At 41.9% G+C, this 72,089-nt stretch overlaps 2 protein-coding genes across 3 annotated transcripts; one reads left to right on the top strand and one right to left on the bottom strand.

Moving 5' to 3' along the window:
• Positions 1 to 18,153: 18,153 nt before the first annotated feature.
• Positions 18,154 to 53,700, top strand: KIAA0319 (the record flags this gene model as incomplete). 2 transcript variants are annotated; one of them, XM_079533294.1, is made up of 20 exons in its annotated part: positions 18,154 to 18,202; positions 26,360 to 27,096; positions 29,290 to 29,473; positions 31,611 to 31,709; positions 32,401 to 32,498; positions 32,890 to 32,977; positions 33,447 to 33,539; positions 34,797 to 34,929; positions 36,713 to 36,941; positions 38,269 to 38,392; positions 40,614 to 40,746; positions 41,657 to 41,805; positions 42,667 to 42,818; positions 43,489 to 43,627; positions 45,381 to 45,540; positions 46,953 to 47,095; positions 48,273 to 48,395; positions 51,179 to 51,269; positions 52,694 to 52,785; positions 53,522 to 53,700. In XM_079533294.1, 20 exons carry the CDS (start codon positions 18,154 to 18,156, stop codon positions 53,698 to 53,700), a joined length of 3,195 nt encoding a protein of 1,064 aa, XP_079389420.1. The 2 variants fall into 2 exon arrangements, with proteins under 2 accessions (XP_079389420.1, XP_079389419.1); XM_079533293.1 differs by having other exon boundaries at positions 31,605 to 31,709.
• Positions 53,701 to 63,259: 9,559 nt separating this feature from the next.
• Positions 63,260 to 71,307, bottom strand: ALDH5A1 (aldehyde dehydrogenase 5 family member A1; the record flags this gene model as incomplete). The annotated part of the gene is made up of 10 exons (XM_079533689.1): positions 63,260 to 63,465; positions 63,613 to 63,671; positions 64,393 to 64,562; positions 65,730 to 65,888; positions 66,620 to 66,763; positions 67,632 to 67,775; positions 68,200 to 68,316; positions 68,867 to 69,037; positions 70,829 to 70,912; positions 71,029 to 71,307. 10 exons carry the CDS (start codon positions 71,305 to 71,307, stop codon positions 63,260 to 63,262), a joined length of 1,533 nt encoding a protein of 510 aa, XP_079389815.1.
• Between the last annotated feature and the right edge of the window lie 782 nt (positions 71,308 to 72,089).

Below are 72,089 nucleotides of genomic sequence, written 5' to 3'. Positions count from 1 at the left end.
CACCTCATGAGGCTGAATGTGTACGAGTCCATGAGACTCAATGACATGCATCCCAGAGTTCTGAAGGAATCAGCTGATGTGGTTGCCAAGCCACTCTCCATCATATTTGAAAAATAGTGACTGTCAGGCGAAGTTCTCATAGACTAGAAAAAGGGAAACACAGAGAAAACAAGACCCAGGGAACTACAGACTAGTGAGCATCACTTGTGCTTCAGAAGGTCATGGAGCAGATTCTCTTGGAAGATATGCTAAGCCACACGTCAGATGAGGAGGCAATCCGAGAGAGCCACCATGGCCTCATTAAGGGCAGATCATTCCTGACCAATCTGGTAGCCTTCTAGGACGGAGTGATGGCACTGATGTACAAAGGCAAGGTAACTTCTGCTGACTACCTGGAGTTCTGCAAGGCCTTTCACATGATACCATAGCACATCCTTATCTCTAAATTAAAGAGATGTGGATTTGAAGGCTGGACTATTAGGTGGATAAGGAACTGGTTGGATGGCCATAGCCAGACGATTGTTGTCAATGGCTCTATGCCCAGGTGAAGGTTGGTCACAAGAGGTGACCAACCCCAGGGGTTTGTGTTGGGATTGGTGCCCTTCAACATCTTTATCAGTGACATAGGCAGTGGGATTGAGTGTATCCTCAGCCAGTTTGCTGATGACACCAAGATGATGGTGCAGCTGACACAACAGAAGGAAGTGACATCATCCAGAGGGACCTGCAAGGTGGGCTTACAAGAACCTAGTGATGTTCAACAGTGCCAAGTCCAAGGTGTTGCACTAGGGCCAAGGCAGTACCAGATACAACTACAGACTGTGACAACTCGCTGAGAGTCCTGCGAAGACAGACTTGGGGGTCTTAATGGACAGAATGCTGGAACTGAGTCAGCAGTGTGTACTTTCAGCCTGGAAGGCCAATAGAATCCTGAGCAGCATCATAAGAGGGATAGCCAGCAAAGAAACAGTGCAGTGCACCATAACACATCAAAAAGCCCTAGTAACTATAACAGTTGTTCTTAAAAAGACAAACCAAAATCCAATTGAATTTAAAAAATAACTACTGAATGGACAAGAGCATAATTTTATTGTTTTCTGAAATCGCAGATCCCATTTTTCAAACACAATCTGACTGAATAACCAAAAATACACTTCCTCACATGAAAAGGAAGATTTTATTTCTCTCTATTTGTTCATTTTTCACCGGAAGTTCCAGAAATCCTGAGTATCTAAAGTAAAATCTTAAGTTGTTTTTGTTCAGCAGGAGACTTTTTGGAAGAGCACTTTTCAACAGTCATCTCCTTTTCCTTTCTGCCTTTTAAAAAACATTATCTTTAAATCTGATCAAACAGAGAATCATTTTTTTTAATGCAGACAGTAAATTTTCAGTCCTTTCTTCATATTATTAACAAGTTACTAATAATATATATACATATATTTAATGCCTAAAATGCATGGAATAACTAGAAAAGATAGAAACGGGCATGTAGTGATGATACAAGGACATGTAGTGATAGGATAAGAGGTAAGGGTTTGATTTTAAACTGAAAGAGGGTAGATTTAGATTAGACAGAAGAAATAAATTCTCTGAGGACAGTGAGACACTAGAACAGGCTGCCCAAAGAAGCTGTGGATGTCTCATTTGTGGAGGTGTTCAAGGCCAGGTTTGACGGGGCTTTGGGTGATCTGGTCTAGTGGCATACTAGAAGTAAATATTTCATATATTTAGGTTTGTCCTAAGCAAAATAAAATCTGGATGTCTAGCTCTGTTAGGACTACAGGCTGCCGAGGGAGGTTGTGGATTCTCCTTCTCTAGAGACATTCAAGACCCGTCTGGATGTCTACCTGTGCACCCTGGTGTAGAGAGCCTGTTCCGCAGGGGGTTGGACTTGATGATCTCTAGAGGTCCCTTCCAACCCCTATAATTCTGTGATTCTGTGGTGGGAAGCATTTGAGTCCAGGACATTGTTGTAACCCACTGTTCAAGAACTATCAGAAATCAGCTTTGTAGAAGAGTTGCACTCTAATTCAAGAAACACACTTCAATGCATCAGAAAAGTACTATGCGGATGAAACTGTAGGTCCTGTTCCTGACAATATACTGCAATATTTCAGGAATGCTGAAGAAAATTGTACAAAGCAGGAATATATGTTTCACAGTGCATGGTCTAGGAGTTTAGGAAATTAGGCCTTTCTGATTCCTTTTGTGAGTTGCTTTGGAAATTCGACCTCCCTGTGTTTTCTGTCAGCTCCTATTTGAAGCTATAGAGCCTTGTATCCTTGGTACTGACTGGAAGCTAAGAGCTAACACAGGTTTAAATGGAACCTGAGTACTCTTGAACTTTAAATATATAGCTAGACACCATGATCAGCTCATGAAGCATGGGCCATGCATGACTTCATGCTGAGTGAATGTTATAGCTATCACGTATGCTTTTCCCTAGTTATCTATTTTTGGCAACTGTATTGTACAGGATACTACAGTAGATGAACCTCTGATTTGACTACATCATGTAAGCAATATTTGTCATGTATCTTTAACATGCAGCTCTTCAACATCAAAGAGGGTAAGAATAAGGAGACAGATTCCGCTCAAGATAAAATTACTTCATGAGACATGAAAACATCTGAAGGTCAGTATGGCTAACTTCAAATAATAATTTTCTGTTTGAGACCCTCCATCTCTCCCTGAAACTATGAATAGTAAGTAATAGTAAGTAAAGTGTACAGGCCTTAAAAAGGGATAATGATGGCACAGATTATTTTTTTATAATATGTCTTTCTGCTTAATATCCCTCTGCCAGGTAGCTACTCATTTTGGAACATGTGGCATAGCAGGGCCATTCTTGATAGAGCTATTTGGCCATCCTCTGTTAAGCCCGGAGCAAAGGTCATGGAGCTAACAGAGAAACCAAAAAGGCAGCAGGGTTTGTTCACCTAACTGTGACTAAATACATGTAAATGGTAATAATGAATTTAATTCCTCTCTTTCTACAGCTGACTTGTTTTTAAGGACTTTGATCAACGCTATTAATAAACTATCACGATGAACTTTCCAAACACAAGGGAACGAATGCTGCAAGGATCCAGAGGAAAGGAGACCTGGCCCAGCTTCTGCCAGCCCCCTGAGGGGCTGATGAGATTCCTGCCATTTCCCCTACTTCGGTTACACTGGGCATTATGGCTTGACTGGTACTGAGAACACATCAGTGTAACGCTGACAATTTGGTAACTGCTGAGAAATCAGAAGGCATTAACAGGAGGTGCAGTAGGCAGGAATGTTGCTAAATTAAAATTCAAATGCAAGCAATACTTGCAAAAACTTGAGGTAAAACTGCTAGTGAATTGCTATTTATGTATTCATGCAGATGTGACAGGAAATTGACGTATTAACACATGGAGATGTTGTAAAACTAGTTTTGACCAAGGAAAAAGATGAATATTTATCTCCTTAAGTGAAGGCTGATATACTTGAATTAAATAAAAAAAAAAAAAAAGGAAGGATTATATCACATCACTGTAACTCCTCCTACTATTATTAGATTTCTTGACATTACCATTGGTAGGATGGAAAAGACACTAAAATCTTCTCAGAAAGCAGAAGCTTTACCTGAAGATAGCAAAAATAACATGAATATAATTCACAGGGCTGGACAAAAATGGTAAAGAGCACCCACCTGACTTCAGCAATGCAAAACACTCACAGCTATTGAAAAGCATGTGCCTTGAAAATCAACATTACCATTGGTAGGACAGAGAAGACACTAAAAATCTCTGCACCAGCCCTGTAAGGAAAGGAACTCTCTGCACACTGCCATGCTGTCACTCTCCCTTGACACCAAGGCCAAGCTGCTCAGAAGGGCTGTGTGGTGGAGACAGGGTTACATGTCACAGGCTGCCTTCAAAATGCCTCTGGATATCTAGTACAGAGTTAGTTGTTCCAGGTGATGACAGCTTCATAGAGCTTTTGTTTGACCAAATGAATGCACTTACTGTGGAAAGGCAGCTGGAGGTAACCAGATAAACATTTACCTAGAGGGCTACATTTTTGAAGTTTTAATTATCATCAGATTGCATGACAGTACACTGAGCCTATTATTTCACTGAGGTTAAGCCTACTAGCTCATCAGTTATATGAAAGGCAAGAACTCACTCAGCAAGAAAATATAATCTTAGCTACAGCCATGTGCAGTGAACCTGCTTTCTTGGTCCTCCATTTCATAGCATTTCTGGAGTTTGCAGGCTGTTAGTAGGCAGCAGATGCTGCTGCTTTGAGTGGGACTACCTGCATCCTGTCTGTTCTCTGGAGGAATTCTGTGTGCAAAATTCAAGGCACTCTGTTCCAGAGACAGTAAACAGAGGGACAATTGCTACTCATCCTCTTCTCCCTGCTTTCATCATAGGATGCATCATAGGATGCATCTCTTGACAGTACAAGCTTGTCTCCCTCACGCTGTGCTGCACTACAGAGCTTTTGCATACTTGCACAGATCATTCAAAAAACACTAGCACAGAGTATGCAAGTGATTTTCTTTTTTTGTCTGGAGAAGAAAAGAGTATGCAGCTGTATCTAATGCATTTGCCATCAGTTAGCCAGCCTTCCTCTCTCTGCACACACTTCCCTCTCAACGTTGTAGTCAACATCAGAAAAAATATAGTTGTTTTCTCACTGATCTTGTTGTGTTTTTATGAGAATAATTGTTAGCAGTCCACATTATCCCTTTTATTTAAAATAAAAAGACTTCAGCCTCCTTAAGTTGGCAAGAAATCACAGAAACTGAGGAATCAAAATTGGCACAACAACATAGCAAAAATGTGGGAAAAAAAGGTAATTCCTTTAGACTTCATCATATATATCCAAAAGAAATCTGCTGTTAAGAGTTCAGAGATTTACTTCTTTGCTTCACAGAGCAAACAGATGAGTTAATGGTTCCTTGTAGCAAGAGAAGCTTCAAGAAACTTCATACAGTCTGTTGTTTAAAAAAAATGGGTAACTGGGAATCAGAAGGAAAGTAAAAATGTGATAAAAACAGCTGTATGCTGAAGATGACAGTTACACATCTTTAGGGCATTAATTTTTTTTTTCCCTATCATGTTGTAGCACTTGCAATATACCATTTTCCTGAGTCAAGCACTGAGGCAACAACTAAGCACAACATCAATATGACAGAAATACTAAATATTGTATTGAAAAGGTATGCTGAAAAATATATGGGTATTCTTACAGAGTCTTCACATGTCATTAGGATATGGGGTTTTGCCAGTTGAGTCTCTAGCTTGCTGTTTAAAAAAAAAAAAGGGGGGGGGGGGGGGGAATGGAAGAACCGTAACTAGAGTAGTAGAAAGACTATGTGTAGACCCAAGTGCTCATGTCAGAGTAGGTCACCTAGGAACAGCTCATGATGGAGAGGTGCTGGCCTTGGTCACCTGTAGCAACTGCAGCAGTCCCCATGCACCTGTTCACTGCATAAAATGGAAAATCTCTATCAAGAGTGAGTATCCCCAAAACACTGTCCTTGGACTCACAGCAGTCACCAGTCATGCACAGATTCTTCCAAGCAGCATGATGACATGAAGGAGGCAGGTTCCCATCTTCAAGGGTCTTAGGCAGATCAGCAGGGATACTGAGTTTGTCTTTCAAGCACCAATGCACAAAGTCACGTGGCAAAGAAGCCTCAGCAACCTTCACCTGAAATATGTTTGGTTTAGTATCTTGAGACCTTTCTGGAAGAATCCTCTTAAAGAATTATAGAGCATGCCAAGTTGAAAGGGAACTACAAGAATCACCGAGTCCAAATCCTGGCTCCACACAGGATCAATCAAAATTCAAACCCTATGTCTGAGAACACTGTCCAAATATGCCTTGAACTCCAGCAGGCTTGGGGCTTTGACCACTGCCTTAGAGAGCCCGTTCCTGTGTCCTGTGTCAGCCTCCACTGGCAAGCAATGCTGGGCCTGATGTACCCAAGGGTATGGATGGCTCTTCAGGCTGCCGGGACATGCTGCTGACTCCAGTTTACAGAACCAAAGAATCACAAAATGTAGCAGTTGGAAGGGACCACTGGAGATCATTTAGTCCAACATCCCGCTTCAATTTGCCTTCAATCAGAACCACAGCTCCCTTTCTGTGGGGCTGCTCTCTGACCTCTCATCCCCCAGACCCCATAAACACAAGGTTACCCCATCTCAGGCGTAGAATCCAACACCCTTGATAAATTAGATGTAGTTGGTGATTGCCCAACCCTCTAATTCATCAAGATCACTCTGCAAGTCCTCTCCACCCTCGGGGGAGCAAAAAGTTCCTCCCAGTTTACTGTCCTCTGCAAACTTACTCAGTATACTTTTAAGTCTTATATTCAAGTCACTGATGAAAAAACTCCTGGTAACTGAGCCCTGTGGAATCCCACTAAAGGCTGACCACCAGCCTCAAACAGTGTTTAGTCCTGATGCTGTGCTTTTATTTAGCTGTACGCTGAGTATTTTGAATAAGAAGATACTGTGAGAAGTCGTGCCAAAAGCCTTGCAGAAATACAATCTGGCTAAATCTGCTGGCCTCCGTTGGCCAGCAAGGTGAATAACCTCCAAGTCTGTTAAATTGTGAACCCATGTCAGCTATGACCAATGCCCGCACTGCTTCTCAGTAGCTCACAAAACAGTCTCCTCCATAATTTTACCAGGCACTGGAGTGCGACTGACAGGCCTATAAATAATTACCAGCCTCTTGTTATTGCAATTTTCAAGACGGGTAACATTTGGCGGCTTGCAGTCGATGGAGGTCTCTCTCCAAGATTCCCTAGGCTCCTTCCTTTCACCTCCAGCAGCAGCACCGACACTCCACAAAAAAGCCCTTCTCGGGATCATCCTTCACGACACACCGGCGCTCCGCCGCAGCAGGAGAGCCGCTGTCTGGGCGCCATTTGGAGCCGGCAGCCCTGCCGAGGAGCGGCCCCACCTGCTGCCCCCGAGCGCGGCCTTTTCCCCACACGGCGGCTCGGCAGCGCCGGGGCGGTGTTGGGGCGGTGAACCTGCGCGGAACGTGGCGGCCGCCCATGGGAGGCGTGCGGACGGACGGCGCTCGCCCCTGAGTCAGCAGCGGCGCGGCGGTGGGCGGCACGTCGCCGCCGGCCCGTACCCGCCGAGCTTCCCCGGCCCATCGTGCTCTAAAGCCCAGCTCCTCTGCTGCTCGCCCGGGGGAGAGACGGAGGCTCACCCGGCAGCTGTCCGCCGCCGCCAGGTAGGCTGGCTGCCGTGGGCTCGGGTGTCGGCGCGGTGGGAAAGGGGCGGCAAACGGAGCCGTGTTACAGCCCGAACCTGTATTTGTGTGCGAGCGGTGAGCGTGCTGCTGATGTTCAGGACGCGCCTTAGTGAGCAGCGGGGCTTAAACTGAAGAAAATACCGCCGCTGCGATTTGCATTGTGATTATGTGACGGTCTCGTTCCCTTCAGCACCTCCAGCAGCGTATGGCAAGAGTGCATCACCATTGAACGAGCCGTATAGGTGAGGGAACAAAATTAAGCACGAGCTGGTTTTCACTGTAGTCCTCCATAAGCTGTTTGTGCTCTCTCGTGTCCCTCATACTTAGTATATGGCAAGATACTGATGTTGATACTGGATGTTAAACTCTTCAGGGTAGGTTCACAGAGTCACAGAATGGCCAGGGTTGGAAGGGACCTCAAGGATCTTGAATCTCCAACCCCCCTGCCACATGCAGGGCCACCAACCTCCACATTTAATACTAGACTAGGCACATTTAATACTAGACCAGACTGCTAGGTTGTGTGTGTGTTCTGTGCCGGTGTTTTATAGGACTCTGATACTCAACCTCATAGCTGTAACATGTTTGCTTTGCTTAATATTCCTGGTGTTGTGCAGGGTTTACTACTGAAACTGTTATTTCATCGTTAGGCATTGTCTTCAGCCAAATCTACATCTTAAAAACCCAGGGTAGTGCAAAGTTAACGGATGGTGCTGTCCACCCTTATTTTGGTAACTGAGGTCCTGAGAATCGAGCTCCTCAGCATATTGTACATCAGAGCCTGAGTGGTGCACATGTATACAGACCAATGCTTTTCCCTTAAACACGAGGCAAAGGCAACGTAACCTGGATTTTGCATGGTTGAGGCTAATTGCAGTCATGTTCATAGCCTGTGGAGGCTGTCCTCTAGCATGCTTGTCTGCTTCCAGCTTTTTCTGCAGGGTGTATTGTGTTGGAGGAATGGCACTTCATTAACATTTCAGTTTCCTTGATAAAAAAAACACCTGTAAGCATGAATCTGTTGCATAGTCATTAGTTCCCTACCAGTGAGCTATGATTCTATCAATTCTAATTATGACATTGAGTGAGGAAGTTTTGGTGATGTAAGCTATAGCTTACTTCAGTCTTGCCTTATTAGTTTTTGTTGCTGTCTTAGCAAGAAGAGATGGCTACTAAATGCAGTGGTGTGAGGAGATGGGAGAGTTCCAAGTCTTCTCACTGACAGGCTTTTGAATCTGCTGGTGTAATGTCCATTAGGAACAGTTCAGAACTGTCCCAGCATCTGTTACACGTGGAGGCCTTCAGACCCTTTCCATTTGAATAACTGCTGTGGGATTCTTCACATATTTGTATTACAAATTTAGCTTATAGATCTTAAAGCAAAAAAACAGACAAACAAAAAAAAAAAACAAACGCTGTGATGTTTTTTTGCTTCTTAGTAATGCCACTGAATGCATATATTTAGTAGGAATTTGGCATTTGGAGGTTGGTCTGTGATCAAGTGCTGTACGTCCAAACAATTTCCAATTTCAAGGCTGTAGAACAGGTACAGAACCACAGTAATGGATATTATACCCTTGGGGAGAAATCCTTCTTACTGTCAAGCAGTTAGCTTTCAATTTCTGTTACAATCTGTCTTTTTGAACAAATTTATAATATAATTTAGCTGCAGGTACTGTTTTTCCATTTAAATGTCTGATGTTTTTCCTAGTCAACATCAAGGTCTGACTGTACTGAATATTTTTCAAGATGATGTGAGGTTGCAGTTAACAGATCTGAATTGAGTAAATCATGCTGGGGATATGACTGGAGGTATCCTGGTGTCAGTTTTCAACTAGTTGGCCTCGTTGAAGAGGTGGTTTAGTGACTGTTTAGTCCTAATATGTTTTCCTGGAAGAATATCTGTTCTCTATGTGCTTTACTAATTCTTCTGCATGTTACAAGGAGTTTCACTGGTTAATATAGATAGATGAAAAAAAAATAGTGCTCAGTCATTTAAGTGGAGCTGTAAAGGTTTTTATGTTGGTGGGGTGTTTGCATGCATCAGGGTCAATTCGCTTTTAAACTGAAGTCTGGCAATTCTTTTTTCCATTATCTCCACATATGCCTATTTTCCATGCAGTCTTCTTTTTTTCTACAGACTGCACTGATGGTGTGACAGGAGTGCTATCTTTAATTATGGGTATAGGATGACGTAGTTTGGGAGAGGGAGGGAGGCCTGTAGGAATTCAGATTGCAGTTCTACATCTTGTGACGTGGCCGTTTCTACAGAAGTGGTTTCTGATCATTTCAGTGGCTCAGAAGACCTGTTGTTTTTTTTTGTTTGTCTGTTTCTTTGTTTTTAAAGTTGAAGGATAATAGTGGATATAAAACTTAGAATGGCCATGTGGGGGAAAAGACTTCTTCCTACCTTTTTTTGACCGAGGAGATGTAGTACTTCTTCCTTTGCTCTTCTATCAACACACGAGCTTTCAAACCGAGAAATGAATGGACATCATTCATCTGCATTAAGTCCTGATGTTATCTCAGGGAATGGCTAAATGTTAAAGACTCTAATCTTGGAAGTGGTTAATTAGCTTTGTTGACAATAGCACTTGCATTGCTTGAGTCAGTCTGTCAATCAGTGAACAGCCACTGAAAGCTATCACAAGTTAGATGGATTTAGGTAACTTGGAAGTCTGCTTTTATAACGCTGTATTGTTTCACTACAAAAAGATTACCTAAAATCCTAGTTTATCCATTTATCTTCAAATGTCAACTTACTGTTTCTTCTGATAGGTGCTGTGTTGCTAGTTGATGAAGACAGTATCAGTCACCTTCCACAAAGGTGATAGAAGCCATAAAACAGAAAGTTTGCTTTTCGTTTCAAGTAAAAAGGATTCCAGAGAGCTTTTGTGTTTCTTACTGCTGGAAAGTTTAGTGCAGTGGAAAGGTGATACAAGAGTGAGATGGCAAAAGGGACAAATGGGGAAAGAATGCTCTCCTGCCTTCAAAGATCCAGGCTCATGGGGAATAACTCCATAAGGGAGGGATCTCCAACCAGAGATCCTTTCCCAGTGGCAGTCAGCCCTTAAATGAGGTCTAAGAGAGGTGCAGCCAATCTCCCAGGGCTGACCAGGTCCTTTCCAAGGTGATCAACGGTAGTTTAGGCCATGACTCAACAGTTCCCATTCAGTGTTAAAACTTGAATTTTAATAGGTAGTTCCATATGTCTTTCCCAACAATGTTTGTATCGTGAGTACTATGACAGGTATCATTTTAAAGCTAAAATATAGTAAATGTGTTAATTACAACAATTTAAATTGCACTGCAAAATAAATAACCCAGGGTTTTTTTTCTACCCATTGTGTGGCTTTTGTTGCTTTGGATGAAGTTGTAAACTAATGTTATTTCAAGACAACTCGTATTTTGTGGGACAGCCAGCCTTTAATATTTGAGGATACCAGGTATCTGCAGTTTGCTTTGAGCAGCAGTATCAGATCTGATATTCTCTGTACTGTGTGTTTCTAAGGTCAGCGTCCAGGGTTTCTATGCAGTATATTTACAAACTTGGATCCTCCAGATCTGCAAATGCAAAGCTTTGATGTTTAGGTAGAAGCGGTGTTACAAGAAGAGTTTGTTTTTAAGTGTTAGATATTAAATGGCACTATTACTGCTATTTTAGATGTCTGTTGAATAGTAATACTGCTACTTAATAGAACCATCTGCAAAGGGTCACATATCAGGAATGATATCTTCTAACTCCTAGATAATGAATTAAATGGGGCCATGACTTTGTCCCATGAAGTTCATCTTTAAAAAAAAAAAAAAAAAAAAAAAAAAGAAAAAAGAAAGGTAATATTTCAGGTATTTAATGTTAGACTGTGGGTCTCGTAGATTCAATCTGTCGGATTTTCTCTGCAGCAATCACAGAAAGAGATCTTTTTTCTGCTAAAGGTTGAGATTTCTCAATAATTACTGTAGTTCAGGAAATGGCTCTTAGAGAAAAAGATATGAAAATACTGAGGACTGCAGTACCATGGTAGTTTGAACCAATGAATAGCCCATTTTTATTTACTTTTGAGGGCTTCTACTCTCAGTATGGGGAAAAAAAGTACTGCTAGATTTAAGCTGATGTAGAAGCAAATTTTTTATGTTGTAGTTTTAGTAAATGACTAGTATGGTCATTTTTGACCAGGAACAGGTGCAAAATCATTCTTGTTCTGTGCTTTTATTAGTTATTCTGTCTTAAACTGCCTGAGTATCTTTCTTCTTCTTATACGTAGGTTGCTCCAAAAGTACTGCCTCCTATATATTTCCTTGAAAATATATGGAAAGTACTACAGTAACGCTACTTGATAGAGCAAATTCTCAGCTACAAAGCACTATTTTTCAATGTAGTTATCACCATTAGATACGTGCTTTCTCCAGCGATGAGCTAGAGCCCGTTTGCCACTTGTAAAAGCCTGCCATCCAATGTAGTTTATAATTCACATTGATGTCACCACTGCTGAAATTCTCCACCCACCACCTTGCTGTGCTCAGATCCACTGCTTTGGTCACCATCAAGGTATGTCAATGGGTGCCATTTTATTCCACATAAAGAAATTCATTGACACACTTTTGCTTCAGGTGCACTTCCAGATCAAACACCATTCTGCCAGACTGCCCCCCTGCTGCCATCTGTTGCAAAGCAAGGAAGTGTAATGGAATGTTGAGAGGAAGATTCAACCTCTACTGCCATACTGCCAACATCTGCCTCTGATGCCGTGGGCCAACATAATAAAATAGGAGGTGTTAGTTTCCAAGCAGTCCTCATTGTTTATTGAAGTTTCCCTGAATGTTTTAATGCTCTCCTGCAAATGGTACCTCAGAGATGGACTGTGCTGTGTGCTGTTGCTAGCTTTTTTTCTTGCTTTCTGTCTTAATGATACTTGGACCAGGAATTGGGCTGAGATCATACACCACCATTGCACAGACCTTCAGACATCTGCTGGACAATGACAGCTTTAAGCTCCCTGAGCTTGAAAAAGATACCACCTGTTTGCTAGATCTGTTTCTTTTTCCATTCAAAATTCGGAAGTAATGTTATGTACAGCTCTGAGATAGTTGTTTTGAGGTCTGTTTTCTAGCTGTAAAAATAAACAGTGAAAGAAGATAGCTAGAGAAATTCTGGAATGTCTTTCATGGGAGTCTCTGGAACAGGTTAGATAGCAATCCAGAAGAGGATTGAAGGGTGTCTTGTCTTCTCTTGGGGCAAGGGACAAGATGCCATCTTAGAATTCCTTCAAGCTTTCACTTTGCAGGACTCATTTCATTTCACTGCAGAGTACCTGTTTGATTGATAGCGAAGAGAATTGATACTGATTCAAAGAACGGCAGTGCATTTTCTCAGAAGAGCAGCTGCCATGCATTGGTTAGTTTTCTTTCTTTCCTTTTCTTCCATGCAAATAATTCTTGACACCTTATAGACCTGCAGAGTATCTCATCTTTAGGGATCCTACTGTTTTCTGTCTTGACAGCAATTGTAATAAAGGCTGCTTAAATATTTTTGGACAAAATTATTCTTTCCAGAAAGCACTGCTGTTTTGTTGTTACTTGTCCAGTTAGTATCACTTAACAGTTGAACTTGAACCAATGGAACCAGTGGATCGTGCATTCTGTCCAGTATAACATGGCAGGATTTGTTTTTTTGTTTTATCACCATTAACTTGCTGCTAGGGTCCTAAGCTTGACCAAGGGAGTTGATTTGGAGTTGGGCCATAATACTGCTCTAGAAGGAAGAGATGTGGGAGCCACTTTGAATAAAGCAGAGGTTCTTAGAATCACATCCTGCATCCTTGCTGCAAAAAAGAACTTTCCATCAGTAGTCATGATTCTGTGTTTTCGAGTATAGATACCTGGATGTAATGCTAAGTTGCTAAGGCCTGAAATAGTGCATGCAGTGCACCTGAGTGAGTGGAAAGGGTGGAGCCAGGATCTACTCCTTCCCAGACCTCATTTAAGGGTTGGCAGTGGAAGCAAGTGTATCTCTTGCTGGAGATCCCTGCCTATCTGAGGCCTTTTTTCTGCCTTAAGCAGCTCTTTTCCTTCATTTCTGCATCTACTTGGACTTATTCTCATTTGCTGTGGCCGAAGACTTTGCCATCTTGCTATTATTGCAGTACTTTCCATCCCATTATAGTATTACACTAGCACTAGAAAATTATGTGAGAAGAGGGTGATCTTGAGTATTGACTGTTGTGTCTTTCACATCTGCTGAAGAGCTTGAAAATCATTAATTTTATTTAGATGCCTAACCTCTGGCTGTTCTGTTGATGTGTATTAATGCAGTTTCTGTTAATGCTGGAGTTCCTAGTGAGTTCCTGGGTTTTTACACTGTGATATTCAGTACAGATGCTAACTCACAAGAGCTTACTTTTCTCCCTTCTACAGTATTAATACAACATTAACACTCTTAATCAACTAGCTTACATACGAATGCAGGCACAACAACCGATGAAGTGACTAATTTAAGACATTTCAGTTAAGTGCAGGTCAAACTAATTGGAAATATGTTCATTTACTCTGCCTCCCAGCTTAATAAGAGATATTGTCAGTTCAAAACTAAGGGTTTCTGCTTTAAGCACAGCTTGAGATTTCAGATGCTGTTTCAGTGTTTCTTCTGGCACGTTACCCAGCTGTGCTAATGACCAGAAGGGCACGGAGGCGAGAAGCCCCTGTTTGCATTTCCCACAGACATTAGTGTTTCTATACCCAGCATTCAGAGCCCTCGCTCTCTTACAGGCATCAGCTGGAAAGGATTGATCACTGGATACCTCAGGGATACTGCTTGTTTCTGTCTCTGGTTTGCATAGCTTGTAGAACAGCAGTGTATTGCCTTATACTGTTTGCTGTTCTGCAGCACTAGGACTTTATCTCTACAACTACCTAAATGGAGAAAGGCTTCTTCTCCTGCATAACCAGTGACAGGATGAGAGGGAATGGCCTCAAGTTGTGCAAGGGGATGTTCTGGTTGGTTATTAGGAGAAACTTCTTCAAAAGAGTGGTCAAGCACTGGAATGGGCAACCCTGGAAGGTGATGGAGTTGCATCCCTAGAGGTGTTCAAGAAACACTTAAATGTTGTGCAGAGGGGCATGGTTTAGTGGGATATGTTGGTAGTGGTGGATGGTTGGACTAGATGACCTTGGAGGTCTTTTCCAGCCTGGGTGATTGTACGATTCTGTAAGAGGGCTGCTCTGAAAGTGATGCCTTCTCTTTTATTATGTTGGCCCCCCAACATCAGAGGCAGATGTTGGCAGTATAGCTGTAGAGTTTGAGCCTTCCCACCACCATTCCATTACATTTTGCCGCATGACAGATGTCAGCAGAGGGGCAGTCTGATAAAATGATGTCTGAAGTGCTTATGAAGCAAAGGTGTGTCATTGAATTCGTCCATTAGAAGAAAGTGGCATGCACTGACATTCATCAGTGCTTGCTGAGTGTCTGGCTGACATATAGGGCCCTCCATCCCATTGAGAAGGGAGTTGCCTATGACAGTCATCCTTCCTTCTTTCTTGATGGAGGCAATCTTGAGGTGTGGAGTTAACCACCTCACCTTAGACAACCTCATGGGTGGACCTTCCAACATATCTTCACATACCTCTCCCTCAAGTTCCAGAGCCTCAAACCTACTATGTACAGGCACCTAGGGTTGAGATTTGCCTGCAATGCTGAGCTAGGACCTTTTTCCACTCTTCCTCTTCTCTTAAATCCCTTCCTTCCACATGACAATGGCAAAGCAGGTGGTCTACCACTGTTTTGTGGATATCACTCTGGTGTCTTCCTTGTGAGTTTGGCAGGGAGCTGCTCCATCAATCTATCTCTTGCTCGTACTCTGATCTCCTCTAATCTCCTCTAATCTCCTCCTCCTTGAGCTATGGCGCCATACTGAGCAGATCATCCACCTGCTCGCACCTCATGCAGGTGGAATCCCTGCCACCCTTCACAGGTGGTATCATGCTCAGGCACTCCCTGTAGCCAGAAATGAGAACCAGCATATTTTTTTGGCTGCATTCTTTCTGGCCAGAACTTTCTGCCTAGTAGAGTCCTTGGCTGGATTTGTTCTCTAGAGGGTAGCTAACAAGAGAGGTCTCCCGAGTGCAGAGGAGTACTCCGTTCTCCTGCTCGCCCTGCTTGCCTGCCCCATGCAAACTGCCCTGCCGTGCCCTTCTGCCATGCCTTGCTCTGTTTGCCTGTTCTGTATGCTGCACTCTTGGTTCACCACGCTTTCTGGTAGCTGGTTATATACATGCAGGGGGTTGGCTGCTATCACCTGCACCTCAATGCTGCCGCGTTTTAGGGGCTGTCCCACTATCCAGTGGCTCCTATCATAGTGTTTTGCCCTGGTTTTCCCTTCTGTGAAGAGTCCCCTTGGATACAAGCCTCTGCTATGAAGCTGATCCACACAAGGTCTTTGCTGAAAGTGAAGATTTTCTGCCTTCTTATTGGGATAATATCTGACCTTGTGTTGTTCCGTTTCCAAGTCTGGTGCATTTTTTTTTCTGTTGGCTAAAGGACTGACGGTCTGTTATACACATCAGATCCTTTTGGCTGCTACTGGGAATGAGTGAGGGGTACTATGAATGCCTGATACTTCAAAGTTTTTTGAGTTTCAGGAAGAAGCTCTTCTGCAGATCGTAATTCTTTGATTGAAAACAGTGACCAGGGACGTGCCTGAAGACTGGAGGAAAGCAAATGTACTCCTATCTTCAAGGAAGGCAACTCAGGTCACTAGAGGCCAATCAGCCTCACTCTAATCCCTGGGGAGGTGATTGAACAGCTAATCCTGGGAACCACTTCCAGGCACGTGAAGGAGAAGAAAATCATGGGGAGCAGTCAATGTGAGATCAGCAAGAGGAACTCATATCATGTCTAACCAGCTTCTACAGTTAGATGACTGGCCTTGTTCAAAAGGGGAACTGCTAAGTTCTGGTGAAGAACAGCCACGTGCACCAGTTCATATGAGGAGCTTGTTGGCTGGAAAGCAGCTCTGCAGAAAAGGACTAGGGGTCCTTTGGTCCTTGGTGGATACCAAGTTGAATTTGGCCAGTTGATGGTAGCCTGGGCTGCACACAGTCATATCCACAGGGATTTCAGCAAAGGACCATGAAGGTGATGAAAGCAATGGGATCATCTCTCCTCTTAGGAAAAAAAAGGCTGAGAGTGCAGGGACTACTCAGTCTCGGGAAGAGAAGTGTTAGACTTTATAAGTGACCTTAAATCCCCAAGGTAGGGTGCAGCGAAGATATGGCTGGGCTTTTTTCAGTGGTGCTCAATGCCAGGACAAGAGACGGTGGGCACAAACTGGAGCATAGAAGGCTGTGTTTGAAAATCAGGAAGCACTTCTTTACTATGTGAGTCTCAAGGCAAAGTCTGCCAGGAGGGGATGCAGAATCTCCCTTCTTAGAGGGAGTGAGTTAGCACTGCACTGTGCCCTGGTTTCAGCCCAGACAGTGCCAGTCGTGCAGTGATGTTTGGTTGTTGCTGAGTGATGGATGCGCACTCAGGGCTGGGCTGCTTGGTGAGAACTGCAAACATGATGGCATGGGGCAGGGGATGGCTGCACATAGGCCATGGGTTGGATGTGTCTGGCGTAGTGCTTAGCCATTTCAGTAGTAGTTCATCTAGGGCATACAGAACAGTTTGGCTTTAAGAAGGAGAACTTTCTTACAAAAGCCATTAACTTAACAGCTGGTGGAAGGATATGAGCAGTTGGGGAATAAGGAATGTCAGAAATGGCCCTGTTGCTGAAGAGTTTCTGGAGGAATCCTGGTCCTTTCTAATGTGAAGTCTACCTAAATTAGTCCAACTCATACCTTGGCACAGGAGCCCAGATATTAAGTCAGTATAGAATCAAAATACTGCTTGAAGCTTTGTAGAGAGACTGTGTGGTAAGAGTGGGTTTGTTGTTTCAGGATTTTTTTGACAGGTTTTTTTTTGGTGCTTAGAATTAAACTCTAATTGTGTGACTTAAAAATAAACTGAGAGACCAACTATCTCTTCACTGTTCTGACTGCTTTGCAGCTGCCCTTAAGATTGTTGGTTAAAACAAAGGTTACAAAAGTCAAGTTATATTTTAAAGGAAGTATCAGTTTTTTGGGAAATTAATGCTAGTCTTCTCTGGTTTTGCAGAGACCTTGCTGTAAGTCTTATCTTTTTGTACCTGGGACTTGTTTTTGTTTTACCCTTTTCTTTCTTTTTTTTTAAGGCTGTTTAATAACTGTAGCTAATGTGCAGGGTCCGTAATGATTTTTTTTTCCTGCTTAAGTATTTGTTTCCCTCATTTGGAAAACTTCACACTCCTTATCAGAATGCTACCTTTGAAATTCTGGATAAGTATCTACTTGCATTACCTTGATAGCTGGGAGGGAATAGCTTAAATGCTGACTTGAGAGCTGACTTGACACCATGTAGATTCTTAGCGTGGATGATACTGTCTGTGGTTCTTCAGTTAAGAGTCCCTGCCAGTTTCCATTTAAATCCTCACAAAAAAAAAGAAGCAGAATCTGACAGATGATCAGCCAGAATATTTGTGGGTTTGGAGGTATGGGAGCCCAACCAAGCAAGCCTGGAATGTTTCAGTATCTACAGAGAGTGAGACTTCCAGTAATTTGTTCTGTATCTTCAGCTTGCTTCATCTGCTATATAATCAGTCAAGAAGTCAGGAAATAATAATGAAGTCTGCATTTAACCTGTCTATTTGCTTTTACTGTGATGTTCTAATTAATGCTCACATCTGACCCATTTCTTCCTGTCCTGTTTGTTGCAGTGCTTCACGGCCATAGCAGAGCATTAAATGATCGTAGAGGAAGCCAGCATTAAGTGATTTCCGCACAGCTGGTCAGAAAAGCAGCTGTCTGCCTTCTCAGTGCAGCATGGCATTTGGACTTGGTGCTTTTTGCCTGCTACTATGGGCAGTAACAGGTAGGAGCTTGCTTCTTTTGTTTCTGAGTCACACAGAGGGAGTGAAGCAAGTGCTTCTGGAGTGTATGGGGATGAATAAATAAAATGTGAATAAGGCAAGAGTTAGGAAACCTTGTCTCAGTGAGTTCTCACAAGTACAGCTTTGTATCTAGCTGCTCATTGCCGTGAGGGAATGCAGTTTTGGGTGGTGGTTTGGTGCCAGTTTCAAGAGGACTGGTTCTAATTGGGTGCATGAGGGAAGAGGGGATTAGAGGGAGAGTGCCGAGAGTTTCCTTTCTCTTTCTCTTTCAGGACAACAGTTTAGCAATGATGTATTGCTTGTGGTCTAAGCTTTTTTTAATTCTGGGGTATTCTGGGGACAGTTGATTCGTGAGAAGCATTCACATTTTCCACCTACCCATCTCCTCTTCAGGCATGTATTTCTTTTAAAAGACCATAGGAAAGCCCTTTAAATTTCTACTTGAGCCTCAGAAATGTATTTATAGCTTCCATACTCAGAGAGATGGAGAATGGTTGACTTGATGTCCAGGTAGAAACCAGTAATGGGTAGTTTCCCTCAGGGATCTGCACTGGGACTTGAATGTTTATCAGCAACAAGTACAGTGGGACTGACTGCACTCTCAGCATGTCTATAAACAACACTAGGCTGAGTGGTGTGTTTAGCATCCTGGAGGGAAGGAATGCCATCCAGAGGAACCTGGACAGGGTTAAGAGGTGAGCCTGTGAAAACAGAATGCATTTCAACAAGGCCAAGGGAAGGTCCTACACCTTGGTGAGGGCAGTCCCAAACATGAATACAAGCTATGCAATGAGTGGATTGACAGCAGATCTGCAGAGGAGGGCTTGAGGGTACTGGTGATGTGAAACTGAATAGAGCTGGCATTGCACACTTGCTGCATAGAAGGCAAATTGTATCCTGGGCTGCATCAAAAGAAGTGTAGCTAGCAGGAAGCAATTCTCTCCTTTTACTCTACTTTCGTAAGACTCCATGGGCAATACTGTGTTCAGCTTTGAAGCTCCTTGTGCTGGGTGAATGTGTACCTTATGCGTTTGGTCCAGAGGAGGCCACAAGGATCATCAAAGGGCTGGAGTGCCTCTTCCATGAGGAAAGGCTGAGAGAGTTGGGGTTGTTGAGCCCAGAGAATTGAAGGCTACAGGGAGACCTCACTGTGGCCTTTTAGTACTACCTAAAGGGGGTCTACAACAAAGCTGGATTGGGACCCCGTATCATTTGGAATTTGGAAAAAGGTGGTTGAGGGGGACGAACATTAGCTACAGCTGTATGGTTGCTGTCTTGCAGTAATCATTAAGCAAGCTTTTTAGGAGAACGTAGAGCTGAATGTATGGGTTTTTGTTTATTTTTGCTGGTTTTCTTGGTCAGTTTTTTTTACTAAACAGTAAGAGTACCCTTTTGTAAATAGATAATTACCTCTGTGATACTGCTATGGACCCTGTAACAAATACTCAATGTCTTGAGGTAGAGGAGAGAGGGCAGAGGGAAGTGAGGAAACAACGAAAAACCAACCAAATAAAAAATACGCACACTCTTCAGTAGAAGGTAATAATGTGCAGTAAATGCTGAATATTGGTGTAAAGAAAGTCACAGTTATGTTTTCATTAACATGAGTTGCTAGCAGACTGGAATATCCTCCATGTGCATATATAGAAAGTCTTGTTTTCCTTCTATGTCAATTTTGCTACCTCCTCCTTATTTGAGAGCAAGCCTGCTCCACTCAGTGTGCTGTCTGTAGTCAAGCCTTTCCTTGTATCTCAGGTATGAGCACACACAGGTTAGGGGCTAATATACAAGGGTGCTCTGAAAGTAATGCCTCCTATTTTATTATGTTAACCTGCAATGCCAGAGATGTATGTTGGTGGTATGGCAGTAGAGGTTGAACCTTCCTGTCAGTATTCTGTTACATTTTGTTCTCATTGTGAGATGGGCAGCAGAGGGGCAGTCTGACAAAAATGGCACCTGACGGGAAAGCATATGAAGCAAAGCGTGTCATTGAATTCCCCCATGAGGGAAAAAAAGGCACCTCCTGACATTCCTCAATGCTTGCTGAACGTTTATGGAGCCCAAACAGTGGATGTGAGCACAGTGAAGCAGCAGGTGGAGTATTTCAGTTGTGCTGTCAGTGATGTGAAAGGCAAGCCGTGTGACAGACAGCCATGCACAGCTGTCACACCACAAAATGATTAGCTCGTCCCTTTGAACTGGTAGAGGAACCCATACAGAGCTGAATATCACCTTCAGTGCATTGAATACAATGATGGCAGAAAGAACACTGTCATAGTGTCTATAAAACAGTGGATCAGCTCTGCTGGTGCCGATTTTTATGAACGTGACATGAAGGCTCTTGTTCATCACTGACAGAAATGCACAGCTAATGGTGATAACCATGTTGGAAAAATATTGCTTTGTAGCTGAGAACTTGCTCTATCAGGTAATGTTACTGTGGTCTTTGTATCAGTTGTAGCTTGCATGGAAATAAATAGGTCACTCCAAAAGTAATGTTTCCTACGTATTTGAGTATTATCCTTCCATTTAACACATTTCCATCTTGATAATTCCTGGCATTGTCCATCCATTTAAGGTCAGCTCCAAACTGAAAGTTATTTGCTGTTTTCCATGATCTGTTTGATGAAATATGTCAGTAGATGCTACCCATTATTACATCAGAAGAATGTTCTTTTTTTCTGTGTATGCTTTAAATAAGATGAATTGTCTCAGGTTCAGGAAGCTGCTAGATGGCCATTCTGCCATTTTTATCTGTACTTGATGTTGTGCCTCTAAAGGCTATTTAATTTAGGAAAGGGAAAAAGAAATGGTGGTGGAAGGAGCCATGCAGGAAGGAAGGAAGAAGCTTAGGACCTCAGTAACTTCTATTTTTTTTTTTTAAATCAGGCATCCTTTTCCACAGGTAATGAGGAAGCAGATTTAATATAAGAAAGGCAGAAATGATGAAGGGTCTGAAGCATCTTGCCTGTGAGGAAGAGCTGAGACTGTTCAGCCTAATGAAGAGAATGTTTGAGGGAGGAGGGATCTCAGTGTATCTGATGCATCTGATGTGCCCAGAGAGGCTGTGGAGTCCTCCCCAAAAGCAACCTGGACATGGGCCTGGGCACGTTATTCTGGGTGTCCCTGCTTGAAGTCTTTTCCAAACTAAACCATTTTGTGATACTCTCTCCTCTTACTAGCTGGCATTTGTCTGTGATAAGTTTTTGCTACTGAGTGGTTTTGATGCAAAACAAAACTAGACCAGTAGGCAGATGACCTAATGGATATAGACATTTATCAGTGACCTTGACTAATCTTTATGGTTTGTAGGAGACTTAATCTGGCTGTGGCAACAGGGTTAGTGCCTTATTTTAGTGTTCCATGTCTCTGTTGTGGTTTAACCTTCCAGGCAGCTCAGCACCACAGCCACTTATCCACCCTCCTGAAGTGGGATGGGGAAGTATCAGAAGTAGAAAAGTCCGGCTCTGTGCAAGCACTGCTGGGCAGCAATTAAAAGCATTGCTGAGTTATCATCACTGTTTTCATTACAAATCCAAAGCACATCATAAGAGTCTGTATGGAGAGTATTAACTCTATCCCAGCCAGACCATGAACCTCTCTTCACTCAGCACTTCATGCTGTATGAACGCCTGACTTCCTAGATCTGTGGATGTAGCTCAATTTCTACAGGCATTCATTATTTCACAGTTTTATTCCGCTGGATTTTAATCCACTGGATGGTCCATTCATTGAAGAAATCAGCTTACACTGGAATAGATTTAAATCATTCTGGGAATTAATAAAATTTATATATATATATATATATATATATATATTTTTTTTTCCTATATATAAATAAAGACTATAAATTTAAACTGCCCTGTTAACTGGACTGACCTGTGCACAGATATCTCTCTCAGAGAGAGAAGATGCTGCATACCACAAGAATGACAGTTTATTCTGCAGTTGGGAATTCAGTCTAGTTTCCTACTTGAACAGGTATATGCTAACCTTGTATTTAAGACAGACCTTGCATAGCAGTGTTACTGAAATGCATTTGTGCATCTATAAGAAAGCTCTCATAGCGGAGCATGAGATTTCACATATTATTTGTTTATACTGTGGTGCTTTATTGTTGGATTAGCAACCCCGACAAAAGCACAAAGATAAATCAGTAGGTATCTGCCAATGTAGGTTTTGTGTACTCTAGTCTTTTGTTTTCTTTTCCTCCATGCAGTCCACTTATTATTACATCACATCCCTTTATTTAGAAATACATTCTCCTAGACCATGATCAAGCCCATCATTTTTAAACATGCTTGGCTACTGCTAGTCATGGGCTTTGTGAGGAAGAAGATAAATAAGCATTTCTTCCCACGTACACACCAGTAGTCAAAGGCTGAGTATCAAAGGACACTTTCTTTTACATCAAAGACACTCAAATGTTAGCCAAAAGCCAGCACACACAAATAAATGTCTCTAAATAAGAGGGAAGAGTAGCACAACATGGTTCAGTTTGGAAGGGACCTCTGAAGTCGTCTGGTACAGCTCCCTCTGCTCAAGCAGGTACACCCAGAATAGGGTGTCCAGGCAGCTTTTGGAAATCTCCAAGGAGAAGACTTCACAGCCTCTCTGCACGTACTGTGCCAGTGCTTTCTCATCCACATAGCACAGAAGTGCTTCTTGGTATTCAGAAGGCCCTTCCTGTATTCTTGGTACTAGGCACCACTGAAGAGCATGGGTCTGTCCTCTTTCTGCTCTCCCTTCAGGTGTTTATAGACATTGGTAAGATCCCTCCTAAGCTTCCTCTTTGCTAAACACTCCCAGGTCTCTCAGCCTTTCCACATAGGTGAGATGCTTCAGTCCCTTCATCACTTTTGTGGCCCTTCTTTGGCCTCTCTAGTAGCTCCATGTCCACTCTTTTGGGGAGCCCAGAAATGGACATAGTGTTCCAGGTGTAGCCTCTCCAATGTTGAGTTAGAGGGGAAGGGTAACCTGCTGTGAATACTTAGCCTAACGCAGCCCAGGTTATCATTAGCAGCAAGAGTGTGTTGCTACCCCTTGTTCAACTTGGTGTCTGCACAGACTCCAAGGTCCTTTTCTGCAGAGCTGCTTTCTATCTGGTGCGTTCCCCATATGATGTTGATCCCCTTGATGATGTTCAGCCTGTTTCTGTAGCCTGTGACCCTATGACATATTAGACACTCCTGCCAGTTTTGTGCCACCTCTAAACTTGCCATGAGCACGCTTCTCCATCATCCAGGCCATTAATAAAGGTACAAGATTTGTATTGATCCCTGGACTGTGTTGTTCATTACCAGCCTCCAACTAACCTGTGCACCAGTGACTGCTACTCTCTGGGCTATTCAGGCAGTTTTCAGTCCCCCTCACTACCTGCTCATCTAGCTTATACTTCATTAGCTTTGCTAGGAGGGGGACAGTGTCCAAGGCCTTATTGAAGTCTGTGAAGACAACGTACAATGCTCCCCCTTCAACCATTTGGCTTTTAGTTTGATTATAGAAGCTCATTAGATTGGTCAGGTATGATTTCCCCTTGGTGAATCCATGCTGACCACTCCTCATGACTTTACTGTCCTTTATGTGCTTGGTTTCCAGGATTATCTCCATCACCTTCCTAGATGTTGAGGTGAGGCTGACTGTCCTGTAGTTCCATAGGTCCTCCTTGCCATTGCTGAAGATAGAAGAGGCATTTACTTTCTTTCAGTCTTTCTACACTTCTTGCCATTGCAATCAAGCAAATATTACAGTGGCCTAAGAATGATATTTGCCAGCTCCCTCAGTTCTCATGAGTACACCTCATCAACGTCTACAGACTTGCAGATGTCCAGATTACTTAAGTGTTCCTTGACCTGATCATCTACTAACAAGAGTGCATATTCCTTGCCTTTCCTGTAGACTCTGAGACTCTGACCTCACAGGACTTTTAGCTGTCCTGTGTGTTTTCCCTGTTTTGTTCAATGAAGATCCCAAATTCTCCATAGTCTTCCTTTTGATACTGATGTACTTGAAGAAGCCCTTGACTTTCCTGTCCAGATTAAATTCCTCTTTTAATCTTAGCTCTCCTAACTTGATTTCTGCATGCTCCAACAGTGTCTCTGTATTCCCTGTAGATTACCTGTCCTTGCTTTCACCCTCAGTGTGCTTCCTTTTTGTGTTTGACTCAGGAGCTTGTTGTTCATCCATGAAGGAGTTTTTGCCTGGCTTCCTCCTCACTGAGACAGACTGCTCTTGAGTTTTGAGGAGGTGATCCTGGAATATTAACCAGCCTTCTTGGGCCCCTCATCCCTGCAGGATCTTATTCCACAGCACTCTTCCAAGCAGATCTTTGAAGAGGCCAAAGTCTGCTGTCCTGAATACCAGTGTTGTGAGCTTGCTATTAAGCTTTCTTTCTCCCTGCTCTGAGGATCCTGCATTACACCATCTCATGCTCACTGCACCTAACACCACCTCTGACCTTTGCATTCCCAACAAGTCCCTTGGTGTGAGTGTGAGGCCCAGCAAAGCACCTCTTCTTATTGGCATCTCTCACTTTGGAGGAGATAGTTGTCATCAATGCACTCCAGGAACGTCCTCGGTTACTTCTCTCTGCGTGCGTTGCCCTTCCAGCAAATACTGAGGCTGTTGAAGTCCTCTGTGAATCCTATGAACATGAGGTTGCTGTTTGTAGAGTCTGAAGAGGCTGAGCCCAGCTCACTACATCCTCCCTTAATTAATTATTGAGAGCAATAAGGTCTCCCCGAGCCTCCTCCAGACTAGACAATCTCAGCTCATAAGGCTTGTGCTCCAGACCCCTCACCAGCTTCATTGCCCTTATCTGGACATGCTCCAGAGCCTCAGTGGCTGCTCCCCCCTCCTTGTTTTCTCAGCCTGTCCTTCTTTAAGGGCCTGTAATGCTCTTTTGCAACATTCTACTTTTAACAACTGTCCCACTGTGTTGCTGTCTTCCCAAAAATACTTTAGCCCTGCTACTACATGCAGATCTCTTCACTCATCTTGCTTAATCCCCGTACTGTACAAGCCCTTCAGAGAAGAACTCCAGCATTTTAATCTAGAGCTCCTCTGGGTGCCCTGTCTGAAGTTGAGCAGTCATTAATCCATTAGTTAAACAGTCTTTTTCCAATGCTATCACTAATAATGCATTTTCTGCCACCAGAACTCACTTAACAACCATGTTATGACGTGCAAGGCAGGCAAGTCAAACACTGTCCTCCATTACTGTGTTAGTTCCACAGTAGTGGCATCATGTTTTCATGGCTGAGTTAACAAGCCTGATTGAAAACAATGCTAAAAAGAATTGCTGGTTTTACTCAGTAATTTTTTGAAGCACGATCAGATTCCTCAAGTTGAATTTTGGAGAGATTCTGAACTGCAGTTGTAACATATGGAATAAAAAGATGTAGAAAACTATATAGCTTACGTTGATTCATGCTCAGTTTAAACACTTCATGCTCATGGTCTCTGGTGTTCTCTGAAAATCTAGTGTCATTCCTTCCTTTGCAGAGGAGGTGTAAGTATTCTCTCCATGGGAGCAAGCTCTTGGGATTCCTCATAAAATGGTGAAAGCTGCAAAATTTGGGGAATTCCCCTCCCTATCTCCGGATCTTTTATATTTAGTCCAGCAATAATTTGGATGACCTTCCATGAAGTTCAAGTGAGATATCTGGTGTCTCAGCCATAAATCCTAGCTGCTTTCTTTCTCAGTTGGAGCAATGACATGTAACTGCCTTTTTCTTTTTCTTTTTTTTTTTTATAATAGCAACTTTTGCTGTGAAACATGTTTTTTGCTCACTTTGCTATGATGGAAGTACCGCATGATTTTTTTTTCCTCTTCCCTGCTCTGTTCTTGCTTATAGAATTACACCTAACTTTGATCTCTTAGTGATGGCATTTGTATTAACTGAATAAGGAAGACTTTATAAAATAGATTAAGATCCTACGTTGAGAAATCCCACGCAGTACAAGGTGCTGCTGCAAATGGGCATGCTGTAAGAAAAGTAGTGGTTAAAAGCAGTGAGTTTATTTAAGTTGGGTAGCATCTGCCTTTATCTTGTCTCCTGCCATAAGCCCCTTTGGGTTATAGAAAACAATATTATGTTTTTGTTGTGCTGTTCTTCATGCTGGCGTTGTTGTTCCAGGTTCCTATTGCGAGCAGTGCAGAGAAGGAGCCACGTATTCGAGTGCAGTAATATCTCCCAACTTAGAAACCACTAAAATTATGCGAGTTCCTCATGCTACATCAGTGTCTGAATGCATCACGGCGTGTTGTGACCTCTCTGGTTGTGACTTGTCCTGGATGTTTGAACGGCGCTGTTACGTTGTGAACTGCCAGCACAAAGAGAACTGCGAACCTAAAACAATTGAGACGGTAAAGTCCTATCTAACATTTGTGCTGAGACCTTCTCAGAGGCCAGCCTCACTGCTGGGATTTGGGCAGGTGATCCCAAGCATCGTGCACTCTGTGGGACGTCAGAAAGAGCCATCTGAGGAAGTATCTTTTCTTGGCAAAGAACTCAGCCTTGAGGAGATACCTGAATACATAGATGATTATAAAGATTTGGAGCAGGACCCCTTTCAGGTGAGCCTCAGACATGATCAGAAGGAGAGCACGGATTATACTGACTGGGGCCTGATGGTAGCAGGTGAAAATGGCTTCAACACTTCAGTCAGCGACAATGGAGAAAACCAGGAAGAGGAAGCTGGAAAGGTCGAAAGCCTTCTAAGTAAAAACACATCTGAATTGAGCTCTGTCAATGAGCACTCCACAGAGAGGCTGTCTTCTCTCCCAGAGATTACACCGTTCCCTGGGAAGACATATGAAAGCAGAGCAGCTGTTGAGATGCTTACACAGCCTGCCAATGCTTTGCAAGAAAAGGTATGTGTTCCCCTTGAGAAGCAGGCAAGTGATGCCACACAACAGTTGTTTTGTTCAACAAGCTTGTAGTTTTGTAACATAACCCTGAAACTCAAGTGAGTTACAGTCCATTAGGGTGCAGAAAAGGCTGAAGTGGAGAGGGTTATCTTAATAGGCAGATGAATCACTGAAGCACACTTCTCTTTCAGATGATGAAGAGCAGGGCTGTTTCAAAGACCTTGTTGGGTTTCTTTGGAGGTATTCTGACGACAAGGCTTGAACCTGGTATAAGAGGACTGGTTTGGTGTTCTGCCCTTCTGTCACTTGATGTTTCAATTACAGGTCATAAGCTTAGTAATGGTAGTGGTCCTGTCAGCATCCAAAGGCCAAGACCAGTAAACATAAGTTCCTCCATCAACAAAATCTTGTTCTATAGGATTCATGTTAGTAAATGCCTAAAGAGGTGTTTTAGATGTAATAGAGCTGAATAAATAGCTTTTAAAATGCTTTTAGAACATTTAGAAAGGTTTATAAGAAGGGGCAGTGTTGGTTGCTGTGTTGGTTTGATTTTTTTTTTTGGACCACATAAACTGGGTAAATGTCTGTTCTCCTTAAATGTCTGAATCTTTCTCTAGTGTCTGGTAATAAGAAAAGCCAAAGTTAAAATCTGTTAAGTACTTTAAACCTAATGTAGATACCTAAGAAAGATGCACCTATTCCCTGTGTATGTTAGCAGATTTGATCAGTTCTAAATAGTCTTTGGCTCCATCAGAACAGAATGGGATCAGTGGGAAAGTTGGAACAGGCAGTAAAGCCAGCGTCTGCTGTGTTTGTCATGCCTCAGGGGAAATCAAGCAGTGTCTGGATTTCCCTTAATTCCAACAGGTTTTGTAATCAACAGTTGCCTTTCTCTTGCTGTAAAAATGCCAATTTTTTTTTTTTTGCTATTGCTGTAGGGAAGAAAAAGACAAGTGAAGAAGGCAACTGATGTTCTTAGAAGGAGTGATTGAAATGGCGGAAGTGTGTGTGTGTGTGTGCATGTAGAACTGCAAGTTTCTTAAGACTTGAGATCAGTCTAGCTGAGATACCATCATAGCCTAGAAGTGGGAGTAGATGATCTCCAGAGGTCCCTTCCAGAGACTGCACAGGTCTGGACTGCATCCAGGCGGGTCTTGAATCCTTCCAGAGAAGGAGAATCCACAACCCACCTCGACAGCCTGTTCTGGTGCTCCATTACTCTCACTGTGAAGAATTTCCTTTGCATATTGGTGCAGAACATCCTGTGCTCCAGTTTATGGCCGTTTCCCCTTCTCCTGTCCCTGCAGACCACTGAAAAGAGGTTGGCCATGTCCCTTTGATTCCCACACTTAAGATATTTATAAACATTAATCAGATCCCTTCTGAGTCTTCTTTTCTCAAAGCTAACAGACCCAGGTTGCTCAGCCTTTCCTCACAGGGCTGCTCCAGGGCCTTTATCATCTTTGTCGCCCTCCACTAAATTCTCTCCAAGAGATCCCTGTCTTTTTTATACTGGGGAGCCCAGGACTGGACACAAAACTCCAGGTGAGGCCTGTCCAGGGCAGAGTAGAGGGGGAGGATCTCCTCCCTCGACCTGCTGGCCACGCTCTTTTTAATGCATCCCAGGTATCTGCTGCCTTTGTGTGCCATAGTAGGGAAAATGTTTTCCTCTAGGTATATGGTCAGAAGTAAGTCTTGGTGGGAGAAGGTACGGAAAATATACTGTCCCATTCAGACTGTGTCTTGGGAAGGTGATGGGGCCTGAAAGAAGAGAGGGGTGATGGGCAAATCTAACATGGTCATTCCAAGGACCTGTTTGGTCATTCCTGCATAACTTGCTGTGTCTTTCATTGCATTTCTAGATCAGTTTACAAGGGTGGTGGTTAAGAAGAACTTTACTGCTTGTTGACTGAAGTAGAGAGATTTAGGGCACTTCATTAGAAGTGAGGAAAGTTAAAAAAGTCCTTTTCTGCATCTGAAGCTTGGGAAAAAAATGAGCATTTCCTATAGAGACTGACAGGGGGAAAGAAACAAAACACTCCTTCTTTGATAGATATTCTTCATGAATAAAACCTCCTAACTACATAAGTTAGTAGGTGAACCCCACATTCTCTTCCAAGAGCAGCGTACCCGTAAATCTGTAAAGGTAAAGAATGATTTATTTAAGACATTGTTTCCCTATAATTCATTTTTCAGGTTCCTTCTTATTCCCCTCCATCAGACAAACTGGAATTCTCCCTAGATGTGTCAAACAAAGCCCAGACTCCTACAGTGGCACCAGACAATGTGACTGAACATGGAATCATGCTGCTTCCCAGTAATACTGTGCCATCTGAACCCCTGCAGCAATTTACACCTCCTGCTACGGCTGCCAAAGCAGGTAATGTTTCAACATAGCTGGAGAGGGCCTGCTGGATGGGAGGCAGGGAGGGCTTTAATACTGTCAGGCTTGCATCCTTTTCTTAGTTACGAACTCTGTTCAAGTGCAGCCTCATCCCACCTTAAGCATGAAGTCCTGCAGTAACATTGGAAACTCCATCCCTTTTAGCTGGTTACTTCTGGAGCAAAATTCTGATCAAGCGTAACATCAGTGGGAAATTATAACTCAAGCAACAACTTTGCAAAAAGCAGAGATTAAGAGCGTTTTCTTAATGAGTTAATTTTTATATTGGTGAGAAATACCTAAGACTTTCTGGAGTTTCCCAACAGTCACTTCTAGCCATACTGTTGTTTTTGTGTGGCTTCAGAATTCTGTTCATTCTCAGAAACTCTTCAGTAGGGTTCCCACCATGTATAGCTGTCAGATATCACGCAGGAACACAGGTGGGACTCAGACCTTAACAGGGGAGAACAACACTTCATCTTGGAAAAAAAATGTTTTGTTATGACTTCAAAGCTCCAAGAAGGCTTATAAGACTTCCAGCTGCAGGGCAAAAAGTTCTTATTTTGAAGATGTCTTTAACCGCTTTGCTGTCTGTAATTGTGTTAAATTCTGTCTGTATGTTAGTGTAACTCCTTTCTTCTGGCAAGTTTCCCCCCTTCCTTTGTATCCTGGCAAAGGGTTAGAAGGGCCACAAGAGTCAGAGAAGCACAGATGTATGTTCTTCTGTGCTTCTGAGGGATATGTAGAGCTAAGCACTTTGCTTCCTGGTAGAATGGGTCTGATCTGGGACATTCCTGGCACCTTCTGCCATGGCCTGGCTAGCAGGATGTAGATCTACTAGCCAGGTAGTAGTAGAAGGTAATGGAAAGAGATGAGTTGCAAGGGGGTTTTTCTCCAAGGCAATGAATAATCATTACCACTGAGGGTTGACTGGGCAGCTCCTCCTTCACAATAGCAGGCTAAAGAAGATAAAAGGTACTTGGAAGAAGCAGCTGAAGTGGAAGGTTGTGATGAATCTCACTATAAGTACTGCTTTGTATAAGGATTGCCTCAAGTTTGTGCTCAGCCTTACCATCTCAATGTGGGAGATAGTGTCTCCTCTTTTGGTCATCATGCTCATTTAGCCATTTTATTCTCACCTTACGAGAGAGGTCAAAAGATTTTAGAAGCACAAACCTCCACTCTGCTGATGGCTAGGTCAACCTCTGTGAGCAATTCTAGAGCCTTAGATTTAAGAAGCAATGACAGAAGGTGTCGTCATGGCCTCTTCGCTGTATCCCTGTTTTGACCTGTCATCTGCCACTGCTAAGTCATCTCTTACTCATCTATTAAGAGTTTAAATTGGATGTCTAGATAGTATTGAGTATTGCCTTCGGAGGACTTCTGCTCTGTGGACTCCCAGTATTCAGGAACAGATCTAAAACCTTTGAAAAACAGATCTGTGAGAACTTTGCTTGAACTTGTGCTTTGGTATGTTTCTGTTGGAGAGTGGGTTTGTGGACTTCAGTATTCTTGGATAAGGAAAGATTTTTCGCAGGCAAGAACTGTTTCTGGATGACACACAGGTTGAATTGCAGTTTAGCTATGAGATAACCCTGCTCCTCTAGCAGAATCTTTGAAAGTGACCCCATGAGCTGGGCTCTTGGCTATGCCTACCCAAATGCAACACAAATACACAAGTAGTGCTTCCTGGTGGAAAAGAGGCGTTAGTTTTAGGGTGGACTATATTAGCTAATTTAATGAAGTTTTGTGGTGTTTCTTCTGATTCTGATGGCTCTTTTTGTACTCTGGACATTTTTGAACTCCTGTAATTCCAACGAATTGAGAAAAATTCTTTCTGCAGAGCAAGGTTAACTCTGATATATCAGAAAAAAATCAGAACTCATAGAAGTAGGCGAAATTTTCATATTTAGGGAAGAGCAATTGTCTGGAATAGTTCAGTAAAAAGTGAAGTAGCCATAGTCATGATTATAATTACTATTTGATTATGTATCTGGGAAACTCTTTTTGTTTCAATTATCTTTGCCTGTTTGCCAAATTTTGCTTAATCTGTTGCAAATAATACTTGAAGATGCTAAATCTATACCCATCCCGTCTTTTAAAACATAGTGTTCTCATTCTGTCTTAGATACAGTAAAAGAACTTATTGTGTCTGCTGGAGATAACATACAAGTGATGCTACCCAAAAATGAGGTTGAACTGAATGCTTTTGTTGTCCCACCACCACCAACAGGTGAGTTAAATGGCCCTGCCATACAGGACATGTTCACAGTACCAACTTGTAAATGCAGATGAGTCCTGAGTTATGTGATCATCTGCACTTAGGGAGAAGATGTCTTTCTTATCTCCTCCATCTACTGTTGTTTATTTGTTTGTTTTGTTTTTGTTCTGGCTTTTGGTTGTTTTTGTGAATCCAATTGCTGAAAGCATTTCCTCCTTTGAGTTTCACATTTTGAAATGGCTTGTGTTTTCAGAATCTGAATTCATTAGCCAAATGATTCAACAGAAAGCCTGTCATTTCTACCTAAAGATTATGTTGCCCTGGTTATAGCATCTTGTTTTTAAGCAGAGAGGGAAAAAAAGGTGGAATCTGAACACACTGACCTTAAAACCACCAGATTCTGAGCTACAGTAGCAAAGAATACATATTTCATAGCTAGCCATGTAAAATGCATTCACTTCATGTGAAGCTGGATTTTAAAGTTATTTGTGAAAACTGTTCCTGTTGCTATTTTAGCAAGTTACAGCATACAATGGAAGCATAACTTGTATTTGTAACACTTCATTTTTCTGTCTCAAACAATAGCACTCATGATTTCCTACTGTAGCATTTTATCTGACTGGTAGTGAACTTGATTTCTTTGTTTCCTGGACTTACCTAGAAGGGAAATCTGATCATTCTTTTATTGTGTTATTGCACTAAGAAACATCCTATAACTATGAGTGGAGATTAATTAGTCACCCTGCTGACTATGGTGGTGAAATGGAGCGCAGGTACACCCGGACACTGAAGCTCTCTCATGTAAGTGAACTGTAAGCTCAAGCTTATTTAGTTTGTTCAGTTCTTTCACAGGAGTTTAACCTGTGATAAAGGGTGCCTTTATTTAAGGAATTCATGTTACTGTGAGTTTTCTTCACTTGCATGTATCACCAACTCTTTCACAGATCTTCAGAAACATGCCATCTTCTTCAGACCCTCATAATTTTCTAAGATAGAGTAAAAATTCCTAAGTTTTGGCTTTGTGTTCCTCACCTCTAAACAGTAAACAGTGTTTCTTATGTATGGGTTTATGGAAGGAACTCTAAGTTTCAGATATCCAGATTTTTCTGTTTACAACATGATTGGCAGATTGTATGCGCGTTGCATCTGTATGTTTCATCACGTAACTGGATTTGTTCTGTGTGTGCCTCAGCTGTCGGTGGGACTTTATGCCTTCAAAGTGACAGTTTCTGGTGAAAATGCCTTTGGCGAAGGTTTTGTAAATGTCACTGTCAAGCCAGGTAAGTCAGTTGACTGAAAGAATTAATTTCTTCAACACAAGTGGTAATACAACGTGTTTATGTAACAGTCTGTCTTCCAAGGGCATTTAGAAGTCCAGTTATGCAGAGATGTATTTCACGTCTTGCTGTCTTTAAAGCATTTTAAGGAAGTGCAGCTTAGGATCGTGCCTAATGTGTACAAGGCTTGAGGTAGTATCATGACACCTTCTGTGCTACAGGGATCAGGCATTAGGTGCTCAACTGGCTGTAGCTGCAAGTTACAGCACGGGTCTTTCCTGAGTTGTACCAGATGGAAGGGGCTGCAGCAGAAGCCTGGTGCTCTTCAGTAACCTTTTGTATCCTTTGGACAGCAGATATTGCAGAGCTGTCATTTTGAGATGTAGGTTACTGAGGACTATTGATTGGTAGAGTTACCAGATTATCTTTGCCCAGGTCCTCACAATTTTTTTCAATCCTATCTTTCTCACAGCTATCAGAATTAACCAGCCACCTGTTGCTGTTGCTTCACCCAAAGTACAAGAAGTTTCTTTGCCTACAACTTCTACCTTCATTGATGGCAGTCGTATGTACTTGCTTACCTGTATTACCCTGTATTTTTAATGCAGTTAAAAACTGTTCATCCATACTGAGTGGAATTCTTTCCATTCAATGCACAGAAGTTCCCTGAATCATTATTCACGTTGGGAATTTGAGGGCAGTTATAAGTGGTTTTTAAAAAGGTTGAGTTAATTGGATATATAAGATTGAATGATATTTATTCTAGAATGAGTTGCACTTGGAAGATTCTTATTTTCTGAAGTTTTTAGTTACAGAAGACATGATTGCTTGACTTTGTGTATGCGTGGAAATATGGTCAGCACATCAAGACAGTAGTGGTAAAATGCAGCCTTCTACTTGTGAACTGAGATAGTGTGTGGCCTTAGAAGTTCTTTCTGTCCTGGTTGGGGTCCCCATTACAGGCCTCTGTGCCAGTCTGGGTCCATGATAGAGAGCTGACATGTTTTGATTACTGCTCCTCTGAGTTTGTTTAAAAGTTAAGCAAAGGTTTGCTTTTATATTTACTAAGAACAAACAAACTGTAGAATGTACAAGAAGTTGTAGACTGCCCCACCTGGAGTACTGCATCCAGGTCTGGGGTCCCCAACACAGGGAAGTTGTAAAGCTTATGAACTGAGTCCACAGGTGAGCCACGAAGATGATCAGAGGGCTGCAGCATTTCTATGAAGACAGGCTAAGGAACCTTCGTTTGTTTGGACTGGAGAAGAGAAAGCTCTGGGAAGGCCTCATTGTGACCTTCCAGTATTTAAAGGGAGATTATAAACAGAAAGGAAAGGCACTTTATACAGGGATAGTGATAGGACAAGGAGGATAGTTTTAAACTAGAGGGGAGGTGTAGATTAGGTGTCAGGGAGAAGTTTTTTACTAAGAGAGTAGTGAGGCGCTGGAACAGACTGCCCAGAGAGGTTGTGGATGCCCCATCCCTGCAGATGTTCAAGGCCAGGTTGGATGGAGTCCTCTTGAAACTGATCTAGTGCTTGATCTAGCAGCTGTCAACCCTGCCTGTGACAGGGTTTGGAACTAGGTGATCATTGAGCCATTTTGTAGTTCTGTGATTCATCTGCAGAGAGGCTGGCTGAAATTGACTTTACCTTTGTTTTTTTTTGTGGTAAAGCATTCAAAATGTAACTCATCATCTGGTTCAATAGCTATCGTACATGAACTGTAGAAAACAGCTAGGGATCAGTGCATAAGAGACGTTAGTATTCATGCAGCCTGATGTTACACAGGGTACTGATACATTTTTCTTTAATTCATGTAGAAAGTACAGATGATATGAAGATCGTGAGTTACCACTGGGAGGAAATTAAAGGTCCTTTGCGGGAGCAGAAAGCATCTGCTGACACACCTGTCTTGCACTTGTCTAACCTTGTTGTTGGAAATTACACTTTCAGGTACACCTGCATGGATGATTTTCTTTTGAGTTTCAGGCATTTCTGTGGTGTCAGCTGGATGGGGTTTTTTTTGGTGCTTGTGCATACCTCCTTAAAGAACTTCATTTTACTTCTGTGTGCTCTTCGCCTTCATTTGATGGGGACCAGTTTCATCTTGTAGTGATTTTGTGACACTGGTATAATGATGCACTGGAGCACAAACCTATGCAAATCAAGGTATCAGAAATTAAATAACCTCCTACTTCCTGCAATAATAACTTCAAGAGAATATATATATATTTTTTCAGATGAGACTAAAGTCAGGATGTGAAAGTCATCCCCTGAATAGTGGTGACAAACAGAATAGTATTGGCAGTCTGATCCATGCAAGGTCCCATGGTGTGCTGAGTTTTGTAGTTCTTTTCTTCCTAAATGCCTTTGCCTTGCTGCTTTTTTCTTCCAGTTAATCCTTGCTGGCGATGGATTTTGTCCAGAAGACAAAAACAATGTTTATAGTCCTGGCTGCTTTAATTAAAAACAGAGATCATTTTCTGTACTTTTTAATTTAGCACCTTGTCCTGGACTTGTGCATTTTTCACTGAATCACTCTTGGCTGCCAATGAGTAACAGCCTGCAGGTCAGTATGTCATGTATCAGAGCAGCATCAGCAGAATCTGAAGCCTGTTGATGACCAGTGTATGGCATACATTGAACATGGCCCTTCGCATAAGCATCGCCAAAAATTGTTTCAGCTTCAGTTCTCTGTTCTCTACTGGAATTGTTCCATATTGTACAATGGCAGAAGACTGTTATTTTCTTTTCCTCTGTTGAAAAGGATAGGGCTCACATACATAGCTTTTAAGCGTGCTCTGAACACAAGGAAATTAAGAAATCACTTCTTCCATATGCCTCTGGGAGAGGCTGAGGTATTTGAACAATCCAGCAGCCTATTCAAGCTCACAGGAAATTAGCTGGAAGATACTCCTAACACACTTGGTTGTGCATCCATCGCAAAAGTGTGCAGTTGCTGATGGCAGGATCAGTAAGCATTATTGTTCTCTTTTGGGGAAGACTTCAAGAGTGGCTCCCTTCCATGCTTTTGTCTGTATGCAGTACTCACAAAAAGGGTGAATTGAAGATGTTGCAGGTTCCCACACCATGGAGAACAGTCTGTCATCACTTTCAGGTGTCACATTTTTAGATAATAAGTATATGATAATGCTGTGTTTCTGAAAGGCAGTAACGATTGTTTAAACACTATGTTACAGTTAGTTTTGACTTAAGATTTCCTTACAAAATCAGAGCTGATAATAAGCTCCATTAGTATTAGTAGCAATTTGTTTAAGAAATAAGAAGTTATGAGGTGTTACTGTGCTGTGATGAGGCAGAGTCTGTGAATATCCACAGTAGTGTTGGGTGCAGGGATTGCTCTGCAGTAGCAGATGAATGAAGTCACTGTTTTTTACTGAGTACATTTTTAAAGAACATACAGCAAAATCTCTGCAATTTGATGGAGTTGCCATTGACTGCACGGAAGAGGTTTCATCTGGGATCCAGAATAGATGTGCATTTTTTTAATAAACAGATTGCAAGCTGTGATTGAAAGTAGTCTTCTGAATTTCTTCCCACCTTAGTTGAAGGCTATGTGTTTCTACAGCGCAGGTTCGTAAAAGTTAAATCAGTGGCTCTGTTTTAGGAAGTGATTTTGTTCTCTTTGAGTGCAAGCAAAATGGGAATCTTTGGCTTCTGACTTGTCAGCAGTCTGATCTACCAAATGTCCAGTCTTGCCTTTTTCCTGTTGTAGACTCACTGTGATTGATTCAGACGGAGCAGCCAACTCCACAGTTGCGTCTCTGAGTGTCAACAAACCAGTGGATTACCCGCCTATTGCAAATGCAGGACCTAATCAGGCAGTCACTTTGCCCCAGAACTTCATCACGTTGAATGGAAACCAAAGCAGTGATGACCATGAAATTGTCAGCTATGAGTGGTCACTCAGTCCCAGAAGCAAAGACAAGGTTGTAGCAATGCAGGTATGCCTATTTCTCCTTGCACAGTACTAGAAAGTTCTTTCATCTTTGCCTTTAATATGAAGAGTAACATACAAAAGTAATTTTTCAGAAGCTTTTAAGTATCCAGAGTGCTGTTGTTCCTTTCTGTTGTGTTCAGCTTTTTAGACTCTATTACTATTTGTGATTTTATTTTTCTTCTTTTTTTTTTTTTTTATCACTCCTTATGGCCATTTCTGTTCCCTGCTATTGCTTGTGTTCTGGTGGTTTGGAAAAAACTTCAGTTCACTCTGCCTAATCCTGGACCCTGGAGCTTGCTCCACAGATTTGCATCTTCTGATTCAACATTATAAAACACGGGTTTCCTATGAATGCTAATTGATTTTACTCTTTATTTTTTATGGCTACATATTTATCTTTTATCTTCTGTTTTTTTAAATCTGAGAACTCAAATCAATACAAATACAATTTCAGTGCACTTACACTCACTGGGGTGCAGGTTCTTGTAGATGATTAAAGTAATTAATATAATGATTCCAGCTTCAGAACTTCAGAAGCCATTTTTAAGGGAGATGTGAGCTCTCTGTGTTTAAAAGGCAAATGCTTTAGGCTTTCCAAACTGGAAAGAGGCCACTTTGTATAGATCATTTTTAAAAATAAGCTCTGATGGTCAGATAATCATGTATCATATCCTTTAGTTCACATTAGACTTCCCTGAATAACTGTGATAATTGTGATTTTGATTGATGAAGAAGGAAAGGGTGATTCCTCGTGAGATATGTAAATGATCATTGTGTTAGCAAAAGGGCATGGAGTTGGGCCTAATCTTTTTGTGAGCTTTTGTGTATATATATATGTGTGTGTGTGTGTGTATTAACTAATAGTGCTGGAAGTATATGCTCAGAACAGAGTTGCTTTGTTTAACTTTTCTATTTCCATAAGCCTACCTGGCTGGAATCAAGTATGCTGTTGTTCTTTTTAATGACTTATTTTTGCATTTAACTATTTTTAGAAATAAATACTGGATTAAACACTGTCATTGTTAATGTCCCATGTGTCTAACAATTATTGTTGTTCAGAAATAATGCAGCAATTATACTAAAAGTTAAGAAATTAAGATTTTATGTTGATAAATATATCTCTGGATTGATAGACAGTTGCAGTACTGAATATATGACATCTGCCTGTACGTCAAATTTTAAGTATCCTCTTTGTCTGCAAGGTGCTTTTGCTCAAGTCATGTACTTATTTGGAATTAAAATGTATTTTACTTTTCCTCCACATCTGCTCTCTTACTATATTTTTGTACCCCATGAGTACTTTTTCTCATCTCTCTCTCACTGCCATGCAGGGAGTGCGGACTCCATACCTCCAGCTATCTGCAATGCAGGAAGGAGATTATACCTTTCAGCTCACAGTCACAGATTCAGCAAGGCAGCAGTCCACTGCTGAGGTCACTCTGATAGTACAGCCTGGTAAGCTGACTGACTGCAGGCATATCTGGGTCCTTCAGCGTGGACCAGCCTGAATGCCTTAGCACTGTCCATCAGATCTCTCTCCTCATAGAATCATCGAATCACCAAGGTTGGAAAAGACCTACAAGATCATCCAGTCCAACCATGCACCTATCACCAATAGTTCTCACTAAACCATGTTCCTCAGCACAAAATCCAGATGTTCCTTGAACACCTCCAGGGTTGGTGACTCCACCACCTCCCTGGGAAGTCCATTGCAGTGCTTGTATTGCACCATTCAGGTGCAGTCTGGACATCTGGTGTTCCTCCATCAAGGACTCCTTCACCTCTGTTTCGTATCAAAACAAACAGTAAAAAAAAGTGCAGAATTCCAGGAAATCCAGGCAGTGATCCTGAAGGCTCCCATTGGCCTGATTATATAAGGCGCTATGCATGTTTGAGAGTACTGAACTAAAATGTAGCTTTCAGTTTAATACCCTGCTAAGCTGTTCACCGTGTCAGTCAGTGATTTGCTCAATTTCTTACTGTTTTGCATTTCAAGAATCCTGGTGCAATCTGAATTCTCACTACAGTTCTTTTGCCAGACAAAAAAATGAACTCTCTCAAGCAGAGAGTTTCAAAAGCTGCTTCTTTCACATCAGTGTTTAGATTTGGGAGCTGAATGATGAGTAAATGCAAGTGCACCAGGCGTACAAAGTATTTTTTTTTTTTTTCCAATTTTTGATAATATGTTTGCATATTGCAGGTTCTTACATCTGAAGTGGACATTTCTGCTCATGTGAAGGTCTCATATTACACTGTGGAGCAGTGTTATGTCTCGTTCATTTTGCTCATTCTACAGCTACTTCTAGAACCATTGAATGCATTGGGTTGGAAGGAACCTTAAAGATACTCTAGTTCCACCCCCCCTGCCATGGGCCAGGACACTTCCCACAAGACCAAAGCCCCATTGAAACTGGCCTGGAACACTCCAGGAGTGGGGCATCCACAGCTTCTCTGGGCAACCTCTTCCTGTGCTTCACCACCCTCTGAGTAAAGAATTTCCTCTTAAATGTCAGTGACCCTTTTTAGGGAAACTCTGCAATGGGCATTTACCAAAGGAACCAGGAATGTGAATTGCAAGTACAACATGTATGGGTGGTATGTTTTAGATCGGTGACAGTGTTGAAGTAGGAAGGAGCTATTGCTGAATTCACGTTAAAGTGGAAATGAATATACAGGAGAATAGTAGTGTTGGTGGTTTGCCATGCCACAACAACAACATTTGGGAACAGAATAATAAGTTATATTTTTTCACCAAATCCTCAAAGGCTCAAAATTGAGACTAGCTTAGCGGCATCGCATAGACCTTGAGCGCCAGGAAACTTGGCCCGCTATCTTCTTTACCACATTTGTGTAGTCAGAGTGGTGGAGGCAGATAAATGCTACACCACTCCTGTCATAAAACACTTTTATACAGTGTACTTGAGCAGGCTACAGAGTTCATGGAGTGTTACCGTGCCGTCAAATGTGACTGAGACAGGGAAGAACGTGCTGTGGAATTTGACTAGTTGCAGAGCTGGTCTCTCCAACCAAGTACTTTTTACTGATTTGAGTGTGTTATATGCAATCACTAGGAAGTGGTGGAACAACTTAATCCTAGAAACCATTTCCAGGGACAGGAAGAACAAGAAAATCCTCAAGCTCAGGTTCACCAGAAGGAAGTCATGCCTAACCAACCAGATAAACTTCTGTTATCAAATCACCAACCTGGTTGATGAGGGGAGAGCAGATGGGGGTCTTATTGGCATATATACCCAAAGGGAGTTTGCAGAGAAGATGGAGTCATACTCTTCAGTGGCATCCAATGCCAGGGCAATGGGCATAAACTGGAACACAACAGGTTTCCTCTGAACACCTGGAACACCTGGGTGCTGTGTGGGTGATGGAGCACTGGCACAGGTTGTCTAAACAGGCTGTGGAGTCTCCTCTTGGAGATCTTCAGAAGCCTGAACATGAGCCTGGACAACTGCTCTGGGTTTCCCTGTTTGAGCAGGGGCTGGACCTGGTGTACCCAGAGATGCCTTCCAACTTAAGCTACTGTGTGGTTCTCTGAATCTCTGGTTCATGCTTTTTGAGCCTCCTGGCAGGCTTCTAATTCTGTGTAAAATCTTTCTTGCTGATTGACAGTCTTGCTAGCAACTAACCAGCAAGTGTGATACATTAAATCTTATTTTTACAGAAAATAACAGCCCTCCAGTAGCAGTGGCTGGCCCTGACAAGGAATTGACGTTCCCAGTAGAAAGTACTACACTGGATGGAAGCAGAAGCCAAGATGACCAAGGCATTGTCCTCTATCATTGGGAAAATATCAGGTAATCAGGTACCTAAAGAGATATATTACTAATCTACAGTTTAGAGGAAAAAAAAAAAAAAAGAGGGAAGGAAAAAAAGAGAAATTACTTGACTTCCAGAGCCTCTTAATACTGTTGAAAGTATTTGAGTGTTTGAAAACTGCTTTGAGAGTTTTCCTCCTTAGGTGGTAATAGGTTGAGAGATAACAATTCTAAATTCATTTGGCCTTGCTTATGTTTTATTCTGTGTCATCTTGAAACCTGGAGTCACAAAGTTATTTTATGAGGAAATTATAGGAGCTCTCTTATCTTCCATTAAGGAGGGCAACAGGCATAGGTACTCTCCTGTAATGTGTAATTTTTTCCTGTCAGTGCTTTCATAATCTCTTCAGTTTGTTGGATAACAAAGGAAAAATTATCCAAACAATCCCTTTAGCCAGAGCTTTCATTAGAAATGACTGAAGCACTGTTGAATAGTGATTAAAAATGCTGTAGAGAAGCTTGTAATTGTATGCTCAAATACAGAGCTAATTGATCCTTAATAAAAGAACAAAGGTATTCGTTTGTGTAGCTGTCCTGTCCACAGCACAGAAATGAATTTGTAGGCACCCAGTATGTGTTGTAAGTGACTTTTAGACCAGCAGCATTTGCATATGCTCCCACAGAATAGTTCAGCAAGGAGGCTGAACTGAGGTGCATTTTCTGCTCTTCTAATGATGGTATGTGTGCTGCTTGAGTGTTTTGAATTTCTGGAAAAAGAAGCAATTATGAACTCTCTAATCTAAACTCACTGTCTTAATTTCTTTACTGTCAGTGCTTGCAGAAGTGATAGAACCCCAATATCCATAACAGCAAATGATATGAGTGGTGCTGCTCTGAGAGAATTTTGTCTGGCTTTGACAAATTATTTTTATGAGATGTTTTGTTTCAGTGGGCCAAGCTACGTGCAGATGGAAAATGGTGACAAAGCAATAGCAACTGTGTCTGGTCTTCAGGTTGGCACCTATCGCTTCAGACTGACAGTTCAAGACCAGCAGGGGTTAAGCAGTGCATGTGTGCTGTCTATTACTGTGAAGGAAGGTAAGCCTATTGCTGCTGCTTAGGATGTAGTAGGCAGCTTGCCAGTTAGTTTAGTCACTGACAATGTAAAGAAACTCAGAACAGGAACAGCTAATGTATTTGTTGTCGTCTTTCAAGGGATTCGAGAAGAATAACTTCCATTTTGTAATAAAGGAGTATTGCAAGTAACTGCTAAAATCACTTTCTGCTTTTACATCTCTCTGCCTTCCACCCCACCCTTTCTCTCCCCCTCTCTCTCCAGCTGATAATCAGACCAGTGAGGCATTTCATTTATCATCACAGCTTTCCAGAGCTCTGTCTTATCAGTTGTGTTCTACACAGAAGTCAGTGATGTCTGACTTCTGGAAAGAAAATGTTTTCATGCTTCTCTCACAGGTCATGTTATAATTTCACTTTTGCAGTGAGCAAAAAGCATTCAGGATCTGTAGTTATTATTGGATACTTTGCTTAAATACAGATATGAAAAAGTAAGATTTCACACAAGCTTCTATTACACAGAGCCCAGCATAGTGCTCTCATGCTGAGCTGTGTTTCTGAGGCAGGTAGAAAAAGGTGATCAGATGCAAAAGTTACTGTGGGACTACGAATAGAGTACCCCACAGTGCTTTGAAATATGTTTTTTGGATAATATTTCTTGTCAGTGTTCTATTCAGGGTGCAGAGCTGCTTTTGTCAGATTATTGTAATTCCAGAGCCAAATTCTGTATACCCGCTCATCTTTTTCCTGTCCCTTTGATACAAGATTCTCTTGTTAGTGCCTGTAATCATCAGGGTAGAGAATTAAAGTGTGGGTGTGTTGGCAGTGGTGGTCACATCTTGCATGAATTGAAAGCAAATTCTTCTCCACTACTTTTATGGCTAGAAAACAACAGTCCACCCCGGGCACATGCTGGTGGGAAGCATGTTCTGGTGCTTCCCAATAACTCTGTTACCTTGGATGGCTCAAGATCTGCTGATGACCAAGGGATTGTGTCATATCTGTGGATTCGGGATGGTCAAAGCCCAGCCGCTGGGGTAAGTTTTTTTGAAAGCTCTAAATGGACTCAAATTCAGCTCTAAGGTTTGTTGTTCACTGCAGAAGGGCAAGCAGGGATGACTCATGAGATGCAGTAGAGGATGCTGTCTACATCTGATTTATCTCCTCAGCTCTCTCTAATGCTTTGGTTCAAGTAGCTTGTGTCATTTTCAGTAGTGCAAATTGGTAAGAACTGTGAGAGGAGAAGGGAGGATGATAGCAAAGCTTCTAGAAGTAATTCACTTAAGTATATGAGGAGGACTGGAGAGATTTCAGTTACAGCTGGCAGAAATGTTGAAAATTCATAAACTTCAAGGAGAGGAAATGATATATAAGAAAGCAGAACTAATGATACTAGAGTAAAATTGAGAAATAATAATGTGACTGTCTCGGGCTTTCAGGTAGATGGGGACTTGAGGATGTCAGCTGTTCTATCCGAGGTCTTTTTTATTTTGTTTTGTGTTTTGTTTTAATGAAAAGAATCTGTATGCAGAGATCCTTATTAACTCCCACTTGCAAATTTGCATTATTCTGCTATGAATTGTGGATAGGTCACATTTGTCATAAAGCTAAAGCAAGAACTCACACTGTCCTATCAGATACCTGAGTTGATATTCGTATCTGCAATTTTATCTGAGGGTATAACCATGCTGGTGCCTATTTTTGCAGGATGTGATCCTTGGCTCAGACCATGAAGCAGTATTGCAGCTAACAAATCTGGTGGAAGGAATCTATATTTTTCACTTGCAAGTGACAGATGCCAAAGGAGATTCAGATATTGACTCTGCTACTGTTGAAGTGCGGCCTGGTATGACAATTAAAAGGTCATCGATACGTTGTGAATACCTCATCTTTGTTCTCCTTTTCTCTTCTTCCAGTGTTGACAAGATTTTGTCAGGCTAAAACACAAATAATTCTCTCTTCCTGTCATCTTTTTGCACTTCTCTCAGTTGGCATTGTGTGTGTTGAACAAGACGTGCCGGAATTCTTCTTTCCCCCCATTTGTAGCATTGCTCTCCTAGATAAATATCTGAAAATTACACATCTTACTCTCTTAGTTTCAGATGAGACAGGATTGCTTTATTTGGAGTGTCTGCTATTATGCTGTGTTTGGGTTCTAGGAGAAAAACAACATTGATAACTCACTGATGTTTATACTTTCCTGCTAAGCCAAAGCTGTTCACAGCAAAGAGCCCAAGGAGCTGGGAGGGAATAGAATTAGGACAGCTGACTTAAACTGGTCAAAGGTATATTCCATACCATATGACATCAAGCACAAGTTTTGTAGAGGGTGGCACTGCATCTTGCTCTCTTCCACTGCTCAGAGGGTGGTAGTGAGCAATTGCTTGTGCATCACTTGTCACATACATTTTTATAGGTATACAGTCATGACTATTTTCCTTTGCTTTTTCTCTGTCTTAGTAAATAGTTTTATTAACCCACAAGTTCTACTTTTTTTTTTATTCTCTCCCCTGTCCCATTGGGAAGAGGGGAAGTGAGCAAATGACTGTGTGATGTTGAGCCACCTACCAGGTTAAATAACAGCACTTAATGTTTTCATTTAGCTACTTATTGGTTTTCTGTCATACATTGTAGTTTCTTGGTTTTGGTTTTTTTTTTTGTGGTTATTGATGGGTTTGGCAAGTAGCAAGATGTGAACTGTGCATTAAGTTTAGGTACAAATGCTGCAATAATGTGTTTGTGTTGGCTTTTTCCTTCTCTTATTCTGAAGAACAAAAACAAACCCCCAGGACTTTCAGAATGTTTTAAATTGGCTTGTCATGGTCTGATATTGCTCATATATAGTCTTGTCTTCAATTGTAAACTCGGTGGTTATGTGATGGAAACAATGAGTTGGGTTTTCAGGAAATTAATGTGAGGCAACTCTGTCAGATTTCGTGTTTGTCTGGTTCCTGGGCAATTATTTTATTTCTTCCTCACTTTATTATTGAATGTAGTCATGTGGTAGTTGGCTCAAAAGTATCATTGCATGTCTGTGAAGCTTGTTTTGTTTGCAAATGTAAATACTATTTGAATATATTTCTCATGTTTGAAGAGAAATATTTTTGGTATTTCTGAATCTGACCGTCCCCATTTAGGCTCATTCCCTAAGTCTTGGATACTACCCTGCGAGTCTGTCTTTGCATCCCTTTTCCTCATTGGTAGCCAGTAGATCACTGGCAGGTAACTTAAAAATTAGACTTACCTAGCACTTACCTCAGACCTTCACGTGGCAGCATTATGGGAAACAGATGTTGTTTTTCTGCACAGAGATGTGGTAATGCTGAAATACACACTGCTGTGTTTTTTTCCCGAACTGATAGAAGGTGTAATTGCTATCTTACCAGATTTATTTCAGAAAATGAAAAATATTTCATTTCAGTGTGAAAAAGTAGGCTAAGTACTTTTGTAGGAACACAAAAGGGGTGGCGTATAAGTGACGTTGGTCTTATGCAGGGAAATACAGTATTGATAAGTAATTGTAATACCACATGTTGTCTTCATTCAGTGCTGAAATATTTTCCAGGCTCTGATACCAGACCTTGTCTTTCTTCTGGTAGATCCCAAAAAGAGTGGTCTGGTGGAGCTGATTCTGCAAGTTGAGGTGGGACAGCTGAGTGAACAGCAGAAGGACACACTGGTGAGACAACTAGCTGTATTGCTGAATGTCTTGGATTCAGATATCAAAGTTCAGAAGATACAAGCATTCTCAGATATAAGGTACAAAGATGCCCTGCTGTGCCAGGAAGATTTATGATTTTCATCAAGTCTTTCACAGCTCGCAGTTAGTTGCAAAATAATGTAGAAAATGTTACTGAAAATGCTGCTGTATATATTTTAAGAAGTGAGTTTCCTCTCTTGTGGTAGGAAATTGATGGAGTTCTCCAAGAGCTTGGTTTTTAAATATTTTATTTTAAAAAATCCTCTGCATAGATTATCTTTTTTTATTCCCTTAATTATCTTTTATTCCTTCAAAGAAAGTTCATGCAGAATTTCAGTGTCTCTGTTCCATGTAGAGTTACTATTTTTCCCAAATGCTGGCTGGCATAAGATGGACAGACCTTCTCACAGTGAAGCAAATACTGTATTTCAAAATAAGTTTCCAGCTGTATCCGATCACGCTTACTTTGGTTCCCCTTTTTTCCTCTCCAAGCTTCTGATACTTTTAAGTACCTTATATACATTTGCCCAGGTTACTGATCAGAAAAAATCATTTTTTCATAGAAAAATGAGCAGATTTTGCAGTATTCTACATACAGTATCCTACTCCAAAGTAAATATCTTTTCTATTTGCATTAGAGGGGTGGAAGTGGCCATATGCAGCATGATTGTTAAAAACCTGTTGACATCATACTCTGAATTACCTCTTGTTAACTGCTCGGTGGTTTAAAAATCTATTTCAGTATTTATTCACCTCTCTGAGAAGCTCTTAACATTAAAAAAAGGAAAAGAAAATCCAGTGTCTGTGGCTATAGTACCTTTAAGTTCAGGTTGAATATTAGGAAGAAAATTATTTTAGTGAGAATCATGAGGTATTGGAACAGGATGCCCATGAAAGTGTTGGAAGTCACCATGTCTGGAGATTTTCAAGGAAAGGGAGATGTGGCACTGAGTGACAGGTTGTGATAGATTGATGGTCAGATTAAATGAACTTTAGTTTTCTTCTCCAGCCTTAAAGATTCTGTGTTGAATTGCAGCTTCCAACTACTACTTCTCAACTAGAGCTGTTTCTGGAAGCACATGATGTTGGATGAGATCAGTACTACCAAAACTTCTTGAATTTTCTAGATTTCCTCTGACTGCTTCGGGATGCTTTGTGATAGGTACTAGACAAGTGGAGTGAAAGCAGACATTGAGTACATTCTTCTCATAAAGTGAGAGTCAGGAAGACCTTTCTTATTCTCACTCTCCTGCTGTGAAGAAACTCAAGAACCTACTGGTGCTTCTGGCTCAGAATAAAATAGTTGCTGTGGTATTTGGATGGAGCTGGCTGATGTATAGACAGAATTCCCTAATCTGTATCAGTAGTGATATTTGCTTTTCAGAAACAAGCGAAACCGAAGGCTGTCAACTGAATACCTGACACAAGTAATCTCAGACAGCAGCCCTAACCCATACTGTTCTTTCTACAGCACTGCAGTTGTGTTTTACGTGCAGAATGGGCATCCTTCAAAGGTGATCAAGGCATCAGATGTGTCTCGAACTCTGCACGTGCAGCTTCTGAAAGAGAAGGCTGACTTTCTGCTTTTTAAAGTCCTGCGAGTTGACACAGCTGGTATGTTTACCATCTGGTGCCTGGGATTTTTCTTTCTGGAAGATGATGTTGAGGATGATACTTGAAATGCATGCTCATGTGTGTTAAACCAGTACCAGTTACTTGTGTTCTTTTAAAGATATGCTTTTGCCTGCTGTTATGGATAAAGCCTTATCTGACATAGATTAGGAAAACCTGGGAAACAAGGAGAAAGATACACTACTCGTATAATCTTTTGTTGGAAGATGAGCAAAACTCATCATAGCCATACTATAGAACGTTCCATGTCTCTTCGAGGCTTTTAGTGTTCAGTAGTAGGTGTATAAATGGTCAGCTCATCACTGTGTTCACACTATCTTCTAAGGAGATTATATTTGCATCATAAGTGGGCCCTAGGGGGTTTCATAGTGAAGTTTTGCTTGAACTTCAAAGCCTAGCCTGACGTTAAGCTGTAGTAGTAACATGACCCCTGTATGACACTCATATTACAGATATGACTTCCTCTATCATTTAAAAATCAGCAGATAACAATCCAAATGCAAACAGAGTATGCAACTGTAGCACTAAAACTAGTCGTAAATTCTGACTTTGTTCATGTGTTGAAAAGGGCTGTTCTTTTATTGTAAATACACTTGGGTTACCAGAATATATAGGCATCACTTGAAAATATTGCTTAATAGTTTGCTGCACACAGCAAATCTGCCACTATAAGTTTAAGAGGAATAACCTGAGTTTATTCTAATGTGGCATGTTGTTCTAGCAACAGATTCTGCTGTAAGCATATGATGTGTAACTGTTCAGATCCTTCAATTCAGTTACGAAATACTGAAATGCACTTTGGTGGTGGTGTGATGCTTGCCTTACAGTGCTTGGTAACACTGGCATTCCTGAGATCTCAGGTACTCTAAAAGTTCTTACAAATATGTCATAAATGAAGGAGGAAGTCTGAACTCTGCAACTTCAGCTCATCATTACTTGTGGTTGGATGAATCTGTTCTCAACTTGCATACAATTTCAGCATTGTATGCATAAGATATTCTCATCTTTCTCTTCACAGCCTGCTGAAACGCACACCTGCTTAATACATGACATCAAGGTTATGAATTAGATGCTTTACCACCTACCTAGTCTCACAGTAAGGGAACACATAGCAAGTTGTCTATTTATACAGCTAACTTACGTTTGTTATTGTTCTTAGCATGTCTTTTAAAATGCTCTGGACATGGACATTGTGATCCTATAACAAAGCGCTGTATTTGCTACCAGCTATGGATGGAAAACTTAATTAATCGTTATCTAAATGATGGCGAGAGTAACTGTGGTGAGTCATTTTTCTTTTTGTGAGACTATTCCTATTTGCTAACAGAACAGGAGGTAGATGTTGGAACATAGATGTTAGAACAGTCTCTTTGTTGTCCAACCTGCCAATATCCTTCTATACAAAGAAACATCTTCAGATTATTTCACTCGTGTCTTGAAATATTAGAGACTTATAAATAGTAATCCTTAATTTAAACTTCTTAAATATTTTAGGAACAGAATTTTAAAAGTATCATGGAGTGGAAAGTGTAAGAATTTTAACTATCAAGGGTGAGAACTTGAGTAAATTTGGGACGGTGTGGCAGGTTTGTTTGATACTGCGTGTGTTGCAAAGCTCTGGGGTGCCTTCATCAGGTTTTTGAAAAGCTGAAAAAGAAAGCAACAACTTACATTTTCTAAGTTATTGTTTGATGCTTCCGTGCCAGAAGTGTAACCTGACCTAAGAAAAGCGAACGCCGATGTTATGGACTGAGCAATATTGTCATCTATTAATCTTTAACTTCTTAAGCTGATTAATTACACTCTGGTTTGTTGCTTTTTTTTTCACTTCACCTGTTGCACCTGGGAAGTACAATCTAGTTTCATCATTTTAACCACGTCTGTATTCCATGGCACACCTAACAAATCAAGTTTAACATTACATAGGGACCTCCTATCTAAATTAGTTTAAACAGTTTTAATTTAACTAAACAGGTATTTTGCATAGTTGAAGAAAAGCTGAACTTTTAGTACTCTGAAGACTTAGAGACATTTTGCTGAGCAATGCTCTAGTCTTTAAGTATCACAGAATCTAAGGGGCTGGAAGGGACCCATTGGGATCATCAAGTCTAACCTCCCTGCTGCATGGTATGAAGTAGAAGCACTTAGTAGTTGCCTCTGACCTGTTTTCAGATAATCCTAGAAAGGTATTTAGTCACAATCTGATAGTAAGAAAGGAATATCTTGGCCCACTCTGAAGATCAGGGCTCACTGGAAAAAACTCCCCAAGGAAAACTGTCTTCTAAGTACAGAGATAATTCCCAGAACCTTAAACTGCACCCCTTCCAGTTGCACAGGTGAGCTGCCTGTACCTGTGCTCCCAGGACTGGCCAGTCCTCTTTACTAGGTGCTCAGTCAATGGTTCAGGCTGTGAGCTAGCAGTTCCCATACACTACCAAGGCAGGTTCCCTGGAGTAGGCTGCACAGGAAAGTGTCCAGGTAGGTTCTGGATATCTCTGGAGAAGGAGACTCCACAGCCTCTTTTGGTGGCTGTTCCAGTGCTCTGTCACCTTCACAGTAAAGAAGTTCTTCCTTATATTTGTGTGGAACTTCCTCTTTTGCAGTTTCTGCCTGTTGCTTCGTTTTGTCACTGCACACCACTGAAAAGAGTGTGGCCCCATCCATTTGACTCCTGCACTTGAGATACCTTAAATAGCGATGAGATCCCTTCTCAACCTTCTTCTCCAAGCTGAAAAGTCCCAGATTTCTCAGCCTTTCCTTGGTTCTGTTGACATACTTGAAAAAGCCTTTCTTGTTGTCCTTGACCTCCTTTGTCTGATTTAATTCCAGGTGGACCTTAGCCTTCCTCATTACATTTCTGCAGGCCCTGACAGTGTTCCCGTATTACTGCCAAGTGGTCAGGCCCTTTTTCTAAGTTTCATAAACTTTCTTTTTCCCTTTGAGTTTTTCCATGAGTTCCTTGCTCACCTATAGAGTCTCCTGCCTCTTTTGCCTGATTTTTTACTCTTAGGGATGCGCTAGTCTTGAGCTTGGGAGAAGTGGTGCTTAAATGTCAACCCAAAAAGTAATGCTGTAGAAATTGATAGGAAGCACATGGCATTTGCTGCAAGCTGTAAAGTAAACTGTGGGCAAAGTATCTGTTAGCAGTGGTTGCTAATTTAAAAATCAAAATATGCAAGTAGAGGAATCTGTCACTGATCAGTTGTTCTCTTAAAGCATTGCTGAAATGTCACACAGGGTACAGCTATGCTTGAATTAAAGAAGGAGGACTGAGATGGTTACATTATGCTCTTGAATTCCAGCTTTTATGTGAATTTTGGCTATTTTATGATAGAAAAAATGGGTAGAGTGGAGAAAAGGTTTCGAAAACCCACATTTTCAGTTTGGAACTGTAAGAACACATTCTTCTGAGATAGAATCATAGAATCATAGAATCACCAAGGTTGGAAAAGACCTAAAGGATCATCCAGTCCAACCGTTCACCTATTCCCAATAGCTCCCACTAAACCATGTCCCTCAACACAACATCCAGCCTTTCCTTGAACACCCCCAGGCTCGGTGACTCCATCACCTCCCTGGGCATCCATTCCAGTGCCTGACCACCCTTTCTGAAAAGTAATACTTCCTAATGTCCAGCCTGAATCTCCCCTGCCGTAGCTTGAAGCCATTCCCTCTGGTCCTATCACTAATGACACGAGAGAAGAGGCCGACCCCCAGCTCACTACAACCTCCCTTCAGGAAGTTATAGAGAGCAATGAGGTCTCCCCTGAGCCTCCTCTTCTCCAGGCTGAACATTCCCAGCTCCTTCAGCCTCTCCTCATCAGCCCTGTGTTCCAGACCCCTCACCAGCTTTGTTGCCCTCCTTTGAACACGTTCCAGGGCCTCAATATCTTTCTTGCAGTGAGGGGCCCAAAACTGGGCACAGCACTCGAGGTGCGGCCTCACTAGTGCTGAATACAGGGGAAAGTGCTGAATATAAGGGAAAGATCATATGAATATGAATACAGGGGGAGATGATATGAAGGTGCTGATATCTCCTGTACTCCTTGTGTTTCTTTTTTTCAGAGTGGAGTATACTCTATGTGACTCTGTCTGCTTTCATTACGATTGTGGTCTTGATAGGGCTTGCCTGGTTCTGCATCTGCTGCTGTAAAAGGTACGTGATTTGTGTTTCTTTATAGTTGGGGTATAAGCAGCAACTGCACACAGCTGCCATATTTTAGTCCAGGCCTTAGCACTAAACCACTCAACTCCTTACAAACAAAGCTTCCTCCAGTTGCTTCTGTGTATATATGCTCTCCTTCTTTTTCTTTTTTTTTTTTTGGGGGGGGAGGGTGAACAAAAAAAAGAGGAATATCTTTCTGTGGCTGTTTGCATTCTTCTGTATTTTGAAAAACAAAAAGCCAGCGCTGGAATATCCTTCAAATTAAGAGTTTATTTATGTCAAAATGCTGAGTGTGTACTGCAGATTTTCATGATCTTGTCACACTGAGTCCTCCAGCTACTCCATGCTAACAAAAAATATGAGTCACATCCTGAAGGTCACTGAGATAAGACATGCAGATGGAGCTGCTCTCATCCTGTCTTTGACAGGAAAAGTAGGCATGACTGTATGTTTTATTCTCCTCTGTACCCAACATCCTACCTTGTCTTTCCTAGTGAGCCATTAAGAAATTATTAGAAACAGAAGTCTGCTCAAATTCAAATAACTAGATTTTTTGCTGCTGCATGAAAAAGCACAGCAAAGAGATGCTAAAGTGTTATCAGAAATGATACATTATTCCTGGACTTTTAACTTTATGTGGGGTATCTTTTCAGTGTGTAAGGGATGCTGTTTGAAATGCACAGGTGTTGGTATTGCTTTCTTTTTATGGTTGAAGGAACAGTCCTATTTGGTAGAAAACATTTAAATAGAAGTATGTCTTACATACGTGTGGGATGCAGCCTTAAAGGCTTGTGTCGATTTGCTAAGAAGGAGGGTTTTCATGGAGTTAGCTGCTTCCTTGCTTTTGTCCTCACATAAACACCTGAAACTTAAGGTGAGGATTTGCAGCTCTGTAGGAGTGAATGCTGGACAAGAATGAGGAAAAATGAGGTCAATTTTTGGCTACAGACCAGTAAAGCTTTGTCCCTGCATCTGTATGAGGGAGCCGTTCTCTGTTTTTGACTGGTCTTCTCTGTAAATATAACCAGACAAGCTTTACTTAAACTCTCTTAGTTTTAAAACAACCAACTAAATAAGGAAACATCTAAACAAGGAGCTAAGCAATTCTTTCAGAAATTTTATTTGGGAACTGATAGATATGTCTATCTTGCATCTAGCTAATGTGTTGGAATTGAACAAACTGAACCTCTGTGGGCTAGGAAATAAGGTCAGCTTTCCTGATTTCTTCATCTTTATGTATAAGACAGAGCAAATAAATTCTGCTCTCTGGTCCAGATTGTGCAGCTGCTTTTTGTGCGTATAAACTGGTACAACTCATCTTGAGTGGAGGTTCTGTATAGAGGGTATGTAGCCATGTGGGAATATAGGTGGATTTATGTGAGAGCTAAATATCTTTGTGGTAATTTCCTTTTTAGCAGAAAGAGGACTAAGATAAGAAAGAAAACAAAATACACCATCCTAGATAATATAGATGAGCAGGAAAGAATGGAGCTACGACCCAAATACGGTAAGAGCTACCTCTTTATTCAAGCAGTATAAGCTGAATTCAACCACCAAGTTTACAGTCAGTGGTTTTAAATTGATGTGTACAATCAGGAGGAGTACAGAAGCTGGAGTCTGATTGTCCCTCAGACTTTTTTCATGTAACCTCCTTTCCCTCACACACATGCTTCATAATTTAGATCTAATTTTATTGGTGCACAACGATTCCCTTCTGGATCATAAGTGCCTTCTTACGCATCAGGTACTCCAGCTGCTAACCCCTGCTCACATATATTTTAATTTACTTTATTTCAATTTTTAGCAGGGAAAATATTAGAATCCGGGGAAATATAATCATTGTGAGAAATAGCTTTTGAAATAAGAAAAATGTAAGATTTCTGTAGAAAATATGACCTCTCATTGCCAGTCACTTTAATCAGATAGCTGTGCAGACAGACAAATTTCCAGATTCAGGCCATTAGCAGGGGGTCACTATGTACTAAGATATTAGCCATAAACCATTGAGGCTGCAGTGAGATCAAAACTGTATCCACCGGACCATATTTTATACCTCCCAGACCAGTTTTTTATATGAGTGGTGAAAGTGATGCAGGCTTTTATGCTGAGTTTCAGAGAGTGTTTTCAACTGTTTTTTCCTATCACAGCAGAGTACAGGATGATCAAAAGCTGTCAGAAGTGAGATGTTTCTAATGAGCTTGCTTCTTCTTGTTGTTTCTGTCTGTTTTGTTTGTAATTTGTAGGCATCAAACACAGAAGTACAGAACACAACTCCAGCCTGATGGTTTCTGAATCAGAGTTTGACAGTGATCAGGACACTATCTTCAGTCGAGAAAGGATTGAAAGAGAGAATCCTAAAACCCTTATGAACGGATCAATCAGAAATGGTGTTTCCTTCAACTACAGCTCCAAAGACAGATAACTGAACGAGGGTAAAAGCACAGAACACACTGGCCCAACGCATCTAAAACGTGTTGACTAGCCTCTGATTTTCTAAATCAAAAACTTCCTAAAGTGTCAACTAATTGCAGGTGAAAGGATAAATTTCTAGAACAGTGGGTAGAAAGGGAGAAGAAAATATAGTCAGCTAACTCCTATTGTTACTGCTAGAGAAACATGGAAAAGCACGTAATGTTTCCTGCATGTTCCATGCTGATGTTTATCTGAAATTCAGAAGGCCATTTTTCTTGTATTGTACTACAAAATTAGCCAGGGTCATTATGCTACTAACAATAGATGGTAATTGAGATACATATAAATTGATGTCCTGTACTCCTGTCTTTTTCTCAGAGGAGCCATGTGATTATGAAACTGACTTAAAACAGCAAAAACCAATATGCAGTATTTCCATTCCTGCTGTAGAGAGCAATATGTTACTGCAGGCTCCATTGTCAGGTTAGGTCAGGAACACAGAGAGGGAACATTTGTAATGCACTGTGTTTTTCTGACTGTGCTTTGTGACTACCTTTTCTAGTGTAGTAATCATCAGCTGAAAATACCTTTGCTTTTAAAGGAAGTTTACAATTTTCTAGTTGCACTTAGCTGTAAAGTGATGTGATACATCTTTGTGTTGTAGGATGCAGTGTTCTTTGTATTTACATGTGTATGGTGGCTCAGTGTGGTGTCTGCAGGGAAGTCCAACCTTAGGTTGCTTCTTTGTAAACCTTTACCTTTGTAAAGACAAAGGCATTTCTGCTTTTCCTTGAGTTTGCTAGGCTTAAAGCCACGTCCCCAGTACTGTTCTTGAAATCACACGTGGAACGTCTGGCTTTTGTACAAAAGCCTCACTAGTGGGGGCATAGGAATCTGTGGCACTGGTCTGGCAATGATGCCAGCCTTTCCTATGGGTTCTTTGCTGACATGTTGGAAGCCTTAGGCTGAGCTAGTATGTTGTAATGCAGAAGAATTCCCCTTGGCAGCACTTTGGACAGGGCTTGGTTTTTTTGCTTGGTGTTTTTTTGTGTGTTGGTTGGTTGGTAGTTGGTTTTTCAGGGGTTGGACTCGATGATCTCTAAAGGTCTCTTTCAACCCCTACAATTCTGTGATTCTGTGACTTATTGTAATCTGATGGTGGAAAATCCATTAATGGAGAGAGGTAGAACAGCGTAGAGATCATGAGGGGCAGATCAGAAGGGGCACAGAGAGAACATACCTCACCCCTGTAACGAAGAATAGCGTGGTGGAGAATTTCTGGAGCTTTCTCCACTCTTTCATAGAATTCTGACACAAAAGATTGGTTGGGTTGAACACAGGCTCCCATGATTGCATGGTCTCATACATTTGACTTCTTGTTTTAATAGCAGAAGTCTACATCGTTAGCAGTACCATGCTGAGGACCTGTGCCCATTCCTGCATTTCTGTGGAGACCTGAGTGTGGTCTCAGGTATCGTAGAGGATAGGCAGAGATGGACTAAAAAGGGTTAATTCAAGTTTTTTTTTCTGTGTTTTTCCCCTTTCCTCCAACAGATGGAAAATCAATTGTCTGATTTGCTTTCTTTGGAAGCCAAGTTTTAACTGTATATGGGTTTTAGGATATTTATTAAAATGAATCTACTTTCTCGTCCTTCCCCTTTTGGAGTGTGTTTGTATATTTAATTAGTTACAGAATCGTACAATGGCTTGGGATGGTAGGAACCTTAAAAATGATCTAGTTTCAACCCTCCCTACCATGTGCAAGCTTCAAACTCACTAAACTAGGTCCTAGATGAGGCTGCCCAGGGCACCATTCAACACCTTTCAACCTGGCCTCGAACACCTCCAGGGCTGGGGCATTCACAGCTTCTCTGGGCAACTTGTTCCAATGCCTCATCATCCTCTGAGGGAAAATTTTCCATCTAGTATCTAACGTAAATCTCCTCTCTTTTAGTTTAAAATCATTCCATCTTGTCCTTCACTGTCAGACTGTGTAAAGTGTCTGTCTCCCTCCTGATCATAAACTCCTTTAAGTACTGGAAGACCACAACGAGGTCTCACAGTGGACTTGCTTGAACAGCTTTGTGTCATTCTTGTGCTGGTGGCATCATACCTGGATCAGTACTCCAGATGAGACCTCACAAGGGCAAAGTAGAGAGGAACAATCACGTCCTTTGCCCTGCTGGCTACCCCTCTTTTGATGAAGGATACAGTTGGCCCTGCAGACTGCAGGCATGCGCAGGCAGGCTCAACACATTTTGTCCACTTTTTGTCCACCAGGACACTCACACCCTTCTCCACAGGGCTGCTCTCAGTGTGTTGTTCTCCCAGTGTGCACACATCTGGGATTGCCCTGACACAGGTACAGTACCGTAGAGTTGGCCTTGTTGAACTTCATTAGGTCCATGTGGGCTTATATGGGCTTATGTGGGTTATATCCAGTTTGTCATTCACCAGCACCCCATCCTCTGCAAGGCTGTTCTCAAACACTTCTTTGCCCAGTCTGTACTATACCAGGGAATGTCCTGAACCAGGTGCAGAGTCTTGCACCTGACCTTGTTCACCATTATGAGGTTCATATGGGCCCACTTTGCAAGTAGGCCACTGTCACCTTTACAGACTTGAATTGCCTGATGTGAACCTCATGGAGTTTTCTCTGCTTGGCATTCTTTGTATCAAATGCATAACTCAGCTTTATGTAATCCGCAGAATGCTGAGGGTGCACTCAGTCCCATTGACAATGATATTGAACAGCATTGTTTGAGGTATGGACCCTTGAGAGACAATGCACATTTCTGGTTTCCAGACATTGAGCTGTCGGTTGTACCTGTAGATGTGGTCATCCAGCCAGTTCCTAATCCATCTAATAGTTCGTCCATCAAACCTGTATCTCTCCAGTTTAGAGGCAAGAACATTTTGAGATACTGTTGTCAGTGGTGTTACAGAATTCTAGGTACATTACATCAATTGCTTTTCTGTTGTCTTCTGATATCTGCTCCATTGTAGGTCAGTGGATTAATCAAACACGTTTTGCCTTTGGTGTTGCCATGCTGACTGTCTCTGAACGCCTCCCTGTCTTCCATGTGCTTTCATGTAATTTCCAGGATAATTTATTCCATCTGATTTTATCAGGCAAGTAGAGACAAGTAGGACATTGCTTTGCCTTTAGGCAGGACTGTCTCTTCGCCTGGTACACAATACCATGCATCAATCTCCAGCTCACATTCCCAAACACTGTGCCTGTTGAACTCCTCTGGTAGCGTAGCTACTTGTGTAGCTATGCTATCTACCCACTACTGCTTCATGTACTGCAGCAACTCCCACATAGCAGGTCTCCATGCATCATAAGGTCTGGACAGGTATTTTAGTCCCTGGGAGATCTGTTTGGATGGAGATGGAAGCACTACAGTCTACTTGTGCTGATATTTGTGATATATTTTGTGATATATATTGATATTTCAGCTACAGCCTTACTGCACAATTTTTTTTCTTTCAGTGGGTCACAGTCTCCCATACAAGTTCAAACTTTTAATGAAACGGTTCCTTCCATTTTCTTTAGTAACATTTTCACAAGCTGAAGGCCACCAATTTTATCCATTCCAAAATCCTTCTTTGTGTTTCTTCTGTAGGAACTGGGAAGCTGAATATTTGGCTGCAGTAGATTTGATTTCCCTGTCAGATGCTGAGGTCCAGGGCTTCATACTACATGCAGGCCTCTCACATACCACAGGAATGCATTCTTCTTACAGTAAGAAGACTCAACAGGACAAACTTCAGCCAGTCCTTAGCATTGTGCTGTATATTGTCTGCTCTCCAGCTTTTTCTTCCACAGCATCTTTCCATTACTGCTTGTGCTAAGTCTCTGCAGCCTGCCTTTATCAGTGAACTTACTGTTTAGCACATGTCACTGCAGTCAGCACCCTTCAATTTTGTCAAGTCTGTCACGTGGGTGTTTGGGGGTTTATTTTACATTTTTCAAGCCTGGTGCTGAAGGGTAGCAGATGGTTCTTTCAAGTATTCTAGTAAAACAGCAAATCAGAAACCTGTTCTTATCAATGCTACAGAATTCCCTGGGCTGTTTCTCCCACACACACACTTGCTGTGGGTGCTGACCTTGAGATCAGTGGCAAGCCTTTGCACCGTGAGATCATCTGCATGATTTGGCTGAAAATTTCTCCCTGTAACAAGTAAGAAACTGGTCTAATGCTTCTTATCGCCCAAAGCCTTCCCAAGTGGAAGATGCTTATAGAATGCTGCCCCCTAGGTAACACTTTGACATCTTCATTGTATTTTATTTGCATTTTGAAAGCTGTTTATTGAAGAAGGCTCTAATTCTGATGGTGTAATTGTTCCATGCCCTCGGAAGAAGTAATTCTTCATTCATAGCACGAGGCTTGCTATTAACACAAACTTGCACCAAGATTTTAAATTAATATTTCTGGCTCTGTGAATTTGTGGTATGACATGTATCATTTGCTCAAGCACAGTTTTGTCAGGAAATAAGAAGTGAGTGTAGCAAGGCTTTTATTTCAGTTCAGTCACATTTTTGTTTCTAGAAAAACTGCTTTACTGGTGCACGTGAGGTGGAATGAAAGAGAAGAAAAGCCAACTGTTAAGGTATAAACACAACGGCTGAATTTAGGACTGCTGATAGCTTTCTGATTTGGATTATCAATTACATTTGGGTTTGAAGCAAGTACACAGTCCTCACATTTACTTCCACACAGCTTTCCACTGTACACAGAAAGCGTATGGCAGCTTCCTTGTGAAATAGGGATGGAGGCTTTCCCACCAGTCTTCTCTGCTCTTCTAAGGTACAGCTTGCCATGTACAGCTCTAAGTCCATTGGAAAGAAATGCACAGCTTGGCACTGGTAAGATGCTCTGTTGGAACACAAACAGCGTGCCAGCACTTGGAGTTCATCATAGCTTTGGTGTAAGTTCTGGATTCTCACTTTCATCTTGGTTTTACATTTATAGATGCTGGCTGATACATGCACAAGTAGAGGTTATCTAGCTGTGTAAAAGGGCTGCCTCTGCTGCATTTTAAGTAGGGAATATATTTAGAATAACTTCCTTGCCATTACTGCCTGATGCAGTAAAGAGATTCAAGTATTCAATGTTGTCATACTGCAAATAATGCTTTGTGTTTATAATAAATCACTGCTGCAGTACAAACTGAAATTTACCTGGGCGAGTCTGCTGTGATACACATCTAATGCATCTGTTGTCCCATGGTTCAGCCTTTCATTCAAAAAATATATATATGTGAACAGTCTAATCATAGAGGAGTTTATTTGCAGGGGGAAAATAGGATATTGTTGTTTCATTCGTCAGAATTCACTTACAGCTACATCCTTCTGGGTAAACAGAAGATGAGCAATCTCCTCTGCCAGACCTATCACATACAGCTCCTTTTCAAGCACCTGTTTCTTCTGCTGCCAGATGTGGTTGCTTATATAATGTGGGTTTTTTTCTTAGTTAATTGTGGCAAACAAAATTAAGTGCAAACATGTAAGGAAGTTCGCTGTGTCAGAAACAGAGAAATTCTCAATGCTGAGTTTGAACTTTCCTTCGACAGTTCTAATAGTCTTGAAATAATTTCCTTGGGCAAATTTCCTATCCTTCTTTTAGGTCAGATGAAACTAGTTTTGTACCTCAGTATACTGGTAGTAGGCTCTTGTCAGCTGGAGTTTTGGGATGGCAGTGATGAAATGACAAATATTGGTCTTCTGAGCCATTTTTATAACCATTGAGAAAGGAAAACGTTTCTCTAGAAGGAAGATAAGCTGGAAGTGAATTAGTTACCTGACTAGAATATTGAGCTCATACCTCTGCAGCAAAGGAAAACCTATACCATCATACACCCTTTAAGTATAGAACTCCCCATGACAAGGGAGCCTTAAAGCTTAGAAATAAAATACTAAGAAACAAAAACACAAGAAAACCCACCTTTCTTTTGCTTAAGGTATGAACCAGGTGCGGATGAGCCACACATCACGTAGCTGGTCTGTGTATAGAAAAACTTCTCCCTGTGGGTGGATGGGTGAGCTACTGATACAATTAATCCAATTCTAACAGATGTTACTGAAAATGACAGTGTATTGTGACTGGAACCATTTCTGAGCTGAAACTATGACATTTATGTAACTACTAATAAAATTTTGTCTTTTCTTCTAGGAACTTGGTGGGGTACTTTCTGTATTGGACTTGATACTCAAGTTGGGCTAAGAGAGACATTGTGTATAGCATAGCTGAAGTCTACTCAAGAAAGCAGCACAATATCCGATCCCTTGGCTTGCTATTGACAAAAGCAGAAAGGTATCTCATGCAGGGAGGGAGCATAATTCAGTATATTAGGGAGCAGGAAAAGCTGTTTTACTTCGACTTACAGAATTTCCCGCTTTTCCTTGGGTTAATTGCCTGTGCAACCTTCTCAGTATCATTTTTAAACCTTTTGCTTTAAGATAGAGCCTCGTATAAGCAGCAGGGCTGACAAAGGACAAAAAGTTATCCTTAAATCTGCACCAGTTGCAGAGATCCAGCTACTTCAATGCCAAGTCACGAGGAGATGCTTTTTAATTGCAGGATTGCCCAGCTCCCAGTAACACTTGAATGGACAATGAGCTGATAACAATAAAAGCTGTTTTACTACATGCCAATTTACATTCTGCAAAGCTTACGAAAACATAAAATCAATGGTAGATGTCTTAAAAAAAAAAAAAAAAAGTCTGCCAAGTAAATGGACAGGCCACAGAACTCGAGCTAACTTATGCACTTCATTAAATCCAAAGGTCATGGTGACAAGGAATGAAGAAGAACCAGCTATTCTAAACAAAATTAAATGCTAGATATTGGTCAAACGTGAAATAAATCTTAGTAGCACCAATTGTCTTTCTTCACTGCTACTAATTGCTGTTACCAGGACCTGGAGCCACCTCACTTGCTGTGTTTTCCAGCACTACCTGGAGCTTGGGCCTGGAAACTGGAAATTAGAAATCATTTGCTGAAACAGATGAGAATAAGGTTTTTAAAAACCTATTTAAAATAATCTGAGAATCATGCAGGTGATAACATCCCGAAAGCAGGGAAACGCATTCTGATCCACAAAGCCCATGTCTTGTAGTAAAATGCTTGATTCAGCACAGGAGATTTGCATATGGAATAACTCATGGCATACAGATATGTCAAAGTAATTTCACCTACTTGATTTAGACTGAAGGCATTGTAATTTGGGACAGCTAATCTTGCTGCTACAACACCTGCATGTGAAGAAATGTCTTTCTTTCCAGTGCTAAGCTTGGCACAACAAAATATCTGTGGAAATCTGAGGGGCAGAACTTGCTGCTGTCAGCTCATGAGTTCAACAGTGAATATTGCAATAAAGCACAAAATCCAATGCTTTCATATAAGTTATTTATTAATTGAAAATGTCTTTTCATCACAGTTTTAAATCCAGAAATTTCTGAACATCACCAACATTATTAACATAACTCAAATGTGAGGATTCAAGTATCAAGAATCACAGCTTTTGCTATGAAAACAACTTTAAGATTATTCTGTGCTTACCTCAATGACACAAACATACTGTGCTGGAATCCAACCACAATCCAATCTAGACAAAGGTATTTTTCAACTTCATTATACAACCTAATCATGGTTTGTGCTTGTTATCAGGCAAAGTTAAAAAAAAAAAAAAATACAAAAAAGTAAACATTGACTCATTAATTGTAACAGTGCTATTCTGAGAAATTACATCCAGGTTTTAAATTCACCAAGGCATCAGATCACTAATTTTGCAATGAAGAGAGCAGCAGACTAAAAAATTAATCCTCCAATTGCAGTGTCCCAAGAAGTACATCTACATTCAAGATTGCACTGTCACACAGCAGTAAAGAAGTTTAACCTTGATTTGATAGCGCAAGCATGTTTTAAGTCTGTACAATTGAAGTGGCAGATATTCCAACCTGTGTATAGTATCTGTAAGGGTGCCTTCATCACTGTACTACTGGTAACCAGGCACCAAGTTACTGCTTTGTTCTGCTGAGCTACATTTTGCAAGGAGTAAAAATGTATCAGCAGCCAGAGCTGAATAAGAAGCAAAAGACTCCCTGTTCCACCACATCATGCTCCCCAGATTCAGGCAGCCTGTGCACACAGCAGTGCAAGCTCAGAACCTGTCTAGAAAGAATTTTCTTGCAATTTATGTGGGTAGAATTAAGCTGTCCCTTTTTGTTCTTCAGAGAAAGCAAATGTGCTACAATTGATAACAGTATCCAATCCTTACCCTTGTAAATGTGCATTCTTGGTGCACTGGAAGTTTCTGATGTGCAGTCAAGTGTCCTTTACTTGTCCTTCAGCTGGCAGGACACACACACACACCATTGAAATGATGTTGTTTTGTTTTTCTTTCTTACTGAGGAATCTCACATCTTTTAAAGATGTCAATTAAAATAGTGGAATTGTGGGTAAAAGTCTTGCCTACAATTACTTTTGTTTAAATCCTTATTAGATTGCAAGTTCCCCAAGTTAAAAAAAAATGTATATACCTTTCTCAATAAGGGATATTTGCTTGTGTGACCATAAATACAAGGCGTGAAGCCCATCTGCTCCTGTTCTTTGGAGTTGCTGAGGAACACTGACATCAGTGACTTTCCTTCTACAAAGGACAGTTACATTCTTTTCACAGAAGAGAGTTTATATACGTTCTCATGTCAGCATTTGGGATTCATTCCTATAGGCCCTTCAGGGTCCCCTTAACATTCTGTAAGTTATTCCTGCGGCTTTGCATCCCATCTTCCTCCTCCTCCTCCTCGCTGAGCCAGCAGCTCATTGTCCTGCACTGCCATCCTCTCTGAGCAACTGAGACTCACATGCATACCAAACAAGGGCTGTACCTGATCCCAAACTTGCCAGCTGTTAGGCACAAATTACAGCTCTTTGCTCAGAAGCCCAGAGGCTGAACAGCTGACAGCTCTGCAGCCAGTATTAAGATGCACTTAAAAGCTGCTCATTCACCTGCATAGATTCCTAGGTGTAGCCAAGCACTTCCTCATCTTTCATAAGCATCAGATTATCCCACAGTTTAAAAAAAAAAAAGACATGCCTGCTTCTAAAAGAAAGTTACATCACCACATTAGAAAATGTTGGTGCTTGCACAGACGTTTAAAGGCAGTTTGCTTCCCCCATCCTACACAAACAGAGGCAGTAGAAAAAGGTGGTCTGTTTTCCCCTTGACACAGATGGTGATCTATTTCCATAATGCAGCAATCTCCAAGTTCTCCCCACTAACGAGGGTGATCTAAGAATAATAAACGTGCTTTTCTTCCCTACTCCCTTTCAGAGGTAATGGGCACTGTGATCACATTGCTGAAGAACAACGTACTCATGTAGTACTAAACATGTAAAAACATGTGGCACATCATGTTGTCAATACATCTCAGTACAGGACAGGGTTGCTTATTTTTAAAGAAGGTAAAAGTCGCATTCATGACATTTTTCTGGTTCAGAAAGCTTTCAAAACTACAGCAGTCTTTTGCAAGATGTTGGGATTGTGCTTTCTGAAGATTGCTACAAGCCTCCAAAACAGACGTACTTTATTTCTAAGTATTCATCAATGCCATACTTGGAACCTTCTCTCCCTATGCCAGACTGCTTTACCCCACCAAAAGGACTCTCAACCGAGGAGACTATGCCTTCATTCACACCAACCATTCCAACTTCCAGCTGCTCTGCAACTCTCCAGATCTGTGCTGGATCTCGGGAATAGAAATATCCTGCCATGCAGACACAGAATAATGCCAAATGAAAATAAAGTCAGGAGGAACAACAGCAGATTGATACTTAGTGATATGATGCTTATTACTTCATTAAATATTCCCTTAGCACTGAAGCTTGCAAGAGATATGAAAAGAGAAGTGTACCTGCTAAACCCACATCAGCTGCATTCGCTATAGCAATGGCTTCTGCTTCAGTGTCAAATCTGTCAACATAAAGAAAAAAGAAATACAAATGAGGCCTGTCCTTGACACAGCATTTTGCTGACTATGCTTTAACAGGAATAAGTCAGTATGCAGGTTTGTTTGTTGGTGTTTTTGTTTTTTTAAAATATATTTTCAAAACTAATTTAAATTCAAAGTAATGGAGAAGTTTCTACCACTTACTTCAATGTGAACTACAATTAAGTAGGTTTATCCTCCCTAGATGTTGGTAGTTGAACATTTACTTTCACATGAGTTAGCTCACTAATCTCCCCAGCCATGCAGGCACTCAGCTATGAGATTACTGGGCATTCTTCTGTCCAATCACTGTGGACAGAGGCAGAGAAGATTTTAAGGAGAAAATAGAACCAAGTCATCCTCAAACAGAAAAACTCAGGGCTAGCAAATCACATAACCAATTGCAAACTCCTGCCTTCATGCTGCAAAACATGAAATTTGAGTGTTTTGCTGTTACCATCCTTGCTTAACTGCTGATGCAATTTAAAAGAAAATCATTTTCAAGAACGTGCAGCAATGCTTAGATCAGGTCAAGAGAGAAACAAGCAAACTGGATAGACGTAGTACGTTTCCACAGATGAACTTGAGTCTTATAACAAGACCTATGTGGCCTTCCAAAAGCTTCTGGCAGTCAGTCAGTCAAATCTTATTGCTCAAAACAATACCTCATCATTTTATATCGCTGCGTTTTACCAAGAATCTTACTTGATAACTGGTGCTAAAGGGCCAAACGTTTCCTCTTGTGTGCAAAGCATTTTTGTCGTAACGTTACTCAGTAAGGTTGGCTCAAAGAAGTTCTTCCCCAAGCTGTGTCGTTTCCCTCCAGTCACAACAGATGCTCCTTGTGAAACTGCATCGTTAATGTGTCTCTCTACCTAAGGTGTGCAAAACGAAAATCTCAAAGCTAGCATTTAAAAAATGATCATCACTGCATTTTTCACTGAAAAAATAATATTAAAAAGACTCTGAAGAGAGGTTTATCCTTCACCAAGTATTTGCAGAGTTATTCAAAATTTCTCTTGAATTAAATTATGAGTATGTCCCCCATCTAGCAGACATCCAACCTACTGAAATGAACATCTAATGTGAGGAAAGGACTGAGTAGCACACCTGACATTCATCATCAGGCACTGTGCAAACACAAGCACATAAAGAGAAACAGGTAACAGAAGGAAGTTTTCAAGACAGGCCTGACAAAGACATTTTCTTCCCCTGTGTAACAATTTATCCAAAGAAAAGTACTGAGAAAACCAAATCTCAATCTAGAATAACTCCCTTGAAATAATAGAAAGGCAGTTATGTGACTATGCAGTGCTTGCAGACTTGTGTGTACGGCCCTATGCTATACACAATACCTTTGTGGTACAAAGGGAAAGAATTCAGTCACATTTGTATACTTGAAGGCAGGCCAAGTATTAAATCCTTTGTCTCCCAGCTAATTCTTAGTATTATCAGAATTTCTAATTTCTTTAACTTTAGAAAGGGTGAAATGTTAGGGAAAATGTGACTTACCACTGCAGTATAAAAATAAAATTCCTGGGGTCACAAGTAATTCAAAATAGAAGGTCTGAACTATGCATATAGGATTTCAAATGATTCCAGCGTCCAGAGCTCTCGTGCTTTTAGCCTCAGTGTGTTATTTTGCTTAGTTTCTGCCAAACAGAGGCAAAGTAATGTCTTCAAAGTAAGTTTTCAATCACAGTGCCTCAGAATTGTGGGCTCACCTCATCACTCTCACAGCATATCCAATCTCAGCAAATGTTCTTCCTGAGAACAGCTGAGAAATAATTAGGAAGATTTATTTTCTCATGAAGGATGAATCTCTTTTCTCTTTAATGGAAATAAGAGAATGACACATTAACTGGCCATGTCTCTTTCCCTATATCTACACACAAGCTTGGAGGAGATAGCAAACTTCCAGCCACACCATTAATACCTTGTAACAACCATAAAGAAGTTAAATAGAATTCTGTGTTACTTTATGGATCATAAAAAAAGGAATTTATGTCTAAAAAAAAAAATCTTTAGTTATTTATTTTTACCTTCTCTACTGCTTTTTCATTAATTAGTGGCCCTTGGGTAGTTTTTGCATCAAATCCACTTCCGACACGCAGCTCGCTCTCTATGGCTTTAGCAAACTTCTCTACAAATTTGTCATGGATCCCCCTTTGCACCAGGAAACGGTTTGCACAAACACACGTCTGAAAACAAGCATGAAAAGGAAAAGCAAACAGTGGTTTATACTGTATCTCATTACCAATTCCTTCTGCCCACCATGCCACAGTGACAGGACACTACAGCGCTTTGTGCTCTGCCTATTCTCCAACATCCTAAGCTGTTCCCCAATTTCTGTTGCCATCCTGTTCTCTTAAGAGATACAATTCCAACCAGCTGTAAACATTTGCATAAAATACGCCATGCTGTTAGATTTAAGTGGCTTGTGCTGGGAAAAGGCTTTGTGATTTCTGTGGATATGGGTATACGGATGGAGCAGGGTTCAGAAGCTGCAAGAAATATTACATTCTAATTACATACACCAGAGAATGCTGAATTGAGCAAAAGAATTTCAATTCACACTTGGTGGTGTGGGATCTTTTTTTTTTTCCCTCCTAGCTTCTTCATTAACTGAACTTGAGTTTTCTTTCCTCCTGGAGTTTGTTTGCAAGTGCTTTCAACTGCCTACTGATATACTCGTTTATGCCATCCCCTATGCTCTGACTGAATCCTTCTTTGATTACTACAGCCTTTCAAAAGTAACAACTATCTTCTATATATACCAAACTATGTCGATGTAATTTTTTTTTTGTTATTCAGCCTTGCTGCATGATAGCTGGTCTAAGCGCCCACAGCCACGTGTGGCCCTAGCATCTTTCTCTGAACAACAAAATATTTTGTTTACAGCTCTTCTATTCCCAGAAACAAGGACTCTTACCTGCCCCGAGTTTCTGTACTTAGAAGCAAGGGCTCCTGCTACAGCACGGTCCACATCAGCACTGTCAAACACTATAAAAGGAGCATGCCCTCCAAGCTCCATGGAAACTCTCTTCACAGTGCCAGCTGCATGTTTCAGCAGTATCTGAGGAAACATAGAAATTTCTAATTCTACTAGATGCAAAACTAAGGGACCACAGAGCTTACAGATGGAAGGCACTGAGAAACTAACTCCAGCAGGGAGTAAATCTGCATCTTCTGCATTATGCTACACCATCTGTTTTCTCCCATCACAAATACAAGGAATAATTTCCTTCATTAAAGTCTTTAGAGATTACACTCTGCTGAGAAAATAACAGAGGAAAGGATTTGCATCACACTCAGGTCAGGCTGACACTATATGCTGACACTGTCACTTGTTTGCTTGTTCATTTCTTTTTTTTTGTAACAAAAAATCTTGATAACTCACAGCAGTTTTCTAATATGTGCCAGTATTTGGTATTAAGACTTGCTTTAGGTATCAGGCCTTCTCTTCATTCCACAGACAGCCATCGCATAGAATTCTTCTATCTTTAGCCATATCTACAGTTTTACTGATCTCATTGGGGACTGATTAGTAAGTCTGTTTATGCAGTAAAGCTGACAGGAGGCTGAAGTTGAAACAAATGCTTTCTTTCAACTACAGAAGCCATTCCCAAGCAGCACCTTTGAAATTCTATTTCAGTGTTCATATTAGTGTGCTGTCACAGTATATGAAACACAACCGTTTTACACAGAAGTGCTCAGGTTCTAATTCAGTAAGGAGCAATTATGCAGAAGCTGCACACAAGCATCTTTTTGTGAAGTACTGACACAGAAGTAAATAGGCAGTACCTCAACAGGTACACACTGATGTGTACAATCTCTGCACAGCAGCCAGAAAAGAAAGCTCTATATGAAAGCACACATTTCCCCCTACCTTTCTGGTGTAAGCACAGTAATAATCTTCAAGGATATTCTGCCCACTTATGTACCTTTCCTGTTGCAGTGGAGCCCGTAAAAGATATTTTGGCTACCAATGGATCAGTGCACAGAACTTCCCCTACAGCTGGTGCCTGCTGTCTTGAACAAGGAACAACATTATACACTCCTGCTGGAATTCCAGCCTGGTTTGCAAGCTGCAACAAAGGAAAGAGAAATTGCAATATCAGTGAAGTTTGTATGAGGAATATGTAATTTAATGTTTACTGTTCTAAAGAAATTGGTTTCCAGTCAAAAGAAGCACAAGGTGCACACCACAACTCTCAGATGCCATAGTGTCTTGAGTGCAGCTTCACCCCTGATTAAGCAGGCTGTCATTCAAAGTAACCAAAGAAAAGATACAAAAACGTTTCCCATGCTTCGGTGGCCAGATCCACTTTGAGGGTCTAGACTGTACTAGAAACAACTTCAAAGACATCTAATGAAATAAAACTTCTGTATCAGTTCAGCCAACTTGTCTTCATGTATGAAATTGGCTCGAGTTATCCACAAATCCCATTTCTAAGTTCTGTCGTGTAGCTTCAGTCCATCATTAACCTACAGCTTAGCATAAAAGCTCACCTCTCCAAGAGCTAATGCTGATAAAGGTGTGTCCTCTGCAGGTTTCACTACCACTGTACAGCCAGCTGCCAAAGCTGCACCAACCTTCCGGGTAATCATAGCACTGGGGAAATTCCACTAGGATGAGAGAAAAGAACAATCAAACTTAGGGAAATATTGCTCCAGTTGTTGCAGCAATAGTAGCAGTTGTTTTCTGTGCTTACATGGCAGCCTAAACAGACCTGCATGAATTGCTTTGGCCCAGGCAAAGAAGCACTACTGGCCAATGAAGAAGTAGGACAAGGGGAAACGGCTTTAAGTTGAAGGAGGGAAGATTTAGGTTGGATGTCAGGGGGAAGTTCTTTACTATGAGAGTGTTTAGGTGCTGGAACAGCTGCCCAGAGAGGCTGTGGATGCCCCGTCCCTTGACGTGTTCAAGGCCAGGTTGGATGGGACTCTGGACAGCCAGGTCTCATTATTAAATGGGGAGGTTGGTGGCCCTGCATTTGGCAGGGGGGTTGGAGATTCATAATCTTTGGGGTCCCTTCCAACCCAGGCCATTCTGTGATTCTGTGGTAGAACTGAAATTTTACAGGGGTGTTTCCTGAGGCAAGAGAAGCCGTAAGGCCCCATGCTGTAAGCTAAGCTGAAAATTTTCATATGATTTGAAACATTCAGCTGCACTTACTGGGGTTATAATTGCTGCCACTCCTACTGGCTGTTTTAGAACCAGGATTCTTCTGTCTTTTGCAGATGCTGGAATGACATCACCATAAACTCGGCGAGCTTCTTCTGCAAACCACTCCAGAAATGAGGCAGCATATAGGACTTCCCCTTCTGCTTCTTTCAGAGGTTTTCCCTTTGATTACATCAAATTGAAAATACACTATAAATGGCAGACCGAAGCAATACAAATAAGCTGACATAATTTCAGAATTCTTTTCAAAATGCTTTATAATCCTGTATTACATACCTCGCAGTCTCCAGAAAGGACTTGGTATTATTCCACCAGCAATCACTATGCAGTTTCAACATACATACAATCATCACACACTCACATTTTGACAGCTGTGCCTAGCTTCTACCTGCACTCCACAAGGGAGATGGAATAGCAGACTGTGTTTATTTACAAACTCTGCAGTTAGCTGCTACTGCCATTCTGAAGCAGATACAAATGGAGGCAAAACATTTACAAGCTTCTGTCAGGGACCACTGTGTTTGGGTGTATTACTCTGCAGACCTTCAGGTGTGGTCTTGTGGTCGGATGGACACTACCTGTTGAAGAGGGTCCAGAGGAGACCCACAAAGATGATCAGGAGGCTGGAGCACCTCCCTACAAAGACAGGCTGAGGGAGCTGGGCTTGTTCAGCCTGGAGAAAAGAAGGCTGCTGGGTGACCTCATTGCAGCCTTTCAGTACCTAAAGGGAGCCTGCAAACAAGAGGGGAGTCAACTCTTTGAAAGGGTACTGCAGGACATGGGGAAATGGTTTTAAGTTGAGGGAGGGAGGATTTAGGTGGATGTCAGGGGGAAGTTCTTTACAGAGAGAGTGGTGAGGTGCTGGAACAGCTGCCCAGAGAGGCTGTGGATGCCCCGTCCCTGGAGGTGTTCAAGGCCAGGTTGGATGGGGCCCTGGGCAGCCTGGGCTGGTATGAAATGAGGAGGTTGGTGGCCCTGCATGTGACAGGGGGGTTGGAGATTCATGATCCTTGAGGTCCCTTCCAACCCTGTGAACACAGCAGAGGAGCTGCTGCGGCATCTTCCAGAATGGCTTTATTCAAAAAAAACACCACCAATCTCTGCATTTCCAGACTGGTTTGCAATGCAAACTCAAACACGTTAAGTGAGCACAACTGGGAGACTGGCTTAGTGGTACATCCAAAACCAGGCACTAATGCAGACATAACACATCACTCCTACTTACAAGTCGCACTAAAATCAGTTTGACTCGAAAAGGCTGCGTGTCAGTTTAACAAACATCATTACTGCAGTCATTAATTGTCAGATGGCTTCCCTGCCATCTGAAGAGGCTGCAGTAGAAAGAAGCCTCCACAAAACACTAGGATCTTCAGCAAAGCTTGTTCTTGTTGCTGTATATCTGCACACATCCTTTGAATCTAGTTAGTAACTTTGTTTTCCTATGATTAGGCACAAGCTGCAGAATCTAACTGGTAATTTCAAGCAATACCAGTCCAAAAATAAGAAAAAAAAATAGTTAAACTACTAGGTTTAAAGCCTACTAGGGGACAAAGGCATTATTAACATGATTTTTCCCTTCTGAACACATGAAACCGATACAACACAATAGCTTTCTGCCCTTACGACTGCGGTTTGGATTTACATGTTGTCACTGTACCACATGAAGCACAGTGCAGGTGTACCTCCAGCCAGGTACCGCTGGAAAAAGCACTTCTTTGGGTTTTTTTTCCCCTCTAAAAAAGATAAGCGCTTCCACAGCGAGCTCTTAGGTGGATGTCAGGGGGAAGTTCTTTACAGAGCGAGTGGCGAGGTGCTGGAACAGCTGCCCAGAGAGGCTGTGGATGCCCCGTCCATCCCTGGAGGTGTTCAAGGCCAGGAACACACGCGAGCTCAGAGATGCGTGCTTCAACCCGCGGCTCTGCCCGCCTTCCTTTCACCTGCCTCCATACTCACGTTTTCCGCCGTTATGATCGTCGCCAGATCTGTTTTCCTTTCAATCATCAGCTCGTACCATCTGCGGATAAGGGCGCTCCTCTCCTGCAAGGACAGAAGCCTGCCGTCGTCCCCGCACACAGGACGGTCCCCACGCACAGGACGGTTCCCCCCCACCCCCGCTCACCGCCCCGCCGGCGCCATCTTCCCCCGCCGCTCACCTTAGCGGGAAGGCGGCCCCAAGTGGCGCCGGCTTCGTGCGCGACCCGCACGGCAGCCCTGGCCTCGGCTTCGCCGCAGTCGGCCACTCGGCCCAGCTCGTCGCCGCTGGCCGGGTCCCGCACGGGGAACGCGGCAGGCGTCTCTAGCCAGCGGCCGCCCACCAACGCGCCGCGGCGAAGCAAGGCGGCGGGCAGAGCCCAGCTGCTGCGCCGCGCCGGCGGCGGGAAGAAGGCGAGGCGGCGGGCGGCAGCGACACGCCGCCTCAGGAGGCTCGCCATGGCCGAGCGCCGGCTGCGCGACCCGGGCAGCGCCACACGCGCCGCCCCGGAGGAGGAGCCGCGGAGGGCCGGGCCTAAAGCCGCATCACGTGCCCTTCACATCCCTGCGTCAACAGATCCTTGTCCTCCGTGCGGCTCTGTGCCGAGGGGGTAAGAAGGAATGGAGTTGTAACTAATGCTCAGGGCGCAGCGCTTGATCTCGTTAAAGCTCGTACCGTTGGCCTCCGCTCGTTGATCCAGCCTGTCCCGATCCCTCTCCCATTCCTCAGACAGAACCACGCTTACTGCCAACTTGCTGTCATCTGCAAACTTATTACGGTGCGCTCAGTCGCCTTGTGCGGATCACCAGTCAAGGCACTGAACAGGACGGACCACAATATCAGCCCCAAGCACTGAACAGGACAGACCACAGTACCAACCCCTTGGGGCACCGCTAGTGACCGGGCACCAGCACAATTTAACTCCATGCACTGCCACTCTCAGATTTTTACCCAATGAAGAGTATATCGGTCCAAGCCATGGGCAACTAGTTGCTTCTCCAGGAGAATACAGTGGGAGACATCGCCAAAGGCTTTACGAAAGTCTAGGTAGATTGCTTGAGGTCGGTCACTTCATTTCAGACATCCTTTTCCTTCTTTCACGTGCCTTGGTGGCCACAGCTGGTGTCTGGCACAAAGACCACGCAGAGCACTTGCACACCTTGCCTATAGACTGAGCTGCTTTATTTGTATTGCTTCTTCTTTGGACAGAAGCTCGCAGCGGTATGAATGACAAGAGTTCTT

Source organism: Tetrao urogallus (genome assembly GCF_951394365.1).
Source record: "Tetrao urogallus genome assembly, chromosome: 3".
Lineage (NCBI taxonomy): Eukaryota > Metazoa > Chordata > Aves > Galliformes > Phasianidae > Tetrao > Tetrao urogallus.
This window is presented reverse-complemented; position numbering and strand designations above follow the sequence as displayed.